At 43.4% G+C, this 72,089-nt stretch overlaps 1 protein-coding gene across 1 annotated transcript; it reads right to left on the minus strand.

Moving 5' to 3' along the window:
* Positions 1-22,816: 22,816 nt before the first annotated feature.
* On the minus strand, positions 22,817-57,022 carry LFR (ARM repeat superfamily protein). Its single transcript, XM_086500995.1, has 8 exons — positions 56,758-57,022; positions 56,143-56,312; positions 55,802-55,944; positions 25,395-25,651; positions 24,738-24,846; positions 24,286-24,424; positions 23,752-23,879; positions 22,817-23,677 (listed from the first exon to the last, which is right to left on the minus strand). Exons 1-8 carry the CDS (start codon positions 56,972-56,974, stop codon positions 23,422-23,424), a joined length of 1,419 nt encoding a protein of 472 aa, XP_086357121.1. The 5' UTR covers positions 56,975-57,022; the 3' UTR covers positions 22,817-23,421.
* Positions 57,023-72,089: the final 15,067 nt, after the last annotated feature.

Raw genomic sequence — 72,089 nt, forward strand, 5'->3', positions numbered from 1 at the left:
ATTCAACATCATCTGCAATGCTGCATTCTTCAAAAACAACTCCTCATTGGAACCTGGCTGCTTGACGGTAGCCAGTGTGCTACGAACACAGGAGACAATTACGGTCTATACAGCAGCCTCCTCCTTGAAAGACTCATCATGGATCGCTTGAACATGTGGATGTTGAGCAACAAGATTCTAGATTTCCCACTTTGCTTCTGTACTAAAATCTTTGGTCCTACTCTTGAAAGCTCTCACAATCTCGGAGGAGAATTTCTTTTTCTCCTCATCGTTGAGGGCATGATGTTGCCGCTCAAATTTCATTTGTTTTTGCTCCCATTGTTTCCTCTTTCTTATTCTCTCATATTCCTTGATTACAGAAAGAGTTGGATCTTGAGAGTTGTAATTCATTGCATGTAGTGGCTCTCTTCTGCTTTTTCTTGAGAACTATAGACGTGCATAATATGTTACTTACTTCAAATCACTTAAGTGTATAGCTATCAACACTCGATGCTGTAATACAGACATACTATGAAAAATACCCTCACAAAACTATAAATGTGACAATTTAGGGTAGTTGATAATAGAAAGTAGTGCATTTGAGAAGCATCAATTCTACTACATCAGTCTCTATCAATCTAAGTGCACAAAAAATCTTGATATACAGGCAACACTACATCTTCTACAAGCCAACGAGAGAGAGAGAGAGAGAGAGAGAGAGAGAGAGAGAGAGAGAGAGAGAGGCTTGATTAAACAACCTATGCTGGCTCTTTTGAAGAGAACCCTTTAACATTGTAATGATAGATTTAAAACCTATTTGCTTTGGGAACTATTTTTTTGGAAGACATGGTGATTTTATCATTTTTTTGGTTTAGTGATTTATAGCATAAAAATAAGCTCAAACATTGAGTATCAAAAAACTTGAAGAGGAGTTTTAGTTGTAGAAGCTTGAGAAGAGAAGCTTGCAAAAATCCTTGGGGGATTCACTCTATATACAAAACGAGATGCCACCTGCAAGTGGACAACTTTGATAAAACCCCTATATATGACTCGTATTAGGGAATATGACCCCCTTTCTACGCTTATACGACAATTACTGTAGAAAACTATCATACCCCTATCTTACATACAAAATTTAGGTCTCATATGTTCAAATTGAGTAAAACTATTCAAAGAGCATTGTCGAGGGATATGGGTGGGGTTCGCAAGGTGAGCCGCCGGTCAGCACCGGACTGCTTGCTGTGGAAAATAAGAGAGACAAGATGCACGGCACAAGGCAAAATACTATGTCAACACTTTATATACTTATAACTTGACAATCGAAATGGTTTAAGCTACTAATGATTAGCCGAAGTGGAATTCGATTTCAAATGTTTGTTGTTGACAACACTGATGCACTTAGGAGAGTTTAATGGTCTCGAATTATGTTAGGTAAAGGCAGTGTGCCTCATCGTGCTTTGCCCGTGTCCGCCGGCCAGTGTCCGGTTGCCCACATTTATCTCCTTATTCTTTATATGTACAAAGAATAAGGAGCTCTCACTCACATTCACACATGGTACTCATACAGTGAGATTTAGGAGCTCCACTCACATCCTGTGTCGTTCTCTCTCTCTTCCTCTCTCCCCTTTGCACTCTCTGTACACACGCACTGCATCCGTGCACTCACAATTGGTATCAGAGCTTTGGCTTCACGACAGATGGAGTGCTACAGAGAAGTGATCTTTTGGCTATGGTGAGCTTGTTTCCGGTGGAAGCTTGAGATCGGTGAGCAACCACCAGATCTGTGCTCATGGAAGCTTGAGGGACATTTCCAAGCTTGAGGGAGAGTGTATTGCAAGTGTGTATGGTTATTTACAGCCATACTTGCAGGAAGAATGCAGATTTTCATTTCCAACAGGTCATTTTTCGGGCTCCAAAACAGTGTTTTTCGCATAACTTTTGCATACGGAATGCGATTTATGCAAGGTCAAGGTGTAACCTGCAGTTTTGGCATGCTTCGGATGCAATGTTGATGTCCATTTGAGCTGATTTTGACCTCTGAAATTTCTGCAACAGCAGCAAGTTTTTGCTGCGTTTTTGGACCGAAAATGGTGTTTTTTGGCATATCTTGCACACTCGGACTCTGATCTATATGATCTAGGGGTCTACCCTAGGGTTTGTCAACGTTCCAGATGCAATGGGGATATCAAAATTTTGAAATTCTGATCTCTGAATTTTTGCAGCAACCTGCGTTTTTTTTAGACGCAAAAGATTTGACAGTTTAAGGGCTTGTATGTTGCAAATCGTTGTGTAGATTGCGTCTGGTGTTATGTACGTCACATTGTGGAATCCATTGGGTGCTGATTTAACTTGCAATTGTTGATTTGGGATGTGGTTCTTGGACTAAGGCACATTCGTATGCAGTTTCTCGGCACATGGTTTTGTGTTGATGTATACTCTACGTGGGAACAGTTGTGGAAATGTGGAGCCATCATGCTAAGTATTTTGGATGCATGGTTGATGCTCGCAGTTGAGCACTTGTTTATGCGCATCCATTGAAGCTTGTTTATGCAAACAGGTTGACAGGTTTTGTCAATATTCCGTCGACTGGTACTCCGACTAGAGCATGCTTGCTCTTTGTATGACTTTGTGAGGTGATTCCGGACGACTACATTCCTAGATTTGGCCATTTGGGCATTTTGTGTTGTCTCCATTTGCGGTTTACTGTTGAGTTTTTGCTCTAGTTACAAGGGAGACTCTGCCAAAATTTTGTAAAATTTGTTTGCCTATTGTAGAGGCTTGTGAGCTTAATAGTTTGCTCACTTTGTCTGCTTAAGATAGTGGTTTTCTCTCAGGTGGGAGAGTTTTGTGATCTCGAGCATTGTTTTCCATTGTTTGGCATGGCCATAAGAGGTGATTTTTGTTCACGGCGACTGACATGTTGGTATTGTGGCCACAAGGGGCACATTAGGCGTCGTTGCTTTAGGCATATGAGGCAGCGGAAGAGGCAGATGCATGGTGCTACTATGAGGATAGATGCTAGAGAGTATGCATGTGACGGGCATGTCACTTTTGAGTCTAGCTTGCCTTCAGACTACTTTGTGTCTTGGGATAGCACATTGTCTACGCGTTTTCTACTAGACGAGCATGCAGTTTTTCACGTGACGCCACGTCGTGATTTGTTTTACTCTTTCTCTAGTGGGAGACTTGGTTGTGTGCAGTTTGTTGATGGTTCAACATATGACATAGAGGGTGTTGGAGATGTATGCATGTCTTTACCTAGCGGTGCATTGCTTACGCTACAAGATGTACGTTATGTACCAGGACTCAATCAGAGTCTCATTTCAGTGTGTCAGTTGCTGCAGAGTAGTGGACATTATGTATTTCTTGGAGAGCGGTCATTTCAAATGCATAGGGGATCACTGGTGATAGCCAGAGGTGCTAGGAGTGGTCTGGTATACCCTTTGCATATTTCTGACACACGAGGCGGTGTAGTCTCTGTGTATTTGCAGCCATGTTTGGAGTGAGAGACGAGGCATGTCTCTTTTGTGGATGTGTTGCATGGAGAGCACGTTATGCATTTGTCTTGTGGTGACGTTCACGCAGACATTGGTATCTCTGGGGATGCACAACTTGGCCAATTAGTTGAGGTAACATTAGTTGAGCCAAAGATCGATGCATTGTTCTATGATGCGTCTGATGCGTTTGAGGGCGACAGTGTCCTTCAGACAGCTATGTATGATTGCAATGGTGCTGATTTTTTGGTATTGCAATCATTCTCAACAGATATTCCTTTGCCAGAGTATGCTGACATGGTGACGCATAGTTAGGTGGTTCCTGATGAAGATGTATATGGCACTGAGGTTGCTGACAGGGATAGGTTGGCACACATAGTGTATGTTTCGTTGGCTTTCGGGTCTCTCATGTCTGACCTTTTGGTTTTGAGACCTGATTTTTCTTATGCGGTTGGTGCATTTGCTGTGGGAGTTGTCAGTCGTGCGATGACTGACACTGGCATTGTGCATTGTGGAGCCATGCAGGTCGTCACTCGATACCTGCATCACGATTGTCATTGTAGCTCTAGCCCTAGTGGTATGCATGTTGCATCTACACTAGAGCATGTTTGGAGTGAGCTAGTGGGCATAGGTTGAGAGTCGTCTTCTCTCACCTCTTGTATATACTAGGCTAGTCTTCTCGCCACTTGTATATACTAGGCTAGTCTTCTCGCCACTTATTGGCACACAGCCTTTAGTGGGAGAATGTCAGGTAAAGGTGGTGTGCCTCACCATGCTTTGCCCGTGTCCGTCGGCCAGTGTTCGGCTGCCCACATTTATCTCCTTATTCTTTATACATACAAAGAATAAAGAGCTCTCACTCACATTCACACATGGTACTCATACAGTGAGATTTAGGAGCTCCACCCACATCCTGTGTCGTTCTCTCTCTCTCTCTCCATCTCTCCCCTTCGCACTCTCTGTGCACACGCACCGCATCCGTGCACTCACAAATTAGACTAAGATGTGAGTGTGCGGATGCGATGCGTGTGCGCAGAGAGTGCGAAGGGAAGAGAGAGAGAGAGAGAGAGAGAGAGAGAGAGAGAGAGAGAGAGAGAGAGAGAGAGAGAGAGAGAGAGAGAGAGAGGGAGAGAGAGAATGACACAGGATGTGGGTGGAGCTCCCAAATCTCACTGTGTGAGCATCATGTGAGAATGTGAGTGAGAGCTTCTTATTCTTTGTATGTATAAAGAATAAGGACATAAATGTGGGTAGCCGGACACTGGTCGACGGACACGGGCAAATCATGGTGAGGCACATTGCCTTTACCTAACATTCTCCCACTAAAGGCTGTGTGCCGATAAGTGGTGAGAAGACTAGCCTACAACTAGTATATACAAGAGGTATGTTGAGAGAAGACGACTCTCAACATATGCCCACTGGCTCACTCCAAACATGCTATAGTTTAGATGCAACATGCATACCACTAGTGATAGAGCTACGATGACACTCATGATGCAGGTATCGAGTGACAACCTGCATGGCTCCACAATGCACAATACCAGTGTGAGTCATCGCACGACTGACAACTCCCACAGCAAATGCACCAACCGCATAAGCAAGATCAGGACTCGAGACCAAAAGGTCAGACATGAGAGACCCGGCCAACGAACCATGCACTATGTGTGCCAATCTATCCCTATTAGCAACCTCAGTGCCATATGCATCCTCATCAGGAACCACCTGACTCTGCATCACCATGTCAGCATCTTCTGGCAAAGGCAAGAATGATTGCAAAACCAAAAAATCGGCACCACTGCAATCATACACAGCTATCTGAAGGACACTATCGCCCTCAAATGCATCAGAGGCATCATAGAACAATGCATCGATCTCTGGCTCAACTAATGTTACCTCAACTGATGACTGGCCAAGTTGTGCATCCCCAGAGATACCAATGTCTGTGTGAACGTCACCACAAGACAAATGCATAACCTGCTCTCCATGCAGCACATCCGCAAAAGAGACATGCCTCGTCTCTCGCTCCAAAAATGGCTGAAAATACACAGAGACTACACCACCTCATGTGTCAGAAATATGCAAAGGGTATACCAGACCACTCCTAGCACCTCTGGCTATCACCAGTGATCCCCTATGCATCTGAAATGACCGCTCTCCAAGCAATACATAATGTCCACTACTCTACAACTAACGCACTGAAATGAGACTCTAACTGAGTCCTGGTACATAACATGCATCTCGTAGCGTAAGCAATGCACCGCTAGGAAAAGACATGCATATATCTGTAGACGGCTGGATAGTTTCACTATGTGGGAACATTCTCTTATGAGACGGGCAGCGAATTACTTAGTAGTTACTTAGTAGTTACTATGGTAGTTACTACAGTAAACCTGAAATCTATAAATAGGGCCCATTACATTGTAATCGGGTTGGCAATTGTTATCATTTGGGTTAGCACTTTGGCTACACTTGTACTTGAGAATCATTGGCAGTTGTTGTCAACTGTACTCTCTCTCTAAATCATATCATATTCACTGTAATCTTTTATCTGTAATCCCAATCATGGCAGATATTCCAGTTACACTTACTTTGTGTCCAGTACTCTGAATCTGAATCTGATCATTATTTCCAATACATAAGTCTGATTCTTATTCCAGTATCCAAATTCCAGTCTAGTTTCTGATTTATGTCCAGTCTACTGTCTGAAATCTTCTCACACTAGTAGCTGAAATCTTCTAACACTGGAATTAGCTTTCTCAAGAGATCAGCTCCAATTCCATTTTGGCGATCACGGTGGCTTGAGCTGAAGCTCGTTGACTGAAAGACTCTTCTCCCAGTTGGAGGTTTTTAGCAATGGCACCTAAATCCAGTCGTTGCGAGAAATCAACCATTCGTGTTGATCCTATTCCTTAGGAGTCAAGAAGAGAGTCTGACCCTAAGCAAGAGAAGATGACTGACACTGAGGCTCAGGAGGAGCATAGTCAGGCTGATGAGGTGCATGACTCACAGCAGTCTAGTCATTCTCGACGTCGACGGGCAGAACGAGAAGCACGGAAAGACAAGAGTTCCAAGAGTTCTTGATCCCGGCAGGGGGATGAGGGTACCAAGGGAAGTAAAGGTAGTCACCGCACTTCTAGCAGACAAGCCAAAGAAGACACTGATACCGAGACAGAGACAGAGATTGATTGGGATGCTGACACTGACAATTGCAAGAAGACTTCCAAGCACCATTCTGAATCCAAGAAGAGAAGTGGCAGGATCAGTGGTAATCGTAATGATTACACAGCTTCCCTGAAAATTTCTTTTCCAATATTCAAGGGAGGTAAGAAGGATGATCCAGATGTTCACCTACAGGCTTTTGAGCAGTAGGCTGAACTTGGGGGGAATATTTCCCGCAAACCTTGAAGGAGGCAGCGAGGAAATGGTATTACCATTACCTCGCCTACCAGCTCAGATCATACAACAAATTGCTTAAAGCCTTCAGGTTGGAATATTCCGACAATAGAGGGGATGAAGATATCCTCTGTGAACTAGATAAGATCAAACAACGGAATCTATCAGTCCGAAGTTATGTCGAAAAGATCAAGGAGCTAACCAGGCAGTTGTTGCAGGAACCGCCATCTGAGAAGAGGTTGAGGGCATGGTTTCTGAATGGTTTCAGAAGCAAAAAGCTTAGGGAGCAAGAGGTACCAGCTCCTACCAAGAAATTCAATGATCTAGTCCAAAGGGCACTGAAGCTGGAACAGCAGGCCAAGAAGGAAAAGAGTCACAAGAAGCGAAGGTCCAGTAGCAGCAGTTCTGCTACTGAATGTTCTGATTCTAGTGAGGTGTCCAATAGCTCCGAAAGCAGCTCTAATGAACGATCCAAGGAGAAGTCAAATAAGGGATCTTGGACCAAGAAAATTGAAGAAATGGCTAGACAGATTGCCAAAATTAGCCACACGAGACAGCCAGTTCGGAAGATGGAGACTTGGTGTTCAAAATGAAAATCCAAGGAACATATCCCCAATGAATGTCCACAATGTACCTACTGTAAGGCTTTTGGTCATCTATGGAACAATTGTGGAATCAGGATTCATCACTTTAAGAAAGACAAAGACTTGTGAGTGGTTGCATATATTGAACCAGTGAAGGTAGAACCCGCCAAAGCAGCTCAAGAGGAGAGACCAGGTACCAGTGGTATTGGTCACGGATGCGGCCAATTCCAAACGGGTATGGGCCGAGGCAAAGGACGTGGCAACTTCTAGAATAGGAGCATCAATTGCTACACTTGTGGGAAGTATGGCCATTTTGCAGCCCAATGCCCAGATGCACCTGCAACTACTACTACTGAGGCTAAGGCACTAGAGCCAGTCCTAGTAAGGGTAGTCACAAGAAGCAAGGGTGTAGTTATTGAAGAAATTTTAGATACTTCAGAAACACCAGTCAATACTACCAGCAGCAAGTGGGCTCAACAAAGAGAAATCAAAGGTAAAGAGAAGGTGGTAAATGAATGGAAAGAGCAGAGGAAACTAGAGGCTAAAATCACGGAGGATTTGGCCAAGAAGCTGCCAGAGAAGCCAAAAATTTCTAAAGCTAGAGTCATTCAGAGGATACCAGCCCAATCAATTGATAAACATCAGTCAGTATCGGCCATACATGAGACCATGCTGGTTGTGGTACAAGGACTAGCTGATGAACTGAGATTTGATGGAAGGAGTGAAAGAGCTGCAAAAGAGGAATGGCAGTGTGAAGATATCAGTTCTTCGAGCTCTGACAATCAGTTTAACCAGGAGAGAGAAGAAATTCTTGTGAAAATTTGTGATAGAATTCAGAATTTGACTATAGAGCTGGAGGATATCAGAAGAACCTTGCCTGAAGTGGCCAACTTTATCAGACAGCACAGGAAAGCTGAGGCGAAGGCCAGAAATGTGGACCTAACGGCCGTCCGAGATGATGAAGTTCCACTCATTCAGGTGGACTATAAGGTTAGGAAGCAATGGGAACCTCTCTCAAGTGTTATCTTGGATGGAGGAGCAGGAGTCAACATAATGGGAGTTCATCTCCAACAGAGAATGGGTATCACGAATCTGAAGCAAGCACCATTTAAAGTGCGAATGGCAGATCACAGAGTGGTACAAGCGATGGGTTTGATTAAAAATATGCAGATAAGATTTGGAAGGGAAAAATTTAAAACCAGTTTCTTAGTTTTGGATGTGCAAGGGGCATATGGGATGCTGCTATGCCGCCCATGGTTGAGAACGGCACATGTTGTTCATGACTATGCAAACCAAACATTAACCATAGAAGGGGCCAGTGTGGCAGAATTCAAATCCAGAAAAACAATACTAGGAGCTAGAGAAAAGAATTGAGGCCGAAGGAGTTATGTCAGAAGTACAAAGCCAAGAAGATCGAGCGAATGTTAGCGGCCATGAACATATTCCCTTTAGCCGAGATTGACTTGAATGCAGTCTTGCTGAATAAAGAGCAGGCTGACAAGCAGAAAAGGCAATTCCGCGATCAGTTTACCGAAATCAACACAGGGGAAAGAACAGTTTAGCTAACTTGAAGGTTGGTGGAATCAACTGATACTGGTATGATAGCAAGGCAAGGGCCAAGTGGACAAAGGCAAAGGCCCAGCTTCTTCAACTTTGCCAGGTGGAGTTTCTATTCCAAATACTAAACAAATTATGCACCTGGTAAAACAGGACAAGTTGCAGCAAATGCAGACCCATCCACTGAAACGGCATCTTCTGCTACGAAAAGCTGATTATGCAACTTTACCTTACATGGCTCCAGTAACAATATATGATCCTACTGATTCTGATCCAGCTACAGTAAAGGAAAAATGTTCATTCCTCATACAGTCTTCTTGGAATACTATTGTCAATTGTATGGGACAACTATTAGAGGTTGTTGGGTCAGAAGATGAAGTGAAAAAGGCTAAGCTGACTTGAAGGAAGCTGAAGATCAGATTCAGAAACTCCAGAAAGCACGAGATGATCAGAATATACAACACAGAGTACTTGAAGCTCATTCAGAGAGGGTTATTGAGCTATTAAAAGAGGGTTATTGAGCTATTAAACAAGAAGCTAGCTAAGGCTGAATCTGAGATAATGATCATCAAGAACCAAAGGAATGAAGTACTGAGAGCTGTAGAACGGGCTAAGACAATGCTCAAAATGAAGTGGGTTGAATTCAACTCCCTGTTCATTCGCCATACAGCTCTGAAGGCTTCTCTTACTGACAGATACATTTATAACAGCTTGGCTAAAATTCTAAATTCAACAGGCAATGTTGTTTTCAATTTAGAAAATTTGAATTCTTTGATGGAAAGTATACAGAGTGATTTGCAGGACAAAGTGACTGAGTATAATAATGCTATGATGAATCAAGCAATATTGGATTATATCGAGCAGCAGACTTCCCCGGATGAAGTAGAAGAGGACAAGGAAGATGACGACAAGGACGACGGAGCTGATAAGGAGGAGGATGACCACGAAGAAGGGCATACAAATGATGATGATGATGCCCCACCGCCATCTCCACCTCCAGGTCCTGGTACTGGTGGTACAGGGCCAACTGAAGGAGGCCACCAGCCAGGCCAGAATGAGGACCAGCAGGAAGGCCAGAATGAAGGGCACCAGTCGGGTAATCAGCAGTCTGAAGAACAGCAACCCAGTCTTACGAAAAATCAGCCAGCTGATCAGTCCCAGCTCAATAGGGAGGCTAAAGGAAAAATGAAAGTGCAGGATGAGGGATCAGTTGTTGATCATCAACATTCTTTGCACCTTATTACCCTGAACAGGCAATTGAGACATCAGCGGGTCTCCATAACCAAACAATATCTGGAGGATGATGATCTCGTGTCTGATTTGGAACAGTTTCAGAGGCTATATGTTGGAGCCAGGGAAATGGTGGAGCATTGGAAATCAGCGGCTTTTCATGATCAAGAAGCTTGTCGTTTGCCTGTGCATCCTAGTACAGTACAGTCCAACTGCTAGAAAGGGTTCTTGAATGGATTATCACTGCTGAAGAGAGAGTGACCAACCCACACTTGCAAAGATAGTCTACTGCAGATTGTCACTCTCTTGCCCTGGAATTAGAACTTCTGTTGGGAAACAAACCAACTTACAAATGTATGAAGGATGTTAGGGAACATTTAAAGGAGGTTTTGGTGCAGATGTAAAGTGCCAGAGGAGTTTTGGATCAGAGAGTCAGGGCCATTCTTGAGGATCAGACAGCCACTAGCAAAGGATCTCATACTAGAATGTCAGTCGGAGAACAGACAACTGCTCTCCGAAAATTGTTCCAGCTAGTGAGAATCACCAGAAAGATGATGCAGCAAGAGAACCAGGCTATTCTTAATTTTTTAGAATTCGTGTCTGATTCTCTAGTTCTCTTGTATGCCTTTCCAGCAAGAGAGACGGAGCTGCCAAGATTCTTTCCAGCACTTTATCCTCAACATCCAGAACCAGTTGATCGCCTTACATACTTCAAGATTATTGATGAGCTTCAGGATTGGTATGAGCGATCGACTATGGAATGGAAGACTTGGCAAACGCTGTTCAATGATGCTCTCCAACTCAATGATATTCAGGCACTAAAAGAGGAGATTCATACGATCCGGATGTGTATGGGTCAGTGGAAGATTTAGATCAGAGGCCTGACCAAGATTACTAATCAGCTGCTACAACTTATTGTCGAATCTTCTAAATTGCCTGAAAAGGATATTGCAGCTAAGGCGGGCCTGGCACCACAGTATAGGGAGATAGCTAAGATTCTTTTCAAAGATCGGGTCAAAACTAATCAACCTCTTCCAGAAGGATGGATCCATACTGCTTCGCATTGTCATAAGCTGGCCAGAACAGGATTACCAAGGGCAGGCGTACACTCTATGATCCTGACACTAAAACCTATCATTCCCTCACACCTTATGAAGTAGAGATGACCACAGAAAGGCGGCATCAGCTTGAACAGGAGGCCATTTACTGACTGATTCAGAAGGAGAAAGCTGGTACTGGGACTTCTCAGGCACCCTCCAAGTCAAAGGGCAAACGGAAGACGGTCCAATGGAAGGATACTGGGTAGTTCCATCTCAGAATTCAGTGGCGACTTTTCTTCCTCAGCTGGAAGGTAGACGATGAGAGCTCTACTTTGGACTTTTCAGCTGCCTCTCGCAATCTTTGAATGGCCACTCTGTCAGTGGTCAAGTCCGATTCCCAACATTAGAACCAGACGGTGGATTTTTCAGTCTCACATCAGAATCAGACAAGTGAATTTTTCAAAAATTTTGGAATCTTGCCAAAATTCAAGAAATAAGGGAAGGATGTAGACGGCTGGATAGTTTCACTATGTGGGAACATTCTCTTATGAGACGGGTAGCGAATTACTTAGTAGTTACTATGGTAATTACTATAGTAAACCTGAAGTGTATAAATAGGGCCCATTACATTGTATCGGGTTGGCAATTGTTATCATTTGGGTTAGCACTTTGGCTACACTTGTACTTGAGAATCATTAGTAGTTGTTGTCGGATGTACTCTCTCTCTAAATCATATCATATTCACTGTAATCTTTTATCTATAATCCCAATCATGGCAGATATTCCAGTTACACTTACTTTGTGTCCAGTACTCTCAATCTGAATCTGAACATTATTTCCAGTACATAAGTCTGATTCTTATTCCGGTATCCAAATTCCAGTCTAGTTTCTGATTTCTGTCCAGTCCATTGTCTGAAATCTTCTCACACTAGTAGTTGAAATCTTCTAACACTGGAATTAGTTGTCTCAATATCAGCTCCAATTCCAACATCTCGAGCACCCTCTATGTCATATGTTGAACCATCAGCAAACTGCACACAACCAAGTCTCCCACTAGAGAAAGAGTAAAACGAATCACGACGTGGCGTCACATGAAAAACTGCGTGCTCGTCTAGTAGAAAACGCGTAGACAATGTGCTATCCCAAGATACAAAGTAGTTTGAACGCAAGCTAAACTCAAAAGTGACATGCCCGTCACATGCATACTCTCTAGCATCTGTCTTCATAGTAGCACCATACATCTGCCTCTTCCGATGCCTCATACATCTAAAGCAACGGTGCCTAATATGCCCCTTGTGGCCACAATACCAACATGTCAGTCGCCGTGAACAAAATTCGTCTCTCATGGCCATGCCAAACAATGGAAAACAATGCTCGAGATCACAAAACTCTCCCACCTGAGAGCAAACCACTATCTCAAGTAGACAAGGGTGAGAAAACTATTAAGCTCACAAGCCTCTACAATAGGCAAACAAATTTTACAAAATTTTGGCAGAGTCTCCCTTGTAACTGGAGCAAAAACTCAACAGTAAACCACAAATGGAGACAACACACAATGCCCAAATGGCCAAATCCGAGAATATAGTCGTCCAGAATCACCTCACAAAGTCATACAAAGAGCAAGCACGCTCTAGTCGAAGTACCAGTCAACGGCATATTGACAAAACCTGTCAACCTGTTTGCATAAAAGCTTCGATGCATGCGCATAAACAAGTGCTCAACTGGGAGCATCAACCATGCATCCAAAATACTTAGCCATGATGGCTCCACATCTCCACATTTGTTCCCACATAGAGTATACATCAACACAAAACCATGTGCCAAGAAACTGCATACGGATGTGCCTTAGTCCAAGAACCACATCCCAAATCAACAATTGTATACACAATTGCAAGTTAAATCAGCACCCAATGGACTCCACAATGTGACCTACATATCCCCAGACGTAATCTACACAACGATTTGCAGTATACAAGTCCTTAACTGTCAAATCTTTTTGGTCTCAAACAAAATACAGGTTGCTGCAGGAAATTCAGAGATCAGAATTTTAAAATTTTGATATCACCATTGCGTTCGGAACGTCGACAAACTCTGGGGTAGACCCTTAGATCATATAGATTTGAGTCAGAGTGTGCAAGATATGCCAAAACACTGGTTTTGGCCCAAAAACGCAGCAATCTTGTTGCTGTTGCAGAAATTTCAGAGGTCAAAATCAGCTCAAATGGACATTACCATTGCATCCGGAGCGTGCCAAAACCCCAGGTTACACCCTGACCTTGCATAAATCGCATTCCGTATGCAAAAGTTATGCAAAAAACACTGTTTCGGAGCCCGAAAAATGACCTGCGAAAATGAAAATTTGCATTCTTTGTGCAAATATGGCTGCAAATAACCATACACACTTGCAATACACTCTTCCCTCAAGCTTGGAAATTTCCCTCCAGCTTCCATGAGCACAGATTTTGTGGTTGCTCACCGATCTCAAGCTTCCACCGAAAACAAGCTCACCATAGGCAAGAGCTCACTTCTTTGTAGCACTCTATCTGTCGCGAAGCCAAAGGTCTGATACCAATTGTGAGTGTGCGGATGCGGTGCATGTGCGCAGACAGTGCGAAGGGAAGAGAGAGAGAGAGAGAGAGAGAGAGAGAGAGAGAGAGAGAGAGAGAGAGAGAGAGAGAGCACGACAAAGGATGTGAGGTGAAGCTCCCAAATCTCATTGTGTGAGCATCATGTGAAAATGTGAGTGAGAGCTTCTGATTCTTTGTATGTATAAAGAATAAGGAGATAAATGTGGGCAGCCGGACACTGGCCGGCAGACACGGGCAAAGCACCGTGAGGCACACTGCCTTTATCTAACACAAGACTGTAAAATTTTCACTTATGCCCACCATTAGAGTCTTTATAAGCTGATTAGGACGTAAGTATCTGGCAAAAATCCCTGCTTCATACCCTTGTATCTCCCAAATACAGTAGAGAGAGGTTATCTTCTCTCCGTGCTTACTCGAGAGCGAGTCTCCTTCAGTTTTCTAGAAGGCCGAGAGAGATAGAGCCCTTTGATTTTCCTTATTCTTTCCTTCTTTTGTAGCCGAGGTCGAAAGAGAGAAATAAAGAGCGAGCTTTCACTTTCCTTGATTTGCTTGTCCTGCCTTGCTTCTTCGTAACCCCTCGATTGCTCCTCGTCTCCCTTACAGGCTCCTCTCTTGATTACGGCCGAGAGAGAGAGAGAGAGAGAGAGAGAGAGAGAGAGAGAGAGAGAGAGAGATTGTCCCCTTTCCTTTACTAACCAAGTACGAGAGAAAGAGTGATTTTTCTCGGTTCTCAATCCCGTGATCGAGAAAAAAAATCTTGATATGATTCTCGTCAACACGAGAGAGAAAGAGAGAGTGCTTTGCTTGCTCGGGAACGAGAGAGAGAGAGCTTCCTGCTTTTGTTCTTCCTCTTCACGCCTTGATGCCCGTCTAAATTCTCCTCCTATTGCTCTTTTTGCTGCCCTAAAAAAAAAGCTCAAAAAATTTGCCCCCCACCACCCAATCACAGCGTCGTGACTGACGTGGCATGGAAGCCGCAGTTATGACGTGGCATGGCCAAAGTCCACCCTGCAGCTTTTTCGTCGAGAGCGGTATCAAAAAGAGCGCGAGGGCCTGTTGTGTGGTTCTTCCTTCTTCATCGAGCTCAGCCAATGTCTTCCTTAGCCGGCACGAGCATGGCTTCATCACGTTGCGCTGCTACCCGTCGCCACCCATGGCCTCCCCTTCTTCTTTTCTTTCTCTTCACACTCACTTAACCCCTTAATTGGGTGGCCGTTCTTTTAGGTCTTTTGTGGGCGGCCAGCTTCTTCTTTCCTTGGGCGGCTGCTGCACTTGGTTGCCTTTGGGAGGCCCTAGAGTTTGGCATACATAGCATCAAGGGCATTTCCAAGGTAGTACAACTTCGGTACACCCCTTTTTGCATACATACCGACTACCTCGAAGGTAAATCCATGCTCCAAAAACTGCTAGAAGAACATGTCCATCAGGCATCACACTTGTGTATACACATCAGCCAAACATTGCCTAGAAGCTCATTTTTCCCCAGCAAGCCGCAACCGTGTTGGCATTTCCCCGCAATCATTGCATTCCAAAACCCGGTTGAGAGCCAAAAACTCCTAGATGGCACTCCAGCCGAGCGGATCGAACTGGTACGGAACCGGCCCCCATCCAATATCTTGGCAATCGTAAAACCGATCACTGATCTAAAAAGACCAAAGAGCTCCACAAAGTGAACACTTCAAGCCCATGCATTCATTTCATTTTTGTCCCCTCGGCTGCAGTTGCCCAATCCAGTACGGATCTGCAATCGACTTAAATTTCAAACTGCCATAACTTCTTCACCGTGGCTCCAATCGACAAGCCATAAGACAGGTTGGTAGAGCACTACAAGCATTGCAGTTCTAGATCATAATCTCCCATCTATGCTCACTTCAAGCATACTCATTTTTGGAATTATTAAGGCATCTGTTGGCCCTTTTAAGCCGCATCTAGCATACATTAGAAAAATTCATAGTTATTTTCATACGTGATTTACTAGTCTATAGAAAATCTCAAAAAGAGCACTTAGAACATTTATGTTTAGTGTTTGAGTTATTGAGAAAACATAAACTATTTGCAAAGGAAAGCAAATGTGATTTCTTCAAGACCGAGATGCATTATCTTGGTCACATTGTACCCACAAAGGGAGCACGGATGGAACCTAAGAAAGTCAAGGGTAGTCTCAGGTGGCCAACACAAAGAAATCTCGAGGAACTACGCAGTTTTTGGTATATGTCAGGCTACCAACTATATGTGAAGGACTACACAAAGTTCGCAGTCAAATTGATGGACCAGCTGAGGTCAAAAATTAAAAGTATAAGTTGGGGAGAAGCCCAACATAAGAGCTTTGAAAAGCTTACAATAGCTATAGTAGTTGCACCTACATTAACTATAGTTGATCCGAATGAGCCGTTTGTCTTGGAGACAAACACAAGTAATGAGGCCATTGGGACTGTACTTATGCAAAGGGGACACCCGATTGCACTTGAGAGTAAAAAAGTTAGATCATGCCCAGTGCAACTACTCGGCCTATGAGCGAGAGTTACTAGAAATAGTACATGCACTCAAAAAGTGGAGACATTATTTATATGGTGCCACTTTTGACGTTCGAACGGATCATGAGAGTCTAAAATTGCTTTCAAGTCAAAATGAATTGAAAGGAAGAAAATCTCAGTGGGCAGAGATCCTACAGGAGTTTGAACTTCAAATCCATTACCAAAGAGACAGATATAACGTAGTGGTGAATGCACTTAGTCGTATGCCTCAAATCAATGAATTCAACTTCTCAGTCTTCAAGAGTGATTTCTTGGAGTCAATGTAGTTTATGTGCACATGATCCATCTTTTACAGAGGTTTGACATGTTATACATGATCACACCACGTCACAGGCACGACCACCTCCCTCGTCGACGCGTAGTACTAGTTTGAAGAGGATAGCCATATGCACGATGGGTTGGGAAGCGAGAGTTAGTTCATAGAGATTAACCAAGACTTTTGGGTATAGTTTGGGGCCAGAGAGCTCTGTCATAGAACCTTCATCACCTTTGACAGCTACGGCTTCAAAAGGGGTTGATAAACTTCATCCAAGGGAGATGCGGTTACACTACTGCATGCGATTTTATGCATTGATGCGCTTGAGCATACGAGTGTTGGTGAGATCTTTTGAGAGCATTTTCTCCCCGTAGGAAGCTCTTTTATTCTAGCTTTGGTGAATTTCTCCTTGGCGTTGATTTATGCATATTGCCTTTGTACATTTTGTAGAGCCATAGCTTCAATTATGGTAGTTGATATGTGTGATAGTTTTGGGTCCACTATGATGACTCATCTAAGATAGCGATCTTGTTCACGTCAATCGCTTGAGATGTTGGCATCGTGGTCACAAAGGGCACATTAGATGCCATTGTTTTAGACGCATAAGTCAATGATTGAGATCTATGTGTGATGCAGAGAAAAATTTGACGACACAGACTATGCTAACTACTCCATTGGAAGATGGGTACTTACTCTACAAGGGTAGAGTGTGTGTACCAACTATTGGCAACTTTCTAGTGCACATTCTTAAAGTAAGTCACGATAGTCCAATTGCAGGTCATCTCAGGATTCGTAAGACCTATGCACTAGTTAAAAGATAATTTTATTGGCCTAGTTTATTTAGGGATTTCGTCCAGACTTATGTGATGCAATGCAATAAGTGTCAATAAAGAAAAGTCAAAATAGTCCAAGTGCGGGTCATTCTAGGATTCAGAAGACCTATGCACTAGTTAAAAGATTATTTTATTGGCCTAGTTTATTTAGGGACATCCATACTTATGTGCTGCAATGCAATAAGTTCCAAAAAAGAAAAGTCACAACAGTCCAAGTGCGAGTCATCTCGTGATTCAGAAGACCTATGAACTCGTTAAAAGATAGTTTTATTGGCTTAGTTTATTTAGGGACGTCCAAACTTATGTACTACAATGCAATAAGTGTCGATAAACATGAGCGTCTCACGGTTGAGAGACTACTCAATCCTTTGGAGATTCCTCAAGAAAAATAAGAAAGCATTTCCATGGACTTCATTATTGATTTACCCAAGACTAGTCAAGGGAAGGACTCACTATGAGTGGTAGTGGACACATCAACCAAAATGGAAACGTTTATTGCCATGAAAAAAATGGTTTAGATGCTAGAGTCGGCAAAACTCTTTATTGAACATCTCTACAAGTTATATGGCATGCCCATAATTATAATGTCATATTAGATAAAAAGTTCAATAGTCGTTTTTGTAGGGAAGTCTTCAAAATGTTGGATACTACTTTGACTTGAGTACAGTAAATCATCCGCAGTCTCATGGGCTACCATATCATAGAGGACATGTTGCATTCTTATGTAAGAAGCAATTTAACTGGAAAGAGTACTTACCCATTTCAAAATTTGCTTACAATAGTTCCAAACAATTAGCAATTAGATTTAAATCATTCATGTTCATGTATGGTTTCCAGTCAAGATCTCCTAGGGAAGAAGAAAACTTAGTCTGTCAAGGATTTCGTTGATAAATATGAATGATATGTTGCAGGCAACAAAAGAAAGGATTTGTAGTGCACAGGATCATGCTAAGACTTATGTTGCTTAAGGACAGAAAAGTTACCTTTGTAGAAGGTGACTTGGTATTCCTGAAGGTTCGTATGAAATCAGAAGCCATAAAAATGGGAAAGTGTGACAAAATTTCTTCTAGATACTATGGTCCCTTTAAAGTTATTGAAAAGATTGGGGACGTAGCATATATTCTTGAGTTATCCGAGAGTCCTCAAGTTCACCCTATTTTCACCACGTTAGTAAATTGAAGAAATCAATTCACACATTGGAGAACGTATTTTCTCCAAAGATTTTGGTCAACTTGATAGAGCCACCAAAGATATCGCATGAACTGAAAATAATTCTAGGATACCGAGATAGACAAACCCATCATAAGGTGTACCAAGAGGTACTAGTTAAATGGATAGACTTAGATGAGGAAGTTGAAACTTGGGAACACCGTAGTGCAATTGCCAAGAGATTTCCCCATGTTCTTTTTTTTTTACAAAACTCTTTATAAGGGGGGAGTAATGTCATGACTCTATAATGGTCTTGACTAGGTTGATCGTCCTCCAGTCATAGAGCCATGAGGATGGGGTTCAGGGAGAGACCGCCTGGTCGTAGTGCGCAGGCACCCGGACCAATGTGGACACACATCTATATATGGTCCATGGATGAGGGGCAAGCCTCATTGTCTTGTAGACTAGGTGGAGAGAAGATGATCTCACCATCTCAGACAGGATTTACCATAGCACATTATCGTATTCTATCAAATCTCTACCCATACGCTTCTTAGAATCTCATGGGAGGCAAGTAACAAAGTTTAAAAGACTCATATAAGGAATATCTTGAGCTCAGGATGGGTGCAAGACATCAACGGCTAGAGCATCATACACAACTTGAGGGCTTCGCTTTTGTTGATCACATTCAAGATTGCTTTCCTCACATTTTTAACTTGGAATGCTCCTTCCGTAGCTTTTTATCCCAATCGCTTCATGGACTCTCAATTGCCACCCTCATTTCCACAGGCCTTATGCATCAATAGTATTTGTTCAGCTCAACATAGAGCATGCAACATGTTTCATTTAGTCCCATATGTCATATTTGACCTTTAAGGATGAGAATACAATCTCTCTCTCTCTCTCTCTCTCTCTCTCTCTCTCTCTCTCTCTCTCTCTCTCTCTGAATCCCGACCATAGTAGCGATTAGTCTTAATCCACTCCCTTCAGTGTGAGACAAGGAATTGGGGCACTAGGGAAGGGTCCCTTCATGTATGCACACTATGGCTCTTGCAAGTTTGAGAGTTGAGCATCATACCCTACATGAGTGCTCAACTTCTCTTCCCCAATACGGCCCTTATAAGTTCGCAAGTCTACACGTCATACCCTAATTGAGTGCTCAGCTTCTCTTTCTTCACATTTTCAACCCAATTCACTTTCTACATACCTTTGTTCTGCATTCACTTCCTAGACTCTCAATCGCCACCCTCATGTCCCCAACCTTAAAACATCAAGTCAGGGATCAGTTCAAAATAAAGCATTGAACATGTTTTTTTGGTCCCATAGGTCATACTTGACCTTCAAGGATTCTCTCTCTCTCTCTCTCTCTCTCTCTCTCTCTCTCTCTCTCTCTATATATATATATATATATATATATATGTGTGTGTGTGTGTGTGTGTGTGTGTGTGTGTGTGTGTGTGTGTGTGTGTGTGCGCGCGCGCGCGCACGGACACATGCACTACTAACTTTGTACATTATTATTTTGTAAATTTAATAATCATATCTCTCTCTCCATGTGTATATCTGCACGCGCACATGCGCCACTGAATTTGTGCATTATTATTTTACAAATTTAAGAATATCTTAGTATAAATATGGGTATATATAAAGTTGTGAGTTCCTTGATCTCCCAAGGTTTTATCATCCATAGTTCGGGACCCATGTTTGAGCATGGCTGCTCAACTAAATATGTAGTTGTTCTAAAAAGAGCCACCGGTCCCCTCTTTATGCATTCATGAAGGGAACCCAAGGGCTTTTTATTGAGCAACTACATAGATAGCTCAATGGATAGTTCAAGGGAACATCACATTATATGTCATAAGCAACACCATGCGGTAGTGGTTGGTCAAGAATTAAACATGTGCCCCTAGGAACATCATCAATCAGTAACTTGAATACCATGAAAACTGCCATCTGCATGGTATATTATTACTACTACATTAAATTTTTACACAAGATAAGTATGTCACAATCTCTTGTAATAGTCCTATATTCATTAGAGGTTGTTTCTAGATACTAGTAGGTGTTTTTAATGCTCATCAGTTGTATCGTTCATTCGTACTACTAGGTGTTCTTAAAATTGACCAAGTTCCAAACTCTTCACCTACATGAACCTAGCCATGTTTCTCTCTTAATACAATTTAAATGGAAATTTATCCCAAAAAATGGCAATCTATAACTCCACCTTGGATCACATTTGGTCAACAAATAATTTACCCCATTATTATTATGGGAAGAAACTTGACCTTTTGGTCAAATTGATTCTGAGATACATCTATTAATCTTTTATCATCGACACACCCCTTCAAAATGCAATGTTTGTTAATCAAAGCAGATATGTGCTTAAATGCACGCATGTCTAGAGTTTTTAAAAAAGTGATATTCTTGGCCATGTTTGTTAATGGCAAACTAGTCAAACAACTGGGATTTATGCCAAAATCTAGGGTATTCTCTGGGACACACGCACAGCACACATGCTACAACTTGGATTTTTCGTTTTCAATCGGAAGCTTCCATCGAGCCACTCTAACTGGTGGACCACAACTTCAAGTATTCTGATTTTTCACACCAAAAGGTCTTTTCTTTGCTACTTAAAAGAAAAAGGAGAAACTCCTTTTTTTAAAATAACTTTTCAAACATTGTTTTTTAGTGTGCATAAGATGGGAGGCAAGTCCAAGAAAGTTACCTCAATGTTGGACTCCGGATCTAATAACTGTGTTTTCTTGTATAAGAAACGAAATTTCGTCGCAATCCTCATATTTGTTGTTTTCTTAGGTTATGTTTATGCTTTCTTTCAAGCTTCATTCAACTTGATGAGATTGGATGCTCCAACATGCTTTGATTACCTCATAGGAAAGTATATTAATCATGTTGCCTTTTGTGCTTGTGATGAGTTTATGGTTGGTCTTGAGGCTCAGGGTGTTTGATACTATTCCCTCAAAATTTTGTGGTGGTAATAAGCCTACAAGTGCCTACACATCCTAGATGTTGTGTAAGCCTGCATATCCTAGTCAACTCCTGTATACACATTGTAGCATTAGTGTACAAAGATATATATGTCGTGCATTGTTCATCATCACGGGAAATCATTAACATTTTGACAATGATGTTGGGAATCCAAGACCCAAGCAAGAGAAAGCATGCCAATGACCATTGGCTTCCCTGGTGCTCTCGGCTCCAGCACAAACTTCTTCCACTCATTTGTTACTTTGATTTGAGTGAGAAAATGGGACATCTCTAGGCTAACAAGGTAGCATTGCAGCACTGACTCATCGAGTGCCTCTGAATTTAGATTTGGATGGATATATGAGTATGTCTTGTTCCCCATTGACCATCCACCTTCTGTGCAATTTACAAGGGATGAAAACAATTGTTTTCGAAAATCATGCCATCAATTTCACTTCTACCAAGAAGTGGAAAGTATAGTCATGACATCAAGTTATTAACAACATTCAGCTTACGCAATGAATGCAAGTTTCTTATGAACAATGGAGAGAGATTGCAATGCTCAGAAAGAAGACCAATAACTTCTAGTATAGAGAAACCGCAATTGGACCAAAAATGAAAGATGAGAACCCCCAAACCTCTGGCTCCATCAAGAGGAAAACACAATCTTCTTTTGAAGCTTTTATACAAACCCAAAGCGAGTAAAGGAGCTTACAGGCTCAAGGACACGTCTCAAAAAATTTAACAGTCGACCCTTGTGACACAATAGACTAATCAAAAATGGGGTCTAGATTAATCAGCTGTCAATTAATCCACATCACACTATGCCATATCGGCAACTCCATTGGTTCCATCTTATCATAGGGCAAAAACTCGCAGAGGGGTCAGATCTAATTGCAAAATCTGATAATATAATTTGAAGGGATAAGTAGTTTGTTTTCATGAGTTCTTCTCTACCTTGATTGACTGAAACACATGTACAATTAATATGCTTACCCAATTGATTGAGTTTTTAAATGCAAATACCATGAAAATATAAATAATAAAATATTGACATATAAAGTATGCAACTAAACAAGTTAGGGCCATTCTGACAAATATCAAGATCTAAAAAGTGCAATAAGTAGGAAGTTCAGTAAAGGTAAGAAGTAAAATATCATACAAAAGGACAACATGAAACGCTTTGCAACCCCCTTCATGGAAATTGTCTGCACTTCGACACAACCCTCATATTCATCTTCACTTCAATCAATGAAATACCATTGCACTTTAACACCCTTGGAGGAAAGCACGGATGTACTTGAAGAAATGGTAACCAGGTATCAAATATACACATTATTGATATTTCATCACAGACTGCACTTTTCCTCCAATCAGGCCAAAAAACAACTGGAGTGCTCGTGTTACTCGTCAGTACTTCAACTAACCTTTAATGGTAGGTTTCCTACTTGTGGGCATAGAGTCCCCTTCACTTTGATGTGGCATTGCATCTCATACTTGCAAGCCAGGCAACTAGTTAGTGGAGTTGGTAAGATAGTCCTGCCAAACGGCACGATTTACGTCCTGAAGTATACAAAGCTTGTACGATTTCATGAAAGGCATGGTCATAACAGGGGTCCACTCTTCACATGATATGGTTTCATGGCTGGGTCAACAATTTTCTGTCTTAAAACCCATCAAGTATATCTGCTGATATTCACGTACTAAGAGAAGTATGCATCTGTATGTGCACCATCAATCATCTGCTTTGCAATTAGATCAAACTCAAGGTCATGAAACCATTGGGTACTAGCTTCTCATCATGAACCCCAAACACCACGAGCTGCTGCCACTTTTGAACTTGAACGAGAACTCAACTCCCAAAGAATGCGTGCAAATGTATCCGATAGTTTGGCATCCGAAAAAGCAAGCTCAGCAAATGTATGCTCATATGCAAGTAGAAGGGACTTATTCTGTGGTTCTGAAGCCAAGGATTCCAGCGTCAGCGCAGCCTTGCGGCACACCTCTGATAGGGGATGAGGAGCTTGAATAATTTTTACCAATCTACCTATAGCCCTGAAGAAATAGTTTGATATTATCAGGCAGATGCTGATCACTATATACATTGCATGTGGGTGGTCTTGACATACCAGCGCTCACTTGCAAGTCGTAAGCGGCAGTCCATGTTCACCTCAGCAAAATTGTAAAGGGCAGCAACTGCAGCTGCTTGTGCATCCGCCCCAGGCAAGCTCAGCAGATCAACCAGTCGCTTATAGATCTACAACCGATAGTAAAAAGTATAGGATTGGGGTGGTCGATCTAGTGAGCCACTCACGGCTAATACATAATTGAGAATAGCTTAACTATATGCACAAACTTAATCAAGAGAGTTGCTGCAAAATACAGTGGGTTAACACATAGGTACCAAGCATGCTCTTTTGTAGAGCTAGAGGGGCATCGTTTGGCACACATGAATGACCTTACACAAGATGCTTATCCTGCAACAATGATGATAACCAAGCTTGTCCACATCAAACACACACATGGGTTTGAATCTTGATTGCATGGCTTGACACATAGGCACACAATAAGGAGAGGGGGTTCACACAAGAGATGCAATGCATCCACAGTGATGCTAATTGAAATCCACAAACTTGCAGATGAAACCTTATAGACATGTATACCTGATGTATATAGGGAAGTAAAGAAGGCTCATTGTCTGGGTTAACCACAAGCCTACCAAGCAATTCTGCAGCAGAGCAATGCCAAGCTTTCACTGGGGACTCCAGCATACGAAGAATTGCCTCAATGGCTCTTTTCTCCCTGATGAGCAAGACAATCAATACAAGCCACTGCAACAACCGTAACACACAAGGTCTTGAAAGTAACTTGCAAAACATGCACAAGAGGTGTAGTTTTTAAAGCCCTGCTTTGCAGTCCTTTAAGCTAAGAAGATTCACCAGCAGTGAAGGTCTTGAAGGTTGCTTGAAAGACAAGACGACAAGCAAGAAAAGTCCTTACACCGTAAACATAAACTTAAGGTTATAACAACTCACAAACCAAAAAAATACAGCATTTGTTAAATCGAAGTAGAAACTTCAGGTTGAAGCACCTCCCCCCTCTTAGTGATACTCACATGGTTCTGCTGTGAGGTTCTGTCAGTTGCTCTGAAAGGGATCGCAAGTTAAGATAAGGAGCCAGATTTACTATGGTCTCGATTGCATTTGTCACCAATTCCTCATCCTCTGCAGACAATGAACAGGAAAGTCTTAGGTGCCTCCACTCGGATGGCTATCACAAGCATCGATCGGCAAAATAAAAACCCGAAAAGAAAAAGCCTTCAAATAATAAACTTGTGAAGATGTATACAGACAGGCATATATATGTCCCTGATATCTTTGCACTTGAACGTATCCAAGCTCAGGTAAGCTCAAGACGTTCCAAAATATTGAAAAATGAATTAAACCAGGTTGCATGGCAATTCATGTAGCGTTGTATTATTCGCTTCCAAAGACTACAATGACGAACACAAACTGCACACTAAGAATCCATAAAATCATCTTCTGATTACAAAACTTTGTATCAAGAGCACAAGGTAATATATATAGGTTCACACCCGCCGACCTCTGCAATATAATTACATAGATCATGCTTGAAATATGATACTCATTCAAACAAATAGGTAGACCGTGTGCGCAAACGCACATGGCCTGTGCATATGCATGTGTAAGGAGATGGTATTTCTTAAGAAGGTTTCAGAACTGCGACATTTTAAAAACATTCAATAGTGTACCAGTGTGGTGATCTTCCATGCATCGAATCAATGTCTCCAAACAATGGCTATTACGAGCCATGAGAACATCGTTTTCAGGCATGAAGGAAAAATTTCGAATAACATTGGAGGCAGCCACAGCACTCAGCTGCCGTTCTGCACGACCCTCCTCATCCAAGTTAAAGAGTCCTTCCTCATCAAGCCAGTATTCAAATCCTTTTCGTGAACCTTCCTTGTCCCCTGTGCCATCTTCCAAACTCAAACCCTCCTGTATTGACCTGCTTAACAAAAGATCTGACGTTGAATTAAGCAAACATTTTTAACCGCACAGACAGTACGAAAGAAAAAAAAAATATTAACATCTTCCAAAAGACTGAGCTTGCCCCCTGAGACAAATCAGTGTACATGTGTGGGGTATCCTCTGTCATCCCAACAAAACGAAAAAGAACTGGACTAAAAAGTTGTAGCTGAGTACTAGGCTGACACTGGGGCTGAATCTGGGTGTACAATGAGTAGGAAGAGGGGGGCATGGAGCTCTACTACTAGGGGCTCTAAATGCAAATCTATATGCGTCACGTATACAATCATGATATGAGGTCTAGCTAGCTCTATCCTGAACCATACTGGAGATATAAAATGGTATACATCAATGAAGAGAGAGAGAGAGAGAGAGAGAGAGAGAGAGAGAGAGAGAGAGAGAGAGAGAGAAGAAGAAGAAGAAGAGAGTTTTAACATCGTAGGAAACTATCCCAAGAGACCTCAAAGATCTAGCCGACAAGGAGAGTTGAACTCAAGACTTGTTATTCAAGAGGGAAATGGCATAACCAATCTACCACACTTGGGTGATAGAGAGAGAGAGAGAGAGAGAGAGAGAGAGAGAGAGAGAGATCCTTTTACATCTATTAGAGGCCGAAGTCGGCCTATGAAACAAATCAAATGTACATGTGTGTGTCCTCCATCTATTGGCAGAGGACAAAAGTACGAAGTAACAAAATGTGATCCTATGGAACTCTTATCTCTAGGGGGTATGGGTGCACATCTATAAGTACAATCATAAAGTGCAGAGAGAGAGAGAGAGAGAGAGAGAGAGAGAGAGAGAGAGAGAGAGAGAGAAAGAGAGAAATGAAATGAAATGAAATGTTATATTAACGTCTTCAAAAGGCCATAATGACCTATGAGACCCGAAAGTTACAAAGTGGTGGATCTGATACAAAGTCAGAGTAACAAAATAACCTAACAACAGTACAAAACAAAGATATATACTATGGGGCCCTAAGTTGATCGATGTGAACCAAGCAAAAGACTAAGCAAAAAAAAAATTGGGCGGCTTGTTGGGATAGTTGAATCACAAGAGATCTAGCATCGGTCGTTGGCGAATCTCATCAATTTCCTCCATGGTCAGTAGTCTGACCGGGCGTCGTGCATGCCTGGCCAGCGTGCTCCGAATTTTCTGTCGTAGCCTCCGTCGATGCTGTGTAGTTCTTCGCAGTCGCAGGCGCCAGGATTTCCCCAGTTCAATCGCTCGGTCAATCAGTGTGCCTCTGGTGTGAGACGAGGGGGAGCTCTACTGTGGGAGTGGCTCTTGCGGCTGTCCCGTGTCTGCTCTGAAGAAGTCTGTGATCTGTCTTTGAGACTGGCTAGCCTCGCCATTCATCAGGCTATCTCTGTGTCTGCGCAGCTCGAGCAAGAACAAACCCAGACATCTGATCTTCGTATCCCATGACTCTTGAGAGTGGTCCAAAACCTTCTCTCAACAAGCAATGGAAGCGGCCTCGTATCTCGTAGTAGACGGGGCAGCGACATGTATAGTGTAGCTCTGTCTCAGGTTCCATGTTACACAAGGGGCATGTCCTGTCCTCCGTTGGTACTCTGCTGTATCTCCCAGTCTCAATCCGCAGCTCGTGAGAAGATGTGCGTAACTGGCCAATAGCACATCGTATCCCATGAGACAAGTGGGTATCCATGTATTTGGGTCTCGCCACAAAACCATCTTCCGTAAGCTGGAGAAGGTGGTCTTTGTAGAAAGCCATCTTCGTGCCCAATTCCTGTGCTGGTTGTATCCATGTCCTTCTGGTGTCTAGCCGGGTCAGGTCTTGGCGTATGAGCTTGGTGATCTCTGATTGTGTAAGGGTGAGAGATGGTGCATCCAATGAGTAATGGAATGGTGGCAGCCGGTCTATGCTGGACCCATGTGCCTGAAACCATGATGTCATCTCCCCATACCAGTATGTTGTATCTCCTTGTATGGCTAACTGTCGAGAGGATTCAAGTGCTATGCGAGCATATCTGTCTCTAGGAAGTTCCCATGTGCAGTTTATGAAGGAGACTGATCTGGTGAGCGCCTCCACCACAAGGGGGGGGCCGCTAGCTCTGCTCGGATAATGGCCCGTGGTATTGATGCCTTGGCTCTAATGAGCCGCGAGATCATAGAGACGAGAGGTTTCTCCATGTTCCCCCATTCGTCTGAGCGACCCGTCCTCCCGTGGTGATCTAGTGAAGGTCCCCATATCTCGATTCCATAGAGCAATGCTGAAGCCACCAAGGTGTCAAAGAGCCAGAGCTTCGTCCGCGGCTCCTCAAACTGAACCTGCGAACACATCCTCTCCAATCTACCCAATGCTGCGTGGGCTCTAGTAAGTCTGGTTTTTGCTGCTCTTCTGAGTGAGAATGTAGGTCCGCTAAAAACCACTCCAAGGTAAGTGTAAGCGTCTGTGTACTCCACCGTCTCCTGGCCGTATGTGAGTGTAGGTGCTAACCTCCTGATCCACTGTGGGGTGGTATTAAACACCATAACCTTGGTTTTACCCAGGTTGACAGACAAACCACTTTCGTGGGCAAACGTATGCATAGCATCCAATTGACGTTGCATTCCCTCTAGGGATTCGGAGATCAACACTATGTCATCAGCATATAACAAAAGTGGAATCCATGTCCCTGCCAACTGAGCACCTTTATCCCCATCGTTGTCAATGTAGTCAGAAATCTCATCCACATACATACTGAAAAGAGTGGGAGAGAGCAGGCCGCCCTGCTTCACCCCAATAGTGGAGTGAACCGGTGTAGAAAGTCCCTCCGGGGTGCGTACATGCCCTACTACTGATCTGTACAATGCCATGATCCCCCAAATGAGTTCTGTGGGTACTCCCATTTCCTGTAATCTGCGCATCAGTCTAGCTCTGGGTACCGTGTCGAAAGCTTTGCGGAAGTCCACAAAGCTACAATAGATCCGTCTCCCATGAGATCTGCCTTCCTCAATGATGGCCCTGAGTGTTAAGATATGGTCGAGAGTAGAGAAGCCTCTCCTGAATCCTCCCTGCCCAGTTGCACGTATTCCTTCCCTCTCTGCCCATCTACTCAGCTGTTGCTCAAGAATGGATGCATACAACCGTGCCAGTGTGTGCCCAATCATAATAGTGCGATAATTCCCAGGCTCCATGGGGTCTCCTGATTTGAAGATAGGTACGATTGTAGATAGGCTCCAAGTGTCCGATAGGCCCTCACACATGGCACGGTTAAACATAACTGCTAGAAGCTCTGCTAGTAGGTCTTTGGCATGCATGAAATGCTCAGCTACTACGCCCTCATGATCATATGCTCTCCCAGTCTTCATCCTGTCAATGGCTTTCTTCACCATCTAAGCAATGAAAAAGACACATGTATGCGGGCATGGGTCGGGGGGGTTGGGGAAGGGCGGCTGTCCAGGTACTGTGTACAAAGATGATGCGTACTGACCCCAGGTCTCTGTGGAGGAAATAGCAGGGGGGGGGGGGGGGGGGGGGGGGGACTGCTCATGAAAAAGCCGCCACGCCTCACGCGAGTCTTGACTCAAGAATAACTGATATAGATCCTGCTCGAGTCTAGCCGAAAAAGCCCTCTTCTTCCACCGCACCAGGCATCGGAAGTCCATCTATGACTGTCTGTGAGTGACGCCCCCCAACAGCACCTCCCTTTGAAGTCTGGCTCTAGTCTAGCGACACTCCTCATCGTACCAGCTGTTCTGAGGCATGCTCCCAAATCGGCGGCTCTGCTCAGGCTGGGTGTGTGGGTATGCTTCAGCTGCTGCCTCATGTAATGTCTGTGTCAGTATAGTAGTTAGCTCCTCCAGAGGTCGCAACGGGTCCTCAGTGCATAAGCGTCTGTAGATTCCGTCCATGTATACCGAGTCCGTCTCCCTTGTGAATGTGTAGCGAGTAGGGGCTGCTACTCGTGGCCTGTGTGCTGCACTAAAATGGAAGGAGATGGTCATTGACACCAGAGCATGATCCACCGCCACCCCAACCGGTCTGGGCCCAACTGTGAGATCCTCGATACTAGAGATGAGATTCGGTTGTGCCATGACATAGTCCACCGTGCTGGCTCCATGTCTATGTGGGAAGCATGTACAACCTCCCGCAGCACGAAATCTATGTAGGCCGTTCAAGATGGCCAATCCATGTGCAGTGCCCATGTCTATCAGGTGTCGCCCATACTCAGTATATTCCATATCGTGTGATAGTCTGGAAAGGCCCGTCTCTGCCACATCTCTCTCTCTCTTAGCATCTCCTCTGAAGTATCATAAAACACTGCCTGGTGATGGGCAGTCCTAGCATTGAAGTCCCCGAGGATGATAATGTCACCGTCCCTAGAGAACTCCCATATGTCATCATCCAAAATAGAGAAAGGGGACTGTCCTCTGGGTGGTGCATAAACTGATGTACTCGAGGGAAAGTAACAAATAGCTAGATAGAGGTATCTGCCTGTCTCTGCTTTCAGTCTCACCCACATGTACCTAGCCTGCTCGTCCCTGCGGGCTATATGTATCAGTGGCTGCAGATCCTCTCTAAATAACACTGCCACTCCTCCCGAGCCCCGCCCTCTGTGCTCTGAGCGTGTCTCCTGTCTGTAGGCTATCTCCCACCTATATCCACTGATGTGAGGCATGGATTGCCCAAGGGCCTGGTGTGTCTCAGAGTAGAAGATGATGTCTCTTCCAGTAAAGCTATCCTCAAAAGCACCCACATCAAGACGCATAGATCCATTGCAGTTCCAGGCAGCTACTTTGAGTGTGGTCCCATAAGTCTCGCACCGTCATGTGGAGCGTCGCTCAAGTATTACCACTTTTCCGTCTCGGTAAAAAGAGATCTTGCCTTTTCCCCTTGCCCCTCTAATCTCCGGCATTACTTCCTGCATATGAGCGATCTGCGAGAGGGTGAGATCGTCCCCAAGAAAGATGCCAATCTCTTTAAGAGTTGGTCTTTTCTTCAAGAATGACTTCTTTGCTTCCATGGAGGGAAAACGGAGGATGAGTGCTCTTTCTTTTGAGGTTTCTCCACTGCCTCCATTTTTCTTTATGTTGCCCACTCTCCATGCCCTTGTGTGTGTCGGCTCATGAATCCCCATCAAGGCTTTGAGTTCTTTTACTTCTTCGTCCACATTGCCTTTGTCTTTAAGACCGCAAATTCTCACATGTAAAGCGCGCACCCTTCTCCTCTGTTCCTCCTCTAGTGTCTGGTTAATGATGTTGTTGGGTGTGGACGTGGGCGTTATCTCCTTGTCTTTTCCTTTCTTGGCCACCTTGATGAAATGAAATGAAATGTTATATTAACGTCTTCAAAAGGGCAAAATGACCTATGAGACCAGAGCGTTACAATGTAGTGGATCTGATACAAAATCAGAGTAACAAAATGAAATGACAAAATATAAATACTATGAAATCCTAAGCTGGTAGGTGTGAACTGAGCAGCTAGCCTGGATAGCTAAATCACAAGTCACAAGAGATCCAACATTGGTTGCTGGCAGATCTCATCAATCTCCTCCATGGTAAGCAGTCTGACCAGGCATCGTGCATGTTGAACCAAAGTGATCTGAATCCTCTGATGTAGCCTCCGTCGATGCTGTGTAGTCCTCCGGAGTCATGGGCATCTGGATCTCCCCAACTCAGTCGCTCGGTCGATTTGTGTGCCTCTGGTGTGAGGCGACAAGATCTGCTGTGGTAGAAACTCCTCCGGGTATCTAGTGTTTGCTCTAAAGAAGTTTGTGATGTGTCTCTGAGACTGGTGGCCTCTCCTCTCATCAAGCTCTCTCTATGTCTGTGCAGCTCGAGCAGAAACAAACCCAGGCATCTCTGATCCTTGTACCTTATGACTTTGGAGAGTGGTCCAAAGCCCTCTCTGAACAAGCAGTGGAAGTGGCCTCGTATCTCGTAGTAGACGGGGCAGTGGCATGTGTAGTGTAACTCTGTCTCAAGCTCCATGTCATGTCCTGGCCTGTGCTGGTACTCCATTGTATCTCCCAGTCTCGATCCGCAGCTGGTGTGAAGATGTGTATCTGGCCAATAGCACACCGTATCACATGAGACAAGTGGGTGTCCATGTATATGGGCCTCGTCACAAAGAAGATGCTCTCTGTAGAAAGCCATCTTCGTGCCCAGCTCCTGTGCTGGCTGTATCCATGTCCTCCTGGTGTCTAGCTGGGTCAGGTCTTGGCGAATGAGCCTGGTGATCTTGGACTGTGTAAGAGTCAGGGAGGGTGCATCCAGTGAGTACTGGAAGGGGGGCAATCTGTCTATACTGAACCCATGCGCCTGGAACCATGATGTCATCTCCCCATACCAACATGTTGTATCTCCCTGCATGGCTAACTGTCGAGAGGACTCAAGTGCAAGGCGGGCGTATCTATCTCTAGGAAGTTCCCACATGCGGTGTATGAAGGAGACGAATCTGGTGAGCGCCTCAACCACTAGTGGAGGGGGCAGCTAGCTCTGCTCGGATAATGGCACGTGGTACTGAAGCCTTGGCTCTAATGAGCCACGAGATCATAGAGACCAGGGGCTTCACCATGTCCCCCCATCCATCAGTGCAACCTGTCCTCCCGTGATGATCCAATGAAGGCCCCCAGATCTCAGCTCCATAGAGCAATGCAGAAGCCACCAAAGTGTCATAGAGCCAGAGCTTCGTCCAAGGCTCCAAACTGAAACTGTGAACACATCCTCTCCAATCTACCCAATGCCGAATGGGCTCTGGTCAATCTAGTCTCTGTTGCTCTCCTCAATGAAAATGCTAGTTCACTAAAAACCACTCCAAGGTAAGTGTAAGCATTTGTATACTCCACCGCCTCCTGGCCGTATGTGAATGCGGGCGCTGACCTCCTGATCCAATGTGGGGTGGTATTAAATACCATGACCTTGGTTTTACCAAGGCTGACAGACAAACCACTTTCATGGGCAAACCTATGCAAAGCATCCAAGTGACGTTGCATCCCCTCCGGAGAGTCGGAGATCAACACAATGTTATCAGCATATAACAAGAGCGGAATCCATGTCCCTGCCATCCGTGCACCTCTATCCCCATCTATCTCAATGTAGTCAGAAACCTCATCCACATACATACCAAATAGAGTAGGAGAGAACGGGCAGCCATGCTTCAGCCCAATAATGGAGTGAACCGGTGTAGAATCTAGATAGACCCTCTGAGGTGCGTACATGCTCTACTACTGATCTGTACAGTGCCATGATCCCCCAAATGAGCTCTGGCCACTGCTCATGCACTTCTTGAAAGAAGTCTCGCTCATATATTTTGCAAATTTTGGGTCCTTCGCAAAATTGAGCATCATCTTCGTTGCATCGCCAATCAACTGGGGACGCTCCATCTCTCGCCGCTCCGCCTGAGTAGGCCGAGGCGGGCCATACTCTCTGCCGGAATCTTCGTTGTGATCCGTGCCCGCATCTCCAGATGCAGAGGGAGTCGACTGATCCTTGTGTGAAGCCATAGGTGCCGCAGAAAAAAAATTGGGGATCGGATTTCTCGTAGAAGAGAAATCGGCCATGCTCTCATACCACTGTAACAGACTTGGACACTCCAAGTCAAGAATCAATCGCGACAGCACCAAACAACCACTTCAAAACAATTCACAGATCACAATAGATTTGCACTGGCCCGACAGAGTTCCGTGCCTAGAGATATTGGCCCCAAAGACTAGCGCCTCTTTCGGTATTTCTTTTTGTATTAATCAATTCGAAGTACAAGAGAGTGGGTCGGGATTCACTCTCAGACTCTGCGTCCAGATGCTCTGAGAAGTGAGGCCCTCACCACTAATTTAAAGGTTACAAGGGATGCCCAAAAGCAGAGCCCCAAAAGCAGAGCCCCAAAAGCTTCAAATCAAAAGCTTGGTACTCAGGATCCCTTGGTACCACAAGAACTACACCGTGGTTGACTACCGGGCCGAGAAAGCGACTTTTACAAATGAAGAGCTCAGAGATGTACTTGATGAACTTCAGTTTCTTTACTCGTTCTTTTGAGAGAGAACTGAACAATGGATAAAGGTTGAATATGTTTTGACCTGATCAAAAGAACGCGAAGATTTTTCTCCACACTCATGCCAATTGCTTTTCAGAGGGCCCTAAGATCAAACCATTGATCTGATACCTGGAAGCACACCACCGAACCGGCCACCCTACCGTGTGAGCCGAGTACAGAATGAAAAGATTATGAACCTAGTGAAAGACCTCTTGGAAAAGGGTCTTGTCCAGCATAGTGCTTCACCGTATTGCTCTCCATTGTTGTTGGATTTGAAGAAAGACGGATCTTGGAGAATGTGCATCGATTATAGCGCTCTCAACGAAATCACCATCAAGAACAGATTTCCGATTCCTAGGATCGATGATATACTCGACAGGTTACAGGGATCCTCGTGCTTTAGCAAGATTGACTTGAAGAGTGGATATCATCAGATCTAAATCGCGCCGGGAGACGTCTACAAGACAGCCTTTCGGACTACTTTTGGGTTATTTGAGTTTTTGGTGATGCCTTTTGGCTTAACCAATGCTCTTGCGACATTTAACAGGATGATGGATAGGATTTCTCAAGAGTACAGGCAAATATATTTTTTGGCACTTTCTTAGATGATATCATTGTTTTCTCCAAGAATGAAGCAGAACACAGAGATCATATGCTTCAGAGATACATTTTTTTATTTTTATTTTTTTGGGACACTGTCTCAGCAACAAGAGTGCAAATGGACCCGGCCAAGATAGACACTATCCGTGATTGGCCCGATTTGAAGAATGTCCATGAAGTTGAAAGCTTCTTGGGACTGTGTTCGTACTACAAATGGTTCATTCGAAAGTTTGCAGAGGTTACTTCCCTTTTGCATATCTTGATACAGAAAGGAGTCCCTTTCTCGTGGGGATCCACATGTAACAAACTTGGACACTCCAAGTCAAGAATCAACCGCGACAGCACCAAATAACCACTTCAAAACAATTCACAGATCACAATAGATTTGCACTGGCCCGGCGGAGTTCCGTGCCTAGAGATATTGGCCCCAAAGACTGGCGCCCCTTTCGGTATTTCTTTTTGTATTAATCAATCATCAAAGTACAAGAGAGCGGTTAAGGTTTCACTCTCAGACTCTGCGTCCAGATGCTCTGAGAAGTGAGGCCCTCACCACTAATTTAAAGGTTACAAGGGATGCCCAAAAGCAGAGCCCCAAAAGCTTTTAAAATCAAAAGCATCAGTTCTCTTTTTTTTTTTTTTTTTTAAAGCAAAAGCAAAATTCGCGTCGCTCATCATTTTCCACAAAAAATAATAATAATAATAATAATAATAATCCGCCTCCGCGATTTCCGGAATTTCGGGTTTTTGGCAAAAATTAGGGTTTCCAGGAATTTTAGGGTTTCTGATGTCCGCCACGTCATCACTTTGTGACATACCCCCCTCTTGAAAGCATTGTAATCGACCGCGATTACGCCTGCAAAACCGACAAAAGCCATAAACCGTCTTAGCAGACACTGACTGTTAGTACCTATGTACTAGGAACGCACATCTAGCACATGTACAAAATCGACAGTCACATCACACGACATCACAGGACATCACCAAACATCACAGGACATCACATGACATTCAACATTCATTCGGATCTTAGACCATGATTTATCGGCAATGTAGCTAGCAATCACATCTAGGTCCAATCGGGACCTCATTGATGTCCGATTGACTAACCCCTATTGCAACCATGTCTATTCGAGATCAATCAGACCAAAATGTTGCAGTCATTTCGGCTATCAGTTCCTGCACTCACAAGAAGTCAAGAACAAATCAGTATCATAATCAAGAATTCCATTTCATAAAGTCATCTAGCAGAATACTGTCAGCTCTCAGTATCCCTGAAGCTCAAAGAGACATCAGTGACTTTAGTATCAAAATCGAGGCATCTGTTGACAAAGGAGTGGAGTAACTCCCCTCTTGTGCATCCCACTGCACCAGATCTTCGGCCAAGCTGAATTCTCGGTTCCATTTGGAGTAGACTATGCTAAACCAAAAGCATCGAGGTAAAGTTTCACAATCTGAGGAGTATCTGCTAGGTCCTCCTCCTCCATCCACTTCGCATCAAGTGCAGGATAATTCTTGAACTTAACGAAGAACCGCCTTCGGACTTTACCCTTACTCTTCGTATCCTTATGTGCCAAAATCTGTTCAGGAACAAGGATCTCCTCGTTTTCTTCCACTTCGGGTTGCTCATCAGGCTCCCCATCATCAGGCACATCACCTTTAAAAGGTTTCAAGAGATTCACATGAAATGCATTGTGAATCCTCCAAGTATCTGGCAGTTTCAGTCGGAAGGAGACTTCATTTATCTTTTCAGTAATCTGGAAAGGGCCGTAGTATCGCATACTAAGCTTTGGAAAAAGCCTCTCCTTTCCCTTGTTCTTTCGTAGGCGTGCCTTCTCAAAAGGTAAGAGCACCCAATCATCCTCCTTCAATTTCATGTCGCGACGATGGCGATCCGCTGCCTTTTTCTGTCGTTCTTGAGACTTCTGCAAAGTCTCGCGAACCTTGGCAAAAGCCGTATCCAGATCTCGCGTATATTCATCCGCTTCAAAGATCTTATCTTTCGTGCTCAGGAAGGGTGGAACCTTTGCAGCACCTTCAACAATCTCAAATAGCGCCTTCCCTGTCGACGAGTGTATCGTGTTATTGTAGGCAAATTCCACCAAAGGTAAATATCTTTCCCATTGAGTCTTCTGATCTGAGATATAAGACTTCAATAAATCTAGAACCACTGAATTGGCAATCTCGGATTGCCCATCAGTCTGCGCGTGGAACGATGACGAGAACTGCAACCGCGTGCCAATGTTCTCCCAAATTGCCTTCCAAAACAAACTCGTAAATCTGGGGTCTCTGTCGGAGACAAATGTCTCAGGCATGCCATGTAATCTGAAAATCTGGGCCACAAACAGTCTCGCTAAGTGATCCGGCTTGACTGTTTTCTTCACTGGAATGAAATGAGCCTGTTTGCTAAATCTGTCAATAACAGTCCAGATACCATCGTGACCACTCTGTGTTCTCGGGAGATCAAAAATGAAATCCATCGCTATACTTTCCCAGGGGCGGGTGGGTATGGGTAAAGGCTCTAACAATCCCTGTGCTTTATGCCTGTTAAACTTGACCTTCTGGAATACCAAGCAACTACGCACAAACTCTTCCACATCTTTCTTGAGTCTCGGCCAAAAGAAATATCTCTCTACCCCTTTCATGGTGGTAGCAATGCCGCGGTGACCCGTAAAAGGTGGACAACGGCATTCAGTCATAACCTTTTCCCTCAACGGTTGTGTAACGCACAACATAGTCTTTTTCATCAAGTAGCCTTCCCGAAGGGAGTATCCAGCTACTATCTCCCCATCCCGTATCCGTGTGAAAATATCTGCAAAATCTGTATCTGCGGCATACTGATCGACCATATCCTCGAAGCTCCTATGATGTATCGCGGAAATAGCCAGAACCAACGGTTTCCGAGACAAAGCATCTACCACCACATTCTTCTGTCCCTGCACATGGACAATCTGGAAGTGGAACTGTGACAAGATGTTCGCCCACCGCATCTATTTTTCCGAAAGCTGCTTCTGTGACAAGAAGTAGCGCAAACTTTGATGGTCTGTAAAGACAGTAAAATCCGCTCCGAGTAGGTAATGCCGCCACTGAGTAAGAGCATCGATAACCACCAAAAGCTCTTTCTCATAAATCTGTGATGTCATCTCCAGCCTAGAGAACAATCGGCTCTCGTAAGCAATGACATGGCCTTCTTGCATCAAGACCGCACCCAGACTACGACCACAAGCATCACAAAATACTTCCAATGACTTCTGCAAGTCCGGCAAAGTCAAAATAGGTCCTGTAGTCAATTTCTCTTTCAATGTCTGAAAGGCAGTCACCTCTGTGGGTCCCCACGAGAAAGGTACTCCTTTCTGTGTCAAGATATGCAAAGGGGAAGCAACCTCTGCAAACTTTCATATGAACCGCCTGTAGTACGAACACAGTCCCAAGAAGCTTCTAACTTCATGGACATTCCTCAAGTCGGGCCAATCACGGATAGTCTCTATCTTGGCCGGATCCATTTGCACTCCTGCCTGCTGACACAATGTATCCCAAAAAGTGTCTCTGGGAGGAAAAATTCACTTTTCTTTGCATTAATCACTAACTTGTGATCTCGTAATGCCTGAAAGACCTGAAGCAGATGATCTCTGTGTTCTGCCTCATTCTTGGAGAAAACAATGATATCGTCAAAGAAAGTGCCAACAAATAGCCTGTACTCTCGAAAAATCCTGTCCATCATCCGGTTAAATGTCGAAGGAGCATTGGTTAAGCCAAAATGCATCACCAAAAACTCAAATAACCCAAAAGTCATCCGAAAAGCTGTAGTGTAGACATCTCCCGGCGCTATCCTGATATGATGATATCCACTCTTCAAGTCAATCCTGCTAAAGCATGAGGATCCCTGTAACCTGTCGAGTATATCATCGATCCTAGGAATCGGAAATCTGTTCTTGATGGTGATTTTGTTGAGAGCTCTATAATCGATGCACATTCTCCAAGATCCGTCTTTCTTCAAAACCAACAATACTGGAGAGCAATACGGTGAAGTACTAGGCTGGACAAGACCCTTTTCCAAGAGGTCTTTCACTTGGTTCATAATCTCTTCATTCTGTGCTCGGCTCACACGGTAGGGTGGCCGGTTCGGTGGTGTACTACCAGGTATCAGATCAATGGTATGATCTTCAGGACGAGCAGGTGGTAACTCTCCTGGCAGGCCTTTTGAGAAGCAATCGGCGTGAGAGTGTAGAAAATCTTGGCGTTCTTTATCAAGTTTAGACATATTTGTCCTATCATCATCACTCAACTCTTTCATAAAGATCGAGTAAACAAACAGACTGGATTTCATTAATTTTGAAATGGCCAAAGCCGATATAATAGGGACAGACTCGCCCTTCAGTTTAATATCAAGTACAATTGTTCTGCCCTTTTCTGTAGTCAAAGTCGCTTTTCTCGCCCGATAATCGACCACGGCGTTGTTCTTGTGGTACCAGGGAATCCCTAAGAGAACATCACAACCCTCCAAAGGCATTATGAAGAAGTCCTCATGCCCCAAATACCCCTGACAATGCAACCGAAGTTTGCCAATGACAGGTGTAATGGCTACGTCCCTGCCGCGTGCCGCTAGGACTGCCTCTGCAAGTGGTCCCATCCGATCGGGAGTAATCTCGAGCCGCGCCGCCAATTCCGGTGAAATGAAGTTGGCCTTGGCTCCTCCATCAAAGAAAATCAAGGCCTCTTGATCTTTCACTTTGCCCCAAGCTCGGCAAAGTTCTGTACTCTCATCCATGGTGTCGGGATCAGTACCCACACAATCTGGAACCAGTCCTGTTTTCATCTTGCCTTTTCGTACACGGTCCTCAACTGCTCTCGAACTCTCAGGCCTTTCGTCGTCCTTGTCATTCTGTTCTTTCTGTGCCTTATTAGGGCACTTCGCGGAGATATGTCCAGTTTTCCCGCATCCAAAGCACTTCCCCTCCTTGATGTAGCGAGTCCGATCCTGAGGAGTAAGTCGGGGTCGTGCATCCTTTTTCTCTGGGTTGCTCTTTCTTTTTCTACTTTCATTCCCAGAAGTCTGTCCGGTTCGTTGTGTCGTGACCTCATCTGTGGGGTAGGTCAGACTGCCAGAGTGAATTGCAAAGCCCCGCTTCGCATGACTCATCAACTATTGAATAGAAGCTGACTTCTGTTCCAAGCAGTGGTCTCGGATCTCTGTAGGTAGACCCAATGTAAACCGCTCAATCTATTCTCTGAACGAGATCTTCTTGAATGAAGAGGCAGGTAGAAAAGAGTTCCAAAATCTTTCACAGTAAGAATTCACTGTATCGCTCTTGGTCATCCGGAGATGGTTCCAAGCAGCTCGTATATCTCACTCAAACTCTTGAGTCAACCAAGAAGAAATAAAAAGCCTCTTGAATTTCAGCCATGTAATTGGCACAGTCTTGCTTAATAGAAGCGTGGACCACCAAGTGCGAGCATTCCCCTTAAAATAAGAGGCAGCTCTCCGAATCTTGGAGTGCTCTGAATAGCGTCCTCCTGCGAAAGCGATGTCAAACTGCTGAATAAAAGACAAAGCCTTCGAAGCATCTGAGTATCCCGAAAAAGTATCAAACTTAAGTGCTTGGCCACCTTCCTTAAACTCTCGGACTTTCTTGCTTTTATCTTCGAGAAAGTCATACTGGTTGGCTTTGTAAAAATTCCTCTTGTTTGCATAAAAGTTTCCATTGTCAGAGTCTGAACTGTCCGTAGACGAGTCCTCTGTAGAAGTGTCACTCACTGGGCGAGACCTAGATTTCCTTGCCTTTTTCTTGCCCTTTCCGAAGCGTTGTTTCTTGCTTCGCTTTTTGCTTTTCCAATCTTCTTCGCTCGAGTCTGAAGAGCTAGAAGAATTGTCAGAAGAAGAAGAAGAACTGGGTAGGCCTTCAAACTTGACGCGCTTCTTCAGTTTCTTTGCTTTGTCGAATGTCGACTGACGACCCAAATATCCCGGGAAGTCAGTACCTTTGTCCTGCTTTTTGCCGTGCTTTTTGCCTTTCTTTTGCACGTCGAAAAGCTGAGCAATCCGTGCATCAACCACGTTCTCCAGTTCCTTCTCCGTATATTTCTTGGAGGCAGAAGGTTTCTTGAGAGCGGGTTTCGGGAGTGGTGTTGTGGTTCTCTGCCACTCCCTCTGTACCTCTTCCAAAGAGGTCTGGTTCATATATTTTGCCATCTTCGGGTCCTTGGCAAAATTGAGCATCATCTTTGTTGCATCGCCAATCAATTGACGACGCTCCATCTCTCTTTGCTCCGCCTGAGTAGGCCGAGGCGGGCCATACTCTGTCTGAATCTTCGTTGTGATCCCAGCCCGCATCTCCAGATGCAGAGGGAGTCGACTGATCATTGCCTGAAGCCATAGGTGCCGCGGAAAAAAAATTCGGGGATCGGATTTCCCGTAGAAGAGAAATCGGCCGGGCTCTGATACCACTGTAACAAACTTGGACACTCCAAGTCAAGAATCAACCGCGACAGCACCAAATAACCACTTCAAAACAATTCACAGATCACAATAGATTTGCACTGGCCCGGCGGAGTTCCGTGCCTAGAGATATTGGCCCCAAAGACTGGCGCCCCTTTCGGTATTTCTTTTTGTATTAATCAATCATCAAAGTACAAGAGAGCGGTTAGGGTTTCACTCTCAGACTCTGCGTCCAGATGCTCTGAGAAGTGAGGCCCTCACCACTAATTTAAAGGTTACAAGGATGCCCAAAAGCAGAGCCCCAAAAGCTGTTAAAATCAAAAGCATCAGTTCTCTTTTTTATATAAAAAAAAAAAGCAAAAGCAAAATTCGCGTCGCTCATCATTTTCCCCAAAAACAAAATATATATTTTTTTTTTAATAATCCGTCTCCGCGATTTCCGGAATTTAGGGTTTTTGGCAAAAATTAGGGTTTGCAGGAATTTTAGGGTTTCTGGCAGAAATTAGGGTTTCTGCTGTCCGCCACGTCATCACTTTGTGACACCACAAAGGTGGACTGCCTTTCAGACCTTGAAAGAGAAATTGACTACAGGACCTATTTTGACTTTGCCGGACTTGCAGAAGTCATTCGAAGTATTTTGTGATGCTTATGGTCGTAGTCTGGGTACGGACTTGATGCAAGAAGGCCATGTCATTGCTTACGAGAGCCGATTGTTCTCTAGGCCGGAGATGACATCACAGATTTATGAGAAAGAGCTTTTGGTGGTTATCCATGCTCTTACTCAGTGGCGGCATTACCTACTCGGAGCGGATTTTACTGTCTTTACAGACCATCAGAGTTTGCGCTACTTCTTGCCACAAAAGCAGCTTTCGGAAAAGCAGATGCGGTGGGCGAACATCTTGTCACAGTTTCACTTCCAAATTGTCCATGTGCAGGGACAGAAGAATGTGGTGGCAGATGCTTTGTCTCGAGAGCCGTTGGTTCTAGCTATTTCCGCGATACATCATAGGAGCTTCGAGGATATGGTCGATCAATATGCCACAGATACAAATTTTGCAGATATTTTCACACGGATACAGGATGGGGAGACAGTAGCTGGATACTCCCTTCGGGAAGGCTATTCGATGAGAAAGACTATGTTGTGCGTTACACAGCCGTTGCGGGAAAAGGTTATGACTGAATGCCGTTGTCCACCTTTTACGGATTACCGCGGCATTGCTACCACCATGAAGGGGTAGAGCGATACTTCTTTTGGCCGAGACTCAAAAAGGATGTGGAAGAGTTTGTGCGCAGTATGCCAGAAGGTCAAGTTTGACAGGCATAAGGCACAGGAATTGTTACAGCCTTTACCCATACCCACCCGCCCCTGGAAAAATATTGAAATGGATTTCATTTTTGATCTCCCGAGAACACAGAATGATCACGATGATTTTCGATTACATGGCACGTCTGAGACGATTGTCTCCGACAGAGACCCCAGATTTATGAGTTTGTTTTGGAAGGCAATTTGGGAGAACATTGGCACACAGTTGCAGTTCTTGTCATTGTTCCACTTGCAGACTGACGGGCAATCTGAGATTGCCAATTCAATGGTTTTAGATTTATTCAAGTCTTGTATCTCGGATCAGAAGACTCAATGGGAAAAGAACTTACCTTTGGTGGAATTTGCCTACAATAACAAGATACACTCTTCGACGGGGAAGACGCCATTTGAGATTGTTGAAAGTGCTGCGAAGGTTCCATCCTTCCTGAGCACGAAAGATTAGATATTTGAAGCGGATGAATATTCTCAAGATTTGGATACGGCTTTTGCCAAGGTTCGCGAGAGTTTGCAAAGTCTCAAGAACGAAAGGAAAAAGGCAGCGGATCGCCATCGTCGCAACTTGAAACTGAAGGAGCATGATTGGGTGCTCTTACGTTTTGAGAAGGCACGCCTACGAAAGAAAAAAGGAAAGGAGAGGCTTTTTCCAAAGCTTAGTATGCGATACTATGGCCCTTTCCAGATTACTAACAAGATAAATGATCTCTCCTTCCGATTGAAACTGCCAAATACTTGGAGGATTCACAATGCATTGCATCTGAGTCTCTTGTCACCTATTAAGGGTGATGTGCCTGATGATGGGGAGCCTGATGAGCAACCCGAAGTGGAAGAAAACGAGGAGATCGTTGTTCCTGAACAAATTTTGGCACATAAGGATACGAAAACTAAAGGTAAAGTCCGAAGGCGATTCTTGGTTAAGTTCAAGAACTATCGTGAATTGGATGCGAAGTGGATGGAGGAGGAGGACCTAGCAGATACTCCTCGGATTGTGAAACTTTACCTCGATGTTTTGGTTTAGCATAGTCTACTCCAAACAGAACCCAGAAATTCAGCTTGGCCGAAGATCTGGTGCAGTGGGATGCACAAGAGGGGAGTTACTCCGCTCCTTTGTCAACAGATGCCTTGATTTTGATACTAAAGTCATTGATGTCTCTTTGAGCTTCAGGGATACTGAGAGCTGACAGTGTTCTGCTGGATGACTTTATGAAATGGAATTCCTGATTATGTTACTGATTTGTTCTTGACTTCTTTAGAGTGGAGGAACTGATAGACGAAATGACTACAGCATTTTAGTCTACTTGATGTCGAATAGACATGGTTGCAATAGGGGTTAGTCAATCGGACATCGATGAGGTCCGGATTGGACCTAGATGTGATTGCTAGCTACATTGCCGATAAATCATGGTCTAAGATCCGAATGAATGTTGAATGTCATGTGATGTCTGGTGATGTCCCGTGATATCGTGTGATGTGACTGTCGATTTTGTACATGTGCTAGAAGTGTGTTCTAGTACGTAGGTACAAACAGTCAGTGTCTGCTAAAACGGTTTCTAGCTTTTGTCGGTTTTGCAGGCATAATCGCGGTCAATTACAATGCTTTCAAGAGGGGGGTATGTCACAAAGTGATGACGTGGCTACGGACAGCAGAAACCCTAATTTCTGCCAGAAACCCTAAAATTCCTGCAAACCCTAATTTTTGCCAAGAACCCTAATTTTCGAAAATCGCGGAGGCGAATTTTAAAAATATATATTAATGATGAGCGACGCAAATCTTGCTTTTTCTCTACGCAATGAGAAAGAGAGAGAATGCTTTTGCTTTCAAGTTTTGACTCTCTGTGAGAGAGAGAGAGAGAGCAATTGCTTTTGATTTGAAGCTTTTGGGGCTCTGCTTTTGGGCATCCCTTGTAACCTTTAAATTAGTGGTGAGGGCCTCACTTCTCAGAGCATCTGGACGCAAAGTCTGAGAGTGAATCCCGAGCCACTCTCTTATACTTTGAATTGATTATATAAAAAGAAATACCGAAAGGGGCGCTAGTCTTTGGGGCCAATGTCTCTAGGCAAGGAACTCCGCCAGGCCAGTGCAAATCTATTGTGATCTGTAAATTGTTTGAAGTGGTTATTTGGTGCTGTCGCGATTGGTTCTTGACTTGGAGTGTCCAAGTCTATTACAACTGTAACAGACTTGGACACTCCAAGTTAAGATTTTACCGCGACACGACAAGAATTCACTTCAAGAACAGTTCACAATTTACAATTGATTCGACACGGCCCGGCGAAGTTCCATGCCTAGAGATATTGGCCCCAAAGACTGGCGCCCCTTTCGGTATATTAATCTACAACTCAAGGTACAAGGGAGTGGGAGGCTCTCACTCTCAGACTCTGTGTCCAGATGCTCTGAGAAGTGGGAGGCCTGCCCACTTATTTAAAGATTACAAGGGATGCCCAAAAGCAGAGCCCCAAAAGCTTCAAAGTTAAAAGCCCTCAAAAATAAAGCAAGCTTTACTTGTAAACATTAAAGCAACTAATAAAAACTCTCTCCCCCCCCTTGCGTAGAGTTTTACTTAAGCCAAAAGCTAGAACTAACGTAGCCAAAAAGCAGCCCCTTTTCCGTACGTTTTCTGCCACGTCAACCTGGCGCGTTTTCAGTCGGATGTTGCGCCGCAAATGGCGGGAGTCCGCACACTGCTGCGTCAGTGTTTCATCAGAATTTTCGGGCCTGCCTGCCACTTCAGCATTGCAGCCAGCCAGGGCGGGGGTGTGTACAATCTGCAACCCTAGTATGCCAAGTCACTGGTTTGTGACAATTCATGCTCTTCCATTCACTTTGCATCCATAGGTGGATAGTTCTTGAACTTCACAAAATAGCATCTTGCAACTTGTCTCTTAACTTTTACTTGTGCAAGAGGCTCTTGCCTCTGCAAACAAGCATAATTCCACAACACTGTAGCATACTACCCACGACCAAGTAAGCTCAAATTTCAAGATGATTTACCAATGCGTCAAAGAATCCAAGCAATCGCCTTAGAGAATCGGCGAGTAGCGTGCCACCTAGAAGACCCACGTCACTCCCGTAGGAGATCTAGTGGCCAGTCTACCACCATGAGACCTCTCCCTATCTCATTTTGGTTCATACTTGCAAACCCTAAAAACGCAGCAGAAAATCAGCCCTAATTTGACCACATTTTGGCAGGGTTAACATGCAGAATTTCCTGTTTGTCATGTGAAGAGGAACCCTCTTCCCTGCTGTTATCTGTCCTGTCAACCATAGTGTAATTCCAAGTTCCTGTGCTTTGTTTCTTTGCTCAAAAACCAACCAAGGCTCACTTCTTGAGGAAAAAGTGATTCTGTCCCGGCAACGGAACCATGAAACCGGCCCGTAGGGCGGTAGACTTTAGCTTTCACCCGAAACTTTACTTTAGACAAAGGACACAAAGGAACTTCACGAATAAGCGTGTGATTGGAATTCAACACTTCAAGACAAACAGCGGCCTGGCAGCTAGAGCGCTACCGAGCAAACAACGACACCCAGTTGGCCCCAAAGACTGGCGCCACTTTCGGTATTCTTTATTCTTATTATACTTTAGAAAAACCTGTAAACTTCTACAAGTTGTCCCACTTTTATCGGGCTGAAATTCCTCTGCTCTAACCCGATTTCGGTAACATAACCACAGTAGAAGTCTCCACGGACAAAATCCCAAGTACACGGTGACTTTCCACGCACTTTAGAGCACTTCACAAAACTTGGCAAGAAATTGCAGCTCGCTGAATTATCTGTTTTGCGCTCCGATTCGCGTGCCGATCACTTCTATGGATAGCCCTCGAGCTCTCGCACCTATGGGTCACTTGCCCCTTGAATTAGATGAGATTCCTCACGGGAAATCTCTCTAAATTGTTTTGTACAAGCACCCAATGCTTTCTCAAGGCTTCCCTGACAAATAAACGATCTCAACGCTTGCACCTAACCCTCACCAAGCTGTCCAAACCTGTCCATGGCTGTAACTGCAAGTTTTTACCCAGTTTCGCCAACATAACGACGCAAAAATCCTTGTAGGTCAAAAGTACACGTCAAGAACACTTTCCCTTGCGGTATGGAAGCTTAGCAGTGAGCTGCAGGTCAATTTCAGCATGCTGTAATTTTTTGTTTTTCCACTGTTAGGAGCTTACTGCCCTGTACACACATCCCAAGGCCTTTCCGAGACTCCCCTGGCAACTCCCTACAGTTTAGGTGCAAAACCCTAAACCTGCAAAAAAACACAGCAGGCTGTAATTCTCTATTTTGGACCATTTTGAGCGGAGCGAGCACGCCAATGCGTGTCTCAGGTGCTCTCGCATGCAATGGGACAGTTCCCTTTCAAATTGGACGAGTTTTCACGCGAGAAAACTCTCCGTTTTCGCATTCCTTCACAATGGAACTATGCATATCTGAAGGGGATTCGCAATTAGCTAATCCGGTTTCTATACAGAAGGCTCTAGCCTTGGCAACCGTGCATAAGCCCCCAGAACTGTACATGGTCATCTGAGAAGCCCAACTAGTGGGGCATTACCATATGTGCAAAGGGAAGCAAATCGTCGCGCTACATAGAGCAAGGGAGAAGGCAAGCTTTCCATTAAAGCTGTGAGCACCTGCACCCACTACTCACACACACTGTAGCACAATTCTCAGCTAAAATCAGCCCCCTCTCTTGAAATGGGCGCCCCGCCCCCTCTTGCTGATGCTTCTGGCAAATGAATCTGGAGCCACCATGTGTCCAGTTTGCCTCTTGAGTTAATTCCCTAGTACCCACTGACTTTTAAGTGTAGAAAGGGGCCTAAATGACTTTGAACTGAGCCTAGACACCTTGCTTGGATTCCAGTGCCGATTGGCCCGACCAACTCGTGGTGACCTGCCCTTTCCGACTGCGGGTGAAACTTTCGGTTGTTGGCCGTTTCACACTGGTCATACAATGTCCAACCATTTGCAACTTTAAAAAGAGGGTCCCAAAAATTGAACAAAAATCATTGGAAAGCAACCAACAACTCAAGTTAGCAATTGCCACGTCCTCCTGACAACATAACTCTACACGGTGCCCCAAAAAGGCACAAGAATAAGGATGACTAACAAATTGAAAATACAATGGGGCGAGGAGATGCTCGTTCCATAACAGATATTAGATAGAAAATTATGGATGAACCAACATTATTTTGCTTCATGAATGAAATAGTACTTTTTTAAGATGGTTTTGATTTAAGTATGAAACCAAGAACCTGCTATTTGTGAACAGAATAACAGGCTTGAGAATGAATTGGAAGCAATGACAGCTCCAGAATGAACCTGACAAAGAAAGGAATCATGAATTTTGAATCACGAATGATTCAATGGAACTGTCGTGAGTGCATCAAGAGTTCCTCCCGGATGAGATGGCCACACAGCTAGAACTAAATGATTGAACCACTCTGTTCAGTATGAACTCAATGTGTGATTGATGGATTGGGATCCCTGGAGATGATTACTCGCGTACAACATTGCTTGAGTACGGATGGAATGATTGACCAAATGACTGCATCATTTCGGTCTTGGAAATCTATGGACATGATCGCAATATGGAATTAGTTAATCCGACATCAGTGAGATCCGGGATGAATCTAGATGCGATTACTAAATACGTTGCCAGGAATCATGGTCCTAGATCGAAACGAAATCTATGGAAGTGATCACAATATGGGATTGGTTAAATCGACATCAGTGAGGTCCGGTGCGGATCTAGATGCGATTGCTAAATACGTTGCCAAGAATCACGGTCCTAGATTCTATGTGATATGATCTGAATGTGATTTGAATGTGATGTGATGTGACTGTCGTCTTTGTACAAATGTTGGTTTGTGTCATCTAGTGCGTCGATACTTAGAGTCAGTGTCTACTGAACTGGTTTATGACTTATGTTTGATTTTGCAGGCATAATCGAGGGCAATATCAATTCTTTCAAGAGGGGGATATGTCACAAATGCCAAAATGGTCACGTGACATGACCACCCACAGACAGAGTTGATGACGTGGCAAAAAACTGTGCGGACAAGCAACAATACGAATTTCTTGGATTTGCGATGACTGCTAACAGATAGTACGGATTTCCTGGATTTGCACCGACAAGTGCTGACGTGGCAACCTGTACGGATTTTCGTAAATTGCGTTGATTGTTTTTGGCAGCTTTTGCAAACCATTTGCTTTTGGGCCAGTTGCTTTTGAGTTAAATTGTTTTTGGGGCTCTGCTTTTGGGGCATCTCTTGTAAGAATAAATAAACCCATTGGGGCCTCATTCTACAAAGCATTTGGACGCAGAGTCTGAGAGCAGAGGACCCCTAGGGTGTTGTACTTTGCTCGAGCATTAATATAAAAATAAATACCAAAAGGGGCGCCAGGTTTTGGGGCCAATACCTCTAGAAACGAAACTAAGCCCGGCCATGTCGACTCAAGTTTTCAAGTTGTGAAGTATTTTAAGTGATTCTCTCGTGTGTCGTGTCAAATTCTCGTCTTGGGGTGACCAAGATTGTGACAAGTTTGATCGTTAGCCGCACAAACTTGAATCATTTCGTGTGTAAGGACAAGTATAAATTTGTAGCCGATGGCGGCATGGTCCATAAGCTCTCGGATGGTGCTTTAGTTTGCTATAAAGACGAAACTCTTGAGATGAAGAAGGTAATGCAATAGTATAGTGCACCCACCAATCCTCCAAGCTTAGATTTTTTAAAGAAAGAAGCGAGAGGATAAACATCTCAATATTTCTGACTATAATCTTCCATGTTTTCGGTGCCTTCTACTAGAAGTTGTAGTTTAGATCAAGATGTTAGGTACGTGCGAGCAAAAATATTCTTGGAGGCCTGCCATCATTGGAGCATGAGACTGTGGATAAAGAAATCCACCATTACATAGCATATCCTTAAGAAAAGCGGTTGCTTTAAGAATTTTAGATTTTTCAAAGAAATTCCAATGTGAATAGATGTTGTCAAACTATTGAAGAGACTATAAAGCTTTCTTTCAATCTTTGACTCCAGATAAAGCGAAGAACTTGACTGTAGATCCACCGTCCTTGAAACCCTTTGGTTGAGGGAGAGTAGGCACCAGTGATGGTGGATAATATATGTAGCCATAAGGGTTCCAACTATGAAACACGGGAAGTGATGGTGGCGGTAGTAGAGGTGATGGCCAAGATTTTGGGTTGTATTTGTGTTTTCTTTTTTTTCTTTACTCATTTTCTTTGTGCCGTTTATTAATGGATTTTTGAAGGTTACACTAATAATATAACCATAAGAAGGAGTTTCTAATCTATTCCATTGCAAAGAGCAAGCCGTTTCCATCTTATATAGCTTGTCGAACTCGTTCCATTTACCCTTCCATGTGACTATGAACAAAAAGGACGGTGTCACAAAAGTGATGACGTGGCAACTTCATTGAAGGGAGAGGAATAAGAAAGCGCAAGTGATGATGTGTACGGCCTGGCTGGGCCTACGCAATTTGAGTTACTTTTGGGCACTATTCTTGCATCTGATGCTTTTCAAGCCAATAGTCTTTAAATATGAGCCTTGGGGGAGGCTCATTTCATTCAAGAAATTGCAAATTGATGAGAGGGCTCCTCCCAATAGTTATACCTTTTGAAGATCAATATAAAAGATACACCGAAAGGAGCACTACGGTTTTTGGGACCAGAGCATATAGGAGTGGAACTCCGCCTGTCACGTGACACATCCAACCCTACGTGTCCGTGGACAAGCTACAGCATGACCAAGGTTCAATTCAGTCAAGTCAGTCTAAAATAGGAAGTGATGTGGCACTTTTGTGAGTCTGTTCGCAGACCGTGCATGTCTAGACACTTAGAGTAGATGCATATCCTCTGGTTGCACAAAGCATGATCATCAGCATTACCATCAGAATCCATCAGGAGCATTTTCCAATGAACAAAACCTATTTTCCCTATTTTTGACATTTTTCACTTATTATTTTTAAGTGACTTTTGTTGAAAACTAGACAAAGCAAGTCCACTAAGCAAGTATAAATAGAAACCTAGCGCTAGCACTTTCTTGCAGAAGAGTCAGTAGGAACAGTTTGTTCAACATGCAACTTCTCAACAAGACTCCCCCCGCGACAACTCTAGCGTTTTCTCTCACCAGAAGGCCTAGCGTTTTTGCATCAGATCGGCCACTTCCAAATTCCCGGCGACATTAGAACAGCAGATCAGCCTAGCGTTTTGCATTGCAAGACAACCGGCACCAGCAGAAGACAGAATTCAGCCTAGCGTTTTTGGATCAGCAAGACCAACCAGCGTTTTGCAGATTCTTCGCGACAAGGCATCAAGAAGGACCAGCGTTTTCAGTTTTCAGCAGTCAGACATCGCAGTAGAACCCCCGAACCTCGCAGATCTCACCTTCCTGTAGCAGATCCTCGCCGCACGCAGTTTCAGCCCAGAAAACGCAGATCTCAGCATCTGCGTTTTCAGCGTGTCGTCGTGACATCGTTGTCATCGACATCGTCACCGACATAAGAGTCAGAATTCAACAAATAATGATTTTCAGATTTCAGCCCGTCTCGTCGTCGTCCTCATCGTCATCGACATCGTCGACAAGTCCAAGCATTGTAGAGATTTGTGCAATCATAAGTAGACCGCTCTCACCATAGAGAGTGTAACAAACTGCTGACGTGTCGAAACCCTAATTTTGCTGAAACCTGTAAGGTGCAGCGGAATGAATGTTGTATTTTCTCAAGATTAGTGATCTTTATTGCTCAAGGTTCCTTTTAGTTCTTAGGGAAAGAGAGAGCTTTCCGTCTTATGGAGAGTGCTATGATCACGAACAAAGTGAGTGGATATTGTGCGTGCAAGTGAATGAGACTGAGAGAAGGAGAGAGAAGAGATACGACACCGAGAGGTTGTGAAACCCTCCTCCGAAGGCCCCACTCTCGTCGGTGAGAGTGGTCTACTTGATTGCACAAAGGTGTACAATGCGTATGCAATGGACAGATGCAATGGGACTATGCCAATGACGACAACGATGATGACGACGACGACGATGATGACGACGACGACTTGATGGCTAAAATCTGGGATCTTCTAATCGCTGAATTCGGGGACTGTTTCAGTGGCTGAAAATGACTGTTTTGGCTACATTTTGTTGGGCTAAACTTGGGGAACAATCTGCAACCTGATTGGGGCTGATCTGCTACTGATCTAACTACTGAAAACCTGCATTTTCCAATGGCTGAAATCTGCGTTTTTGCTCATGCTAAAAAACGCTGGAAAGCTGAGATTCTGCTGGTCAAAAACGCTGAGATCTGCATCTGGTAGGCTGGCGTTTTTGTGGGAAAAACGTTGGCTGATATGGTTTGCTGAGGGAAAAACGCCAGGGCTGAATGATGCTAGGGGGGCGATCCTGCAAGGGATGAGGGATCTGGATCAGTGGCGATGTCTGCAAAGCTGAAAACGCCAATGGTGGGAACTAGCCCGGCGAGGAAGGAATCCAAAACGCTGGGGGTGCTGGGGGGTACTGCAGAGAAGTTGCCGGTTGAGCGGGAGCTCCTGCTGCCTCTTCTGCCAGAAAGTGCTAACTTGGGTTTGCTTATATACAAACTTAGCAAAATTGCCCTACCTACTTTTGTAGGAAAGTCACTTAAAAATAATAAGTGAAAATCCCAATAAATAGGAAAATAATAAGTCACGTGACAAAACCCTAACCCTAAAATCAAAAACCCTAATTCTGCCGAAAACCCTAATTTTGCTAAAACCCTAACCCTAAAATCAGAAACCCTAATTTTGCCCGAAACCCTAACCCTAAAATCAAAAACCCTACGAAGAAGAAGAGAAGTTTTACAGACTTACAAAGTCTTGACAAGTGGCCTATTTTTAAAGAAGAGTTCCCACCAACTTATGGGACCCCGTCCGATGGGGCCCAAGTGACATAAAGGCATTAAAAATAAAGCAGAATACACTCAAAAGACTTTGCACAACAAAATATAATGATGTGGCACCTGTACGGACGTTCCGGAATTCGCGGCGGATTTTTAGGAAAATCCCGAAATTTTAGGAAAGTGATTTTTTGGGGTCAGCTTTTCATATTTGATGCTTTTAGGCTTTGGGCCTTTAAGTATGAGCCTTTGGGGCCCTCTCTTGCACTCTTCAGCACGCAGATTGCAGAGCAGGTGCTCCCCGGCTGTTGTACTTTGCGAATCAGCAGTAATATAAAGAAATACCGAAAGGGGCGCCAAGGTTTGGGGCCAATACTCTCTAGGGTGGAATTCCGCCACTCCGTGTCGCGTGACGTCTCTCTCTCTCTCAGTTCAGTTGTTATTAAACAGTTGTTATTGAAGTGCTAAAAGTCTGTTCAGTCTGTTCTTTTCTATTGGCACGTGGTGCCCGCCTTGTGACAATGGTATCAGAGCATCAGGCGTGTGCTTTTTTTAAAGCATACCGGTCCTACAAAAGAGCAGACAAAGCTTTTGGAATTTTATTTGAAAAGCAATGCCATGCAAACGTTGATGTCTACAGCTACCAAGCAGCATACTCCAAGTACTTGGAAAGCTTTCGAGAAAATTTTTGCCCGAAGTTATATGGTTTCTGACATCTTCCTTCGGAGTGCCAGTTCTGGCAAAGGGGGTAGATGTCTCTTCTCGAGTTGATAACTTTGGAAGTTAGGTGCGATTGCTATCTTGGGACTACCATCACCGCCAAAGAAACACTGTTTGTCCAAGAGTTGATGGACCATGTTGTGCTCGGCCACGACCTTATGGAAGAAACCTAACTCTAATTTTTGGCGACTAATCTCGAGATTGCTTATTAAATTTGAGTTCTGTTTGATCTTGTTTGGTGATCCTATTTGGAATTTGTTGAAATGGATGGTGTCCGTTTTGAATCTGTTTTGGTGCCGATTTGAATTGTTTGACTCTGGTTTGATACTGGTTTCAATGATTAGTGATTTATTCCCGGGTGGAGAAGTGAGAAATACTGTTTTAGTATTGTTTGAACCTCAGAACGACGCAGGTCGATGCCTAGGGAGTGTTTCGTTGTATGTTTAAAAACCTCGGAACGACCAAGGCCGATGCCTGGGGAGCGTTTCGTTGAGTTCTGTTTGATCTTGTTTGGTGATCCTATTTGGAATTTGTTGAAATGGATGGTGTCCGTTTTGAATCTGTTTTGGTGCCGATTTGAATTGTTTGACTCTGGTTTGATACTGGTTTCAATGATTAGTGATTTATTCCCGGGTGGAGAAGTGAGAAATACTGTTTTAGTATTGTTTGAACCTCAGAACGACGCAGGTCGATGCCTAGGGAGTGTTTCGTTGTATGTTTAAAAACCTCGGAACGACCAAGGCCGATGCCTGGGGAGCGTTTCGTTATATGCTAGAAAACCTCCGAACAACGCAGGCCGATGCCTCGGGAGCGTTTGGTTATATGCTTGAATCTCCAAGCGACACAGACTGCGGTCTGGGGAGCGTTTGGTTGTACAGTCTTTTGAGCTCATGGCCTGGACCTTTTAGGTTATTTGCGGGGGAGTGACGAGGTAGTCGTTGAGTAGCTTCATACCGCAAACCGTTTGTCTCGGGGGAGTGCTCATCGGCGTTGTTTGTTGTGTCTTGTAACATGCATATGTAAGCATTTGTGTTGCATTGTGATGTGCCAATTTACTGAATATTCCTAATTGGATGAGATTGCCCGGGTATATCATTTTAGTCCATCAAGACACCCGTGGAAGATCGGTACGGTCTGGGTGTGATGGCTAATTTTACTACGCCGGAATATCAAGAGTTCCGATCTAAACGAAAGGAGAAGCTAACTCCTTGATCAAAAGAGCATAAAGGAGAAGCTAACTCCTTGATCAAAACAGCCGAAAGGAGAAGCTAACTCCTTGATCAAAGTCCCCAAAAAGTTGGTCTAACGATAAGGCTTTGGCCTCTCAACCTATGGGTTGTGGGTTCAAATCCCCAGTTGGGGCACACTCTAGAGGGACACCTTGTACTCACCTAGTGTTCACGTTGCTAGGGCTCTTGCCCTTGGACACTCGAGTGCATCCTCCTCTTGGGGTGGGTCACCCGAGGAGGAGGTTCCTAGCTGGTTGCTACGAGTTCTCTCCGTCGTTCCCAGCATGTGGTGCATCAATTAGGTGGCCATGGTGATGCCTATGCGTGGCTCTTGCCTGATGGTACGCGGCCCTTGCGCGACCATGTAACATGGCTAATATTTGGAAGGGATAAGCACCTCCCCCTATGGGCCCTATGGTGTGTCGGAAAAAAAAAAACTCCTTAATCAAAAGAGCAAAAAGGAGAAGCTAACTTCTTGATCAAAACAACGAAAAGGAGAAGCTAACTCCTTGATCAAAAAAGCCGAAAGGAGAAGCTAACTCCTTGATTAAAAGAGCAAAAAAGAGAAGCTAACTCCTTAATAAAAAGAGCAAACTGATTGTCCCTCGGAATGTCCCTCGAAAATTTTTGAGCTAACTTGAGATATGCTGTAATCGAGGACGATTACTCTCTTTCAAGAAGGGGAGATGTAACAAACTGCTGACGTGTCGAAACTCTAATTCTGGTGAAACCCTAACCTTAAAATCAAAAATCCTAATTCTGCCCGAAACCCTAATTCTGCTGATACCCTAACCCTAAAATCAAAAACCCTAATTCTGCCTGAAACCCTAACCCTAAAATCAAAAACCCTACGAAGAAGCAGCAGAAGAAGAAGAAGAAGAAGAAGAAGTTTTACAGACTTACAAAGTCTTGACAAGTGGCCTATTTTGAAAGAAGAGTTCCCACCAACTTATGGGAGCCCGTCCGATGGGACCCAAGTGACATAAAGGCATTAAAAATAAAGCAAAACACACTCAAAAGACTTTGCACAACAAAATATGATGATGTGGCACATGTACGGACGTTCCGGAATTCGCGGTGGATTTTTAGGGAAATCCCGAAATTTTAGAAAAGTGATTTTCTCGGGTCAACTTTTCATATTTGATGCTTTTAGGCTTTGGGCCTTTAAATATGAGCCTTGGGGGCCCTCTCTTACACTCTTCAGCGCGCAGATTGCAAAGCAGGTGCTCCCCAGCTGTTGTACTTTGCAAATCAGCAGTAATATAAAGAACTACCGAAAGGGACGCCAAGGTTTGGAGCCAATACTCTCTCTGGTAGAATTCCGCCACTTCGTGTCGCGTGGAGTCTCTCTCTCTTAGTTCAGTCGTTATTGAGCAATTGTTATTGAAGTGCTAAAAGTCTATTCAGTCTGTTCTTTTCTATTGGCACGTGGTGGCCGCCTTGTGATAGAGTGGGGAATCGGAGGAGGGTTTGACAACATTCTAGTGTCGTATTCTCTTCTCTCTCTAACTCTCAGTCTCATACACCTTCACACACAGTGTTTATCCACTTTGTTTGTGATCACTTGCACTCTCTCATTAGAGAACAGAAGGCTCTCCCTTCCCTAAGTAAAAGGAACCTTGAGCACAATTCGGACCACTCATCTTGAGCAAAGTTCAACATTCATTCCGATGCACCTTACACCGCCACTCCGTGTCTATTGTGTGGAATCTCTCTCTTTCAATTTCGGTTGTGTTGAAGTGTTAAAATTATGTTCGCCTTTTGTTCTTTTGGTTGGCACGTGGTGCCCTCTACGTTTACACACAGTTGTATATTGAGACACAACACAAAATCTATTGCATTGCATTTTCAAATTTAGAAACTTGAGATTTTTTTTAAAAACATCAAGCAAATGCATTGCAAAAACATAAACGGATCTTCCTCAAAAATTATAAGAAACTAATATAAATAGTGAAAGATACCAAAAACATAAACTACAACATACCTCAAGCGTACAAGAGGATCATGTGGACTCACAGTCTCATACTCAGAACCAAACCCAGAAGAGACACAACTCGATCCAAATAACCGTGGCTTGAAAAGTTTCCTAGACTCCCTTGGGTTTGAAATATTGCGCCAATCATCGACCTTTACTGGACATATGCCGTGGCACCAAGTCAATAAACCACTGACATAATCAAAAAATTTGATCGGAGTCATATATGAAATTTATTTATTTTTATCCTTATTGAAGTATAGGACAGAAAAAATAGAGCTATTTCACATTCCAAATTGTCAGAAATACACTGCAGCTTTGAAAACATACTAATACCATTCTCTGCTTACCATGGTTAAAAGTGAGTCAAGGATTCCAGGAATCTTTGCAAGTGGCATTGCATCTTTCCTTGGGTCATCCTTTTCTTTGAAAGAAAGCAGTGTGAGAGTGTTCAAAGCCCATGTCAGCTCACTTTTTAATCCACTCTGTAAAGCCATCACAATTCTCTTGTTATTTTGATCTGCAAAATGGACAAAACCTGTGTCAAAAGCGAAGCGCAAGTGTACATCACCCAGCTCATACAAGCATTATAATAACATCACTAGTACATTACGGTGCCGGACTAAATGCATGAGTTTTGACAATGTGAGCCTGTGACAGCATTTATTATGGATATCAAGGCTCACTGAAGAACGTGAAAAACTGCTACATTATTGCCATGATAGTAAAGTAACGTTTGCACACTATATATCTCCTGCATAATGCATTCACAAACAAAACACGCAATTGATGTGATACACTTGATTCCAGATCCACTTTAAAAGCTCCTCACTCTCAACTTTTCAAAGTGAGAGGCCGAAATACATGCTTTACAGAAATAGCTTCCATTTTGGCAGTTAGCTGAGCCAGAGAAACCCTATGTAGGTAAATGGGTCATGCGAAAGAGGAAATAGGCACTTAGTTACCTGCAAAAGAATTGTGCACTTGAAGAGTAGGACCCAGCATGGTAAGCACAGAGGAAGATTGAGGGGTACCAACGGAGGCAGATCCATCTGGAGGGGGTACTGCAGCCGCAGTAACTGCTGTATTGTTAGGAGGAGCAGGGGCCCCAGAAGCTGTCACAAGTGCCCTCCCTCGTTTGCCCGGTGTCATGCCCGTGCCTGCTCCCATCGGCCCTGCCATCCCTTCTTCTTTCTCGTCGCAACTCGCGAGCTCGCTCTTTTAAGAAATTGACCCAGTGGTTTGGGATCAAAAACTTATTTTATCAATTCAAAAAAAAAACAAGTGAAAGAATCGCTATGGTTTTCTAAAATAATTAGAACGTGATAAAATCATCGGATTGAGTTTAAGGAGAATCAGTGTTCAAGAAAGGATTGCCTTAGCTTAACCTTGAGCCGGTTGAAAATGGAGACTATTTGGTTGTAAACCATGGTAAAGGAATAAAAATTGGTGAAATATATGAAAAAATAGTTCAAAAATCTTGTAAATTTTAAATTTATGCTAGTATTTCCGGTTCGCTTCATTGTGGGAAGGACACTCGGTCGACGGTTGCCTGATAAAAGAGACTTTCCTGAATATTGACTAGAATTAAGTTATAGAATATAAGAAAAGTTGAGCCATGTGAAACTGTGAAATTAAAAAAAAAATCATTATAATATGTGTGTGTGTATCCGTAGAATTTACTAGAATTATGCAAGTGAAGTTTTATTTTAATATTCTAAAACAATAGAATGCAAAAAAAAAGTCAAAACATGTCAATGTATGAAATGAAAGTGAAATAAACATTTAAAGTAAGTCTCCATCATGCACTGAAAACAATGAAAGTCTCCCTAACCTAACACAACACTAAGATTTCTTTTAGAAAGCAAAAATAGCAATACTTCACATTGAATCAAACTCGGATGAATACTCTTCCATCCTTTGTTCTTTCAAGTCTTTTTCAGCATGCCAAAAAAAACAAGTGAAAGGATCACGATGGCTTTCTAAAACAAATGGCTTATATATTATGAAAGGGTCCCAATAATAAGGTAAATGGTGCACATTGCACATTAGTATTTTGAAACAAAATAAAACAAAAAAGAAGTAAAATAAAAAGACACATTAAAAATCAAAACAAAAGAATATTTTGATGCTTTCAAATAAGCATAGAAAATAATTAAACAATTTAGTGAAGTGATCTTTTTTAAAATCCTAAAATGAGAGAATCGTTTATCAATACCTCAGTGTTTGAGAAAGATGTGTCTGAGCTTAGTTTAAGCCGAGATTGAAAATTGAGATTAGCTGGTTGCAAAGGATGGCAAAGGAGAAAAACCCGATAAAATATACTAGAAAATAGTTCAAATATTTTACAAATTTAAAAATTTCTACTAGTATTTCCATTTTGTATTTGTATAAGGAGGAAACTTGCCACTAGACAAAAAGGACTTTCTCGAAGACTGCATCATAAGATCAAACTCCTATGAATGTTTTGTTTAATGTTTTGATCTCTAAAGTCATTTTTAAGCATGCAGAGAAAGTAAATGTTGCCTAGCATTCTGAAACAATAGAATGCAAAGAAAAGTAAAGATAGGATGTGAAATGAAAGGTAAGTCTTTATCATGCACTGAAAAATATGGAAGCCCGCCTAACCCACCTCAACACAAAGGGTTTCTTTTAGAAAGCCAAAAATTAGAGAGCAGAGGAACTTTGAAACACACGCACACCCTATGTACAACGGCCTCACAGGTAGGGAGAGAGGCATCCCATCACACACACACACCCAACCCTCATGGTGGAGGCATATGGGAACAGTCCCTAAGGACTTAGAACATGTCTTTATGTCGCCAAGGGGGGACTGAACCTAAGACCTTAGGCACATAGGCTATGACTCTACCAACTGAGCTAGCACCCTTTGACACTTTCTATCAATTTTGGATGGATTAGTCTTCTTGACATTAGAAATTTATACTTCTATGCTATTTCTCTATGGAGCTTAAAATTTCAAGCAAGGAGATCATTCAAGAAAGCAAGGAAGCAATTATGGCCATTGGGAAACCGAGGAACTCTAAAGAGTGGAACAAGGTTGTGACTACAGCAATATTGGAACTGCATGGGTAAGAGACGTATCCTTAGCAAGCCAAGTGGTATACCTTTGCTGTGGGGTGGCCCCCATGTTAGCCAATGTATTGATGGTTGCCAAAAGATGTCATGGCTCAACACGAGCATGACTAGTAATTGTAATTCTTTTGGGGTGCTAATATTTTCCACTCACGATTGTGAGTCTCATTTTATTTTGTTTTTTTAATCAAGCAAGGAGAGAACCTCCACGTGTGACACAATGGTGGCTTTCAAATAAAACATTTTTTTTTAAAAAAATCAAGCAAGGAGAGAACCTCCACATGTAACACAATGGTGGCTTTCAAATAAAACCTTAAAAATCTAATCTAATCACAAGTGAAGGATAAACAAAGTGAGTGTGTGTGGTGTGTTTTTTTTTTTTTTTTTGGGGGGGGGGGGGGGGGGGGGGGAGGGAGGGGAGGCGATGGTGAGGCCAGACCGTCCGATAGGTCGATCTGCAACCACTAGTCTATCTTTAAGTGTCTTATCTATATAAATTTTCACCAATAAGCTCACAAAATTCATATAGATAAGACACTTAAAGATAGATTTCTAATGTCAAGAAGACTAACCCATCCAAAATTGATACAAAGTATTTTGGAAAGTTTTTGAAATTTGAAAGGTATTCTCAGAATTCTCCCAAACCACAAGGGCAATCGGTGAGCTCATTGGTGAAAATTAGTCTTCTTGACATTATAAATCTTATAAATCTATCTTTAATTGTCTTATCTATATAGATTTTCACTTACATAACATACTATATTGGCTCAACTTTTAATAAATAATTTCTTCAAAGATTCCCATTAAAAGATTCCCACCCCTCTTTGACTCCAAACCTCGCCTCTCAAAACCCCGCCCCCCTTCCCTCGTTGCCTTGTAGGTCTTGCGTGCCATCGCTTGCCTGCTTTGGTTGCCATAACCTACCCTCGCAAGCCATTGCATGCCTGTCTTTGCATGCGTCCCTTGGGTGTTTTGCCTGCCATCGCCTTGCCTCGCTTGCCCCCTACATGCCTCCAAATTTAGGATTGTTTTCGCTATGGCCGCAGAAGCATACAAGCTATGGGGCAACAACACAACTTAAAGACAGAGCTCGTTGAAGGCTAACGGCCCATGACTTACTCCGGCACAGCTTGCTAGCTCTTTCTACAGGCCTGCAAGGCAACCTCCTTGTGCCTACACAAAAACATGCAAGATATGCACTTCGAAGGCGGGAGGCACGTGCGAACGACAATCCCTTGTTGCATGTGTGTGCGCGCGCACACACACACACACACACACACACAGAGAGATTATGTTTAGTTTGGAGCTCTTTGTGTGAGTGCGCGAATGCGGTGCGTGCACACACACACACACACACACACACACACAGAGTACACAAGATGTGGGTGGAGCTCCCAAATCTCACTGTATGAGCACAATGTGAGAATGAGTGAGAGCTCCTTATTCTTTGTATGTATAAAGAATAAGGAGATAAATGTGGGCGACCGGACACTGGCCGACAAACATGGGCAAAGCACGGTGAGGTACACCGCCTTTACCTAACATTCTCCCAGTAAAGGATGTGTGTCGATAAGTGGCGAGAAGACTAGCCTACAACTAGTATATACAAGAGGTGAGAGAAGACAACTCTCAACCTATGCCCACTAGCTCACTCCAAACACGTGAGTGCATCTGTAACTGCTCTAGTGTAGATGCAACATGCATACCACTAGGGCTAGAGCCACGATGACACTCCTCATGTAGGTATCAAGTGACGACCTGCATGGCTCCACAATGCACAATGCTAGTGTCAGTCATCGCACAACTGACAACCCCCACTGCAATGCACCAACCGCATCAGCAAGATCAGGTCTCGAGACCAAAAGGTCAGACATGAGAGACCCGAAAGCCGATGAAACATGCACTATGTGTGCCAACCTATCCTTGTCAGCAACCTCAGTGCCATATGCATCCTCATCAGGAACCGCCTGACTATGCATCACCATGTCAGCATCGTCTGGCAAAGGCATATTTGCTGAGAATGACTACAAAACCAAAAAATCAGCACCAAAGGAATCACACACAACTATATGAAGGACATTGTTCCCCTCAAACGTATCAAATGCATCATAGAACAATGCATCGGTCTCTGAATCAATCGATATCACCTCAACTAATGATTGACCAAGTTGTGCATCCCCAGAGATACCACTGTTTGCGTGAATGTCACCATAAGACAAATGCACAACCGGCTCTCCATGCAACACATCCGCAATAGAGACATGCCTCGTCTCTCGCTCCAAACATGGCTGCAGATACACAGAGACTACACCGCCTCGTGTGTCAAAAATATGCAAAGTGTATACCAGGCCACTCCTAGCACCTTTGGCTATCATCAATGATCCCCTATACATCTGAAATGACCGCTCTCCAAGCAGTACACAATGTCCACTACTTTGCAAACTGACGCACTGAAATGAGACTCTGGCTGAGTCTTAGTAGATAACGTACATCTCGTAGCGTAAGCAATGCACCACTAGGTAAAGACATGCATACATCTCCAACACCCTCTATGTCATATGTTGAACCATCAGCAAATTGCACACAACTAAGTCTCCCACTAGAGAAAGAGCAAAACAAATTACGACATGGCGTCACGTGAAAAACTACATTCTTGTCTAGTAGAAAACGCGTAGACAATGTGCTATTCCAAGACATAAAGTAGTTTGAAGGCAAGCTATACTCAAAAGTGACATGCATGTCACATGCATACTCTCTAGAATATGTCCTCATAGTAGCACCATGCATCTGTCTCTTTCGCTGCCTCATGCGCCTAAAGCAAGGACGCCTAATATGCCCATTGTGGCCGCAATGCCAACACGTCAGCCGCGATCGTGAATGAGAAGCGCCTCTAACCTAAAGCATCTCCATATCCATGCCAAAACTATGGCAAAGAATGCTCGAAATCAAAGACTCTCCCACCCGAGAGAAAATCACTGTCTCGAGCAAAGAAGGTGAGCAAATGGTCAAGCTCACTAGCCTCTACAATAGGCATACATATCTGGCCTGAACTGGAGCAAAAACACGACAGTAAATCGCAATGGAGACAACAACAAATGTCCAAATGGCCAATCCGAGAATGTACTTGTCCGGAATCACCTCACAAAGTCATACACAGAGCCAAACCGCTCTAGCCGGAGTATCACTCAACGGCGCCACAAATGACATACATATGTGAGTGAAAAACTACTGCCAAAATGTGTCAATGAATGAACAATGTACCAGAAAACCGTAGCATACACAACTCCTCACTCCTACGAGAGTGGGTACAAGAACACCAAACTATGTCCAAACTGACAAAACCTATCAAAGTGAGAGTAAACACTTGATCACTATCAAAGTGGGAATATATCGACCATTATACAAGATGGCATAACACTTGTTAGGACACCGGCAAGGCCGGACTAGACAAGGCAGGGCCGGGCTAGGCGATGTGGAACGGGGAGTCCAACTAGGGCAAAGGGCCAGGGGCATGCCTATATAAAGGGTGGTTGGGTGGTGGACTCTCAGGCTCTAGTCACCCGTGTCTTACATTGGTATCAGAGCATGGTCTATTTTGGGCAAGAGGGCATGGAGCCACTGAGGGCTTTTTGCATGTTCTTCTCCTTGAGGGCGTGAAGAGCCACCTGCTAAGGGGGGAGCCAAAAAAAGACAGCGCGTGCAGAGCCGCTTGTGCCGAGGAGGGAGGAGACCTCGACCTCTGCCATATCGCGTGTGGCCCAGCTTGGCGGATGCGTGCTACGATGAGGAGCATATCCCGTCACTGTAGCGACGCCCGGGACGCATCGGTAAAGCATCTCTCTCTCCCCCTCGCCCTCACGGCGCTACAGGTCGCCATAGTTGACTGTGTGTGAATTTTTTTTTCACACTAAAAGCGCCCAAAGGCCTTTGTCCTTGGCCAATTTCCCCAATTAACTCAAGCAAGGGTGCATGCCCACCCGGGCACACACCCCATACACAAGATTTTCGACGGTTGTCAGCCGAGATTCGACATAAGCATCGGCAAGGAGCCACGAACTTCTTCGGCAAGCCGTCACTTCTTGGCAAACTGTTAAAATTTCAGAAATTGCAGAAATTGATAGCAGTTAAATTTCGACGAAGTTGAAATTTTTGAACAAGTATCTATTGCAACTTCTTCCTTCGGGAAGATTAACTCGTCTATGACGTTTCAAAGCGAACAATTACCAGTTTTTGTCGGCATCTTCAAGCCTAATTGATTCAACTATCATGAGCTCGTGGAATTCAATATACGGCGGACTACTCTCGATTTTGACGGAGTTAGCACGACTACTATACTTTGCGAGTGCTCTCAATATCAGGTATTTTTTTTGAGTACTTCTTTCACCACAGTGTGTAGCCATGGATTCGGATATCAATATGACATTCGATTTTGAGCAAAGTACTCCTGATCCTACCAATGATGGTCCACGACCGGATTCTCTCAAGGAGAGTACCCGCGACGCTATGGCAAGAGAAGATACTTATGAATTGCTCGATATTCAAGAATTTCGTGCACTTCAGACACGCATGACAATCATGGATGAAAATTTTAAAGCTTTAAATAAAAATGTTATTAAACTCTCCACATTAGTAATTCAATTAATGCATCAACAATCTAAGAGTCCTGCTGACACCCACATGCATAAGCACGTTGGCACACAAGGGCAAGGCCCAACTACTGATACATTGCATACTCTCACTGCCAAAGAGGTGGATGACTTGTTAAAGAACTTTAAACCACCAGTCTTTAAGGGAGAAGACCGAGACCGCAATAAAGATGCAGTGAATATCTTTCTCAGCAAGTGGGATGGAATTCACGCCTTACGGCGTACGGATGCAGTCAAAGCTCTGCAGACGAGCTTAACTCTGGAGGCAAGGCCTACAAATGGTGGATGTCTCTCAAGGAGAAGAACATCATACCAGAGAGTTGGGCAGCTTTTGAAGCCATGTTTAGCAAGGAATTTTTGACTACAAACAAGGCCGATCGGAATTGGACGGCTTGGGACACATGTTCCATGCGCCAATACCCATCACTCCTGGAATATATCTCTCACTATTGGGACGTTGTCGAGAAATTTGCGGTCTTGCCAGGAAAGCACCGGGCTTATGGCTGTGAGAGTTTGTGAGAGAACTCAACAAAAACTATATGAAGGAGTTAAACCATAGATGCCATGAAGACTAGGGTTTGGAAAGAAGTGCAATCAAAGAAGATTCACTCTTTCTCTCTTGCGCTCACACACACAAAGAAAGAACACAAAAGAGAATGTCAAAACAATACGAAAATGAAAACATCAAGGCTATGGTCATATCGTATCATGGGTAATATGAAAGGGTTAATAGATGAGTTAATGGCATCCAATCTTGACTGACCAAATAGGCTACAAATTGTTCTTTGGACTTGTAGTTTTGTGCTTACCATAATATATATATTTTGTCTAGTGATTGGGATTAATTGTGTGTACAAATCCTCTTGGTTCATAGCAAGATAACTACGCTTACGTCAAAAGAAAAGTTATAGTCTATGAGAGGTAGTATGATGGGATCCGGTGATAGAAGTATTTCATTAAGCCTTTCTGGGCCAAAGAGAAACACTATACGTTGTTGAAAGTGTATTTTTCGGCTAATCCATACGTTAATTCTAATAGATCGTACAGAGTGAAAGCGATAGAAATGATCATCATGTGGGTTATTCATCTAGGATAGTATGTGAGAAATGTAGATATGAGAGAAGTGAAGAGATGAGAAGTTTCCCTCCCAAGCCCTATTCTTGCACGTAGGCAATAAGAATACTGCGGGGAGAGATGTACCTGTAGCAAAGAGAACCTAGAGAGGATGAATTACTAAGAATGAGAGAGATAGGTTTGGTTAAGGAGATGAGATTAGATACATATATATATGTTGGATTAGAGATGAAAATGAAAACAACAAGAAATCAAGAAAACATCAATGTAGAACACATCTTACTTGAAACCCTTCGGCACCATTATTGATGGGAGAGAGAAGAAGAGGGGAGAATTCAATGTTGATTGATACGTCAAGTACAACACCTTCTTTGATTAGAGTTGATCTTCCAAGGATAGCGTACAAGAATGGCTAGTCTTCCTCTAGGAGAAAGTGTAGGCTTGGGCTTATGTTGATGGGGCTAAGTACAATTAGGCATTACTACTCACTCCCTCAAGAATTCCTCTCATCAATGGCTTGAATGCTTAAGTTCCTTCCAAGGAAGAAGAGGTCCCCTTTTATAGGTGAAGGGAATCCCCAAGGGCTTACACAAGAAGAGAGGAGCCAGTGTGAACAGGAATTGGAAAAGTTGGAAATGAGCTGCCCCTGCATGATGTGGGCAGACTGGGGTCCAGTAGTTTGATCATATCTCCTCAACCGTGGCTCCAAATAAAAAAGTAAAAATATGGGCAAAAACTTCAGCTCATTAGCTACGATTTTCATTTTAAAACCGTTTTCCAATTCGGATTGGAACCTTGTGTAAAAAATTCATCAAAATAGGGTCCATTTATGGCAGCAAAAGTCTTCATGTGGTCTCCTTAGCCTAGACTTTCATTTAATTCACAAGGACACCTCATGCCATATGAAAGCATGACATTGCTCCTTGACAAAGTTTTGTAACCATGCTTGCAATAATGCATTAAAATAAGTGTATCTTTGAAATCATGCCACCTAGTGTCCCACTAGGATTTGATTCTCTCCTAGTAGCTATTTAAAAAGAAATATAAGAAAAGTATAAAAAATACGTAGAATATATATATATATATATTGGAGTTTACCCTAGATATAGGATCTAGCTAGGGTGTGAGATGATAATGAAATAATAGAAATAAAGAATCAATGCTTTTTGCCCCAAGTTAAAGAGACGGAGCTATTGATGCTTTTCCCATAGTATTTTCTGATGGTAAAGTAAGGATAGGTTACCCTTGAGAAAAATAATAGGATGAGATAGAAGGCTTATTATTATACTTAAATATGCATATGTACACTATAGGAAATATAATTATGTATCTAAAAAAATACAAGATAGATCTTGTAGCATGCGTTCCCACTATGTACGTGTCACAGCACGACATCCACCCCCTCTAAACCTGCACATCCTCCGGTATGTGCCACATTGTCTCTTTGTAATATTAGACCTCTTGTACATCTTCCTTGTCTTCTTCTTCACTGGATGATTCCAGAGCTTCATGTTCACTTTGATCTTCACGTGTGTTTTTCTCTTCTTCCTCATCAATATCTTCTAGATCATTGTCTCCTCTTCTCTTAAACATTTTAATCCTTTTTCCTGCAATGGGAATCTTTACTTCTGTACCATCTAGTTCAGACAAGCTGTAAGTAGCATTTTCATGCACATGCTTTACAACATACGGTCCAAACCATCTTTTTGAGAACTTACGCATGACTGTGTGTTGGTTATCAAGGCTACTATCATACACTAAAACCCAGTCACCTTTGTCGATTGCTTTGCTCCTGAGTCGATGTCACTTATCAAAATAGTCCTTGTTTTTCAACCTTGCATTTTTGAGTCGTTCTTTTGCAGCTTTAATGTCTCCAGGTCTTCTCTCTAGCTGCCTTATACGCAGTGCAAGGAGATCTTCCCTACTAAGCCCCTCTTGCCAAGGTAGTACATTCCATGTGGGAATTGTATCCTCAATCGGCATCACTGGCTTTTGACCATGCATTAGCTCCGCAGGCATGTAGCCAGTTACTGAGCTATGTGTTGTACGATCAGCCCATAAAGCATACTCACCAACTCTTCCTTCACAAGCCTTGGCCAAAGCTTTGATGATAGGAGGATGCCCTCTTTCACTCTTTCCATTGCCTTCAGGGTTGTAAGCTGTAGTAAGAGAAAGCTTGATCCCTAATCTAGAAAAGAACTCCCTTGCTTCTTCGGCATCCAGTTCACCTCGATCTACAGTGATTTTTCCCACACAACCATAACGGCAAATCACCTCATCAAGAAGGAATTTGCACACAGCTTCTGTGGTCTTAGCTCTTAATGCTCTTCCTTCAACCTGGTTAGTTAGGTCCTCTCGTGCAAGAACCAAGTATCTCATCTGCCAGAGTCCTAAAGGCATCGTGACTAGATCCATAACCCATTTATAGTGCATGGCTAGTGGATATGTAGGGTGCAATCCATCACGATGTCGAACATTTGAATACATTTGACAAGTTACACATGACTTTACAAAGTGAGATACATCTTTATACATACCCTTCCACCAGTATTTTTCTTTCAACTTGGAGAAGGTTGCCCACACACCCCTGTGTCCAACCCATAGACTCTCATGAAACTCTTGCATGAGCTTTACTTGAGTCTCTTTTTTACATATAACCCGTTGTGGTGTAGCACCCTTTTGTTTAGGATGCTTCCACAAGTAACCATCCCTTAAAAAGTACCCATATGCTTTCCTGCGTATCCTCTTGAATTCTTGTTCAGACCAATCATCCTGTTTTGTTAAAGTACTCAAGTACCTTCCAATAGAAAGCCAATCACCTTCATAAAGATCTTTCAAGAACAATTCAAGTGAATTAGTCATGCAGACATTGTTACCTTTGACATGAGAGATAGAATAGAATTTTGTGCCTACATCATCTCCCTCATCAATCATTTGTGACTCATCTTCATACCTTGCCCTTGATAGCATATCTGCCACTGTATTGTCTTTACCTGCAATGTGCTTAAACTCGGGATTTAAGGACTTAATGTAGGCAATCCACTGCAACATAGCAATGTCTGGTGTTGAGCAGCTTGTAATCATCCCAAGAAGTGGTAGACAATCTGTTTCTACAACCACACATGCACCAATTAGGTACTCTTTCCCACTTTTCAAGGCTGTAACCATACCCCATAACTCTCTCTTTATCTGTGGATAGTTTCTTTGGCGAGCACTTAGTACCTTTGCTCCAAATCTTACCACATACCTGTGTCCTTCTTTGTCATCTTGCCCTATTGCCCATCCAATCCCTGTAGGACTGGTATCTACTGTCACAATCACTGGCCTTTGACACTCATAGTCTACCTTTCTCAAAGTCGTTGCTGACTGGAGTAACTCCTTTAGCTTTTTCATGGATTTTACATGTGCTTCTGTCCATTTAAACTTTTGATTCTTTCTAAGCAGCTGATAAAGAGGATCAGCTACATGTGCATAATGTGGAATCCAAATAACATAGAAGACACATGCTCCCAGAAACCTTCTAACCTCAGTGATGCTAGTGCATGTTTCTTTCATTCTTTGGATGGCATCTACCTTTGATGGACAAGGTTTCCTACCATATGGCCCGCACATGTGCCCCACAATGAGCACTTCTTTGACACCAAACATAGACTTTTTCCCTGACAATGTAAGATTCACTTCTTCCAACCTAGACAAAATTTTATCACAATCATTTATGCGATTTACCACAAACCTGCGACATCCCTTGAGATCCAAAGCTTCATCTTTGTCACTTTCTTCACATCCTTTGATAGGCAAATCATCAATGAAAGGCATTGTGATTTGAGGAATAAAGTCACGTAAGACCTTATTCATCCCATTCATCATATGTGCAACCGAGTTGGTTGCTCCCTGTGGCAAGGTACACATCCTTACCAAACCCAAAGGTGTCCTCATGGTTGTCAAGTCTCTGCTTTCGATTGCAAGCTGAAATTGATCATACCCTGAGTAGAGATCCCCCATTGAGTAGATTGCCCTCCCTGCAAACGCCTCTGCAAATTCATCCACAATTGGACCTGTACCTACATTTCTAATTGTCACCTTGTTCACTGGTTGCATATCTTGGATGAAGCGTAGAGAACCATTCTTCTTTGGAACTGTGAACCACCTGTTTGAGTATGGAGCACAAGAAGGCTCCAAGATTCCCATTTTGATTTTCTCATTCAGTAGCTCTACTAACTTTGGCAAATGAGCCTTTGGAACCGGAATAGGCCGCAGATTCCAAGGCACATGAGGTATTGTGAAAATTACCATAGGAGCTACAATATAAGGATCAACACATCCTATCTCATGTGGCTCAAATGCAAAAGCCTTACCATGCTTTGAAAGCATTTCTTTGAAGCACTTTGTCTTCTCCTGTGTTAGAAACTCCTCGCAACCAATCTGCAACTCTTGAAAAGACTCCTTTGTGAAGGTATGCCCGATCTTTTTAGGATTCCGCAAACTTGGTTGTAAAGAAGCCTGTTCAATCTTTTCCCTGTTGTTGGGTGGTAAGGGTGAAGCTACTGGTTTCACCTTCTTTGCTACACTCTTGTATTTAGTTTCAACATGGACTTCTGGGCCAACTGTTTGGCTTTCTTTAAAGGCTTCTATTACTTGATACATTTCCATAGAGAAAACTTCCACAACTTCATTTTCAAGATGCAAACTAGACCTCATTATAGCATCAAGCTCACCCATAGTATCTACAAAAGAAACTTGTTCACACAAACCCAAAACATTTTCAGTAGGCTTTAGCAACCCACTCTTTTTCATGCCTATTTGTACATTATGCACATATTGCCTCTCATATCTCTTCAAATCTTCAAGTTTTGTAAAACATACTGATCCATTCCTTGTTACCAAGGAGCTCATTGCGAAAGTTTCACCTATTTTTGGATCAGGCGAGACCCTTTTTCTTTCTGTACCACTGCAATCCCGCTTTACAATGGCACTTGGCAAAAACCCATCATTTCTCTATGATCATGAAACTCTTTGCTTACCTTTGGTAGAGGATGTTCTCTGAGGTTGTCACGATTTCTTTCATGGTTTATACAGACTGTGAGAAATTGGACAGCTCGTTTACCATCTTTGCTACATATTCTAGCATATGCTGAACCATCGTCCATTACCTTTGTTTCCATTCGAACTCCCACAATGTAGGGTTGTCCAAGGATGAGATGATATGAAGATGTATCCTGTACAAAGAAGTTTTGGTCAATCTTTACATCACCTATTGTTACCTTCACACCTGGACATGCTGCATACAATTCACCGGATGAATTGTTTGCCACTTTTACCATCCAGCCATGATCTGTGTCCATCGGCCATTTGCACTTGTTGTAGAGACTCTTTGACATTATGTTTATTTCTGAACCATGGTCAATCAAGGCAACAAATGGCTCTTCAAGATCACCTACCTTGACCAAAGTTTCTGTAGTAGCCCTTGCCCAATGACTTCGTGAATAGTAACTCCTAGGAATATCTTCAACTTCTTCATCATCATTTGAGAAATACACCTGCTTCACTCTCCCACTAGATCGGTAGCATCCTACCACAGCTCCATCATTGTCCTTATTTTGCAGTTGCATCCCTTGTGTCTTCGAGGTTTGCCCTTCAACCTGTGGACGAGAAACTTCAGCAAGGGTTTGCCTCTTCCTCTTGATGATGTCAATGATCTCCTCGTGGAATTCACGCTTTGCAATGCCAAGAACTTCTCCCAGAGTGAACTCAATCTTGCTATTCAAGATCCTTTCCTCCAAGACTTTCTTTAAATCTGTAGCAACCTCAATATCAGATTGTAGTTTATAAGTTGGGCCTTTTGTCTTACCTTTTGTTGGCTCTTTCTTCTTTCTTGTTGTAGACTCCTCCATGAGTACTTCAGGTGGAGATGCTCCTTTTGTTGAGGGTGTTTAAGAAGGAATTGAGTCACTTCTTCCCCCAGTTCTAGAAGCTCTTTTTGATGGTCCTTCATCAACATTCTCACGTCTGCGCTTCTCTTTTACAATTGCCTCATTTTGTTGGCATTTTGTAATGTAGGCATGCACTGACAATGAGTCCACTGGATCATTCCATCCTGTTTCTAGACGTATGCAATCACCTGCTTCATGTAGAATCTCATTTGTAAGCTTTCCCTTTTTAGCTAATTGCATGACATTTGGCCAAATTTGACCATGATGGTCCCTCATCTCTTCATCACAAAAATGCTCAATTTTTACTCCATAAGTAGCTGCCTCAACTGAAGAGGTGGCATACTTAGTTGCCATATCTTCAACTAAGGTTTGCATTCCCCCCTTCCCAAAGTTAGTTCTCAAGGGTAGACCTGTCTCTCTTAAGTGGATTTTACCATCCTTAAAAAAGACAACATCTTTTGACAAAGCATCACTAAAATCATCACAATCCCTTCTTACATGGTCTGTACTATCACACCAAATACATCTATTAACAAACCCTTCTTTGGGCTGTTGTCTTTGCCTAGGAAGTGGCCCTGATGGTTGGCCTTTTTCTTCAAGCTTTGCAAGCTTCACCTTCAAGTCACGCATTCCCTTCACAAGCTCATCTAGCATGGACTCATCAAACTTAGGAGGGATAAAAGTAGGCTTTACCATTTTTTCAGGAGTTGAGGTGGAAGGACTTGTAGTGTTTAGTACCATCTTGTCCCTTCTTCTTTGTCGTTTGGCAAGCAGTGAGACAGCACCTTCAACCTCATTCCAGTCGGTCTTTAGTCCTTGCTCAGCATCTTTATCTTCAAGAAGAAGCTCCAAATTTTCTTGAAACTCTTTACCTGCAGCTTGTAAGAAAAGATCTGTCTTTTCTGCATCTAGTGTGGCCCTTTCTGTCCTTGTGAGTTGTGCATAGCGCCGCTCAAATTCCCTAAGTAGTTCTGTTATTGATAGTCCTTGCTTTGGCTTGACTACCCATTCTAAGAATGTCCTTTTGGTCACTCTCTCAGAGTCCTCCATGAAATATTCCTCCTTTAAAGCTACTTTGAGTTCTTCCCAATTTCTCCCATGCCCGTCTTTAATTGCCCTAACATGCTCCCTAATTTCTGGAGCAACAACTAGCTCAAAGCTTTGAATCATCTCACCTTCTGACACGCGATGCAGCTCCATCTCCTTCACATACTCGCGTAAGTACTTGGTTGCATCTTTGCCATTGAATTGATCCATTCTGTTGACGATCGCTTGTATGGCCTTCGTTGCTGAAATCTCCCTTCTTTCAGTGGCATGTTGTTGTTGCATGAACATTGCAAATGCTTGAAACATTTGCATTGTTGTTGGGTCAAAATGCATACCCTGTTCCTCAACATGATCACCCATGGTTACCCACAAACTCTCACCATGGCAGTTTCGCGTCGGGTTCACCAAAAATATGTCGAGAAATTTGCGGTCTTGCCAGGAAAGCACCGGGCTTATGGCTGTGAGAGTTTGTGAGAGAACTCAACAAAAACTATATGAAGGAGT

Source organism: Adiantum capillus-veneris, chromosome 26, assembly GCF_014529385.1.
Source record: "Adiantum capillus-veneris isolate H3 chromosome 26, ASM1452938v2, whole genome shotgun sequence".
Lineage (NCBI taxonomy): Eukaryota > Viridiplantae > Streptophyta > Polypodiopsida > Polypodiales > Pteridaceae > Adiantum > Adiantum capillus-veneris.

Excerpts from the sequence above, each read along its gene's own strand:
- LFR (XM_086500995.1), bottom strand. The coding sequence starts at position 56,974 with ATGGCAGGGCCGATGGGAGCAGGCACGGGCATGACACCGGGCAAACGA. Across the intron at positions 55,945-56,142 it reads TTGACTCACTTTTAACCATG|GTCGATGATTGGCGCAATAT; the intron begins GTAAGCAGAGAA and ends TGTCCAGTAAAG. Across the intron at positions 23,880-24,285 it reads TACTTCCCTATATACATCAG|ATCTATAAGCGACTGGTTGA; the intron begins GTATACATGTCT and ends TATCGGTTGTAG.